Raw genomic sequence first — 72,089 nt, forward strand, 5'->3', positions numbered from 1 at the left:
TCTATATAAATACCTAACTGTAACAACCTCTCACACTTTAATTCAACATAGTTTAGTTTCCTCCTCATAAAAATGGTTTCATTTCACAAAAGGTACATTTTGACATAAAGATTACTATAGTTTGAATAATCTGAATGACATTCCTGATTAATTCTTTTTCCAACTACTTTTAGTGACAAAAAATGAACAGGAGGGAAGGTCACTGTGACCAACAGTGTTCTCCGAATCCAGCTGGAGACTGCTAGCAGTAGCTATTTACAGTTTTAGTAGACAAATCCACAAGCCCCAAATATTTTTCAAGTGCTAAATCAGTTAGTCAATGTTTAAAGGCCATATATGATAAAATTCTTCGTTCAGTTGCCCCTGCAAACGTTATTGCTATTACCTCACGTGTACAGCGCACAGCAGCAACTTGCAGGCTCCACCAGCTGGTGCCTCACTCTGAGAGTCAAAGACACCCAAAATAATGGTCCCTGACCCAAAAGCCTGCAGTTTCAAAGGCAAGTCTCCCCAAAAGCGTGACATAAATGAGGGGTGATATGAGAGGGGACAATAAAAATGTCTAAGTTGTGCGTTCTAGTGAATACGATTGGAGTGCATGTAATTCCTTTTCACAACAGTATCTCTGAGTCTCCACCCGACTAACGAGGCTTGCTGGTTTATTTTGCTTTTATTTCACATAGGCTGTGTACTAATTCATCTTATATAGCTTGAAGCCTTCATGCATGGTGGAGCAGCAAAGAAAAGCTGTTAGTTAAAAATACCCAAACAGATTCCTGAGTAGAAATAATTATTTGTCTTTGGTTACATCTTTTAATTTCCTCAGTGGCCAAGAACAACAAGATAACACCCCCCAGGTAGACCACAACATAGATTTATGTGACAAACCACGACCTGAAGATTAAATGTAAATGTTATGGGATGATGGGGAGAAGATAAGGTACCAAGTGTGTCCTGCGCCACAGGTAGAGGTTTCAGTTCAGCGTTTGCCTGGCCCTGATCACCTGAATCCCTGAAGGCATCACTCTTAGCCCACATAAGGCAACTGACTGATTTCACTTGTCTCTTTTCAGACGGTTGAACATGCAAAATGAATACAAATTATTACCTGGCTCTTTTCAAGGTTCAAAAGAGAATAGGAAGCTCAAACATAGGCTGCAAAGATAAATAACTATTTGCATATTTACAAGAGCAACTGATATACTTTTAATGTAAATGAAGATACTGTTTATTTACATTTATTTATAGTTCTATTACACAACATAAACTATCTATAAAAATGATTTTGCTCTAAATTCACATGGACCAAGGAAGAGGGTCATTTATTGGAACAGTCCTGAAAAGTCATTCAGATGTGTCACATACGGAAACATATTAATCGACATATGGATTAATACTGCTTTGAAGCTACCAGCTTGTGTGCCCCAACTTCAGGAAACCCTCAGGAACAACATTTAGGGCCTTCTGGGCATGAAACTCTGCTGGCAAGTGTAATTCCCACGGAAACTCTCTCTCCTCCAGCAGGTCTTCTCATAAGCAAGACGTCTCCTGGCAGCAAGTCCTGCCTGAAACCCTGTTCAAGAGCCCTGTAAGCAGTAGGACAACAAGACCTGGTACCTGAAATCTCTCTTTTCTGTGGATTCTCTGATGCTAGACAAAGGGTGAGCCTTTTTTTCCATGGATGTTTTCTCACCTACTTTGACATCTATTTTCATGAAATAGGTAGGAACATAATAGCTCTGTGGTCTCTATCCCATGACAGTCAAATTTAGTTGAAATTCGCCGATGTTCGATACTTACTCAGAGGCCATGAAGGAATGACTGACCTAAGGAGGCACACATACAGTGACTGCAACACTGTCATTGCAGCCAAGAAGGAAACAGACTGCCTTGCTGTTCTGACTTGTCTGCTGAACGGTGACAACAACATTGCTATTAATTGAAAATTATCACTTACTGCCAGCCTTATTACAGGTGAGTAAACTTTTGAAAGAGAGGTTCCTGAGGAGCAAGGAAGGTACCTCTGTAACAACAGAGAAGACCTACTCTTCTTGACTTCTGTACCCTACTCCATGTGAACGTGTAACCTCGCTTCTCACCTGATCATCAAAATATGATCCATGCAAAGCACTCCAATTCTCACGTTGAGCAACATGCCAAATAAGCAGTGAAACTACAGTTTTAATTATCATGAATAGAAGTCTTTAAAACATCCATGTACAGTCTCTGCTCAGAAAGTCTTCATGAAACCAGCACTTGAGATGGGTCATTCAGCCATCCTCAGCTGCCTGGCCTGGGCACCGGGACTATAATTACTCACTTCAGGATTCTACCAGTGTAATAGTACTAGTAACATTATGCAGAAAGCCTACAGTGGAGTCATGACTCATAATGGCATTTCAGAGCTGTTATGAGTATTCTGTCATTAAAGGTGATTTTCTTTATTTAGAGTCAAAGAAATTGCTCTAGAAAGCAGCAAGGCTGAAGGACAGTCCAGCAAATAATTCCTCCTTTAACAGCAAAACATCTAATTTCTTCAGTAATTACATATTTCTCTACACCTGACAGGTATAGGGACGTTCTGATCAGCTCTCTGCAGTCACGGAGTTGCTGTCTGGGGGACCTTGGCACCAGAAACAACACTTTTTGTAATTACTTATGTACTCAGTCTGACCCACCAGATTACAGCCAAGTAGAATAGTGGACACCCTTGCATTTAACACAGTGTGGAACCTGGGCAATCACAAACACATCAACAAAGCTCTTGCTGATTAGAAAAATATCTAGGTAAAGAGATGAAAAAGAAATTATCTGTCCCAAAATGCTGGTTAAGCAGCAGAGCATACAGGCAAAGAGTATTTAGATTTTAAATGAACCTATCTTCTATTCTGCAGAATATAAATAGCTGAGATACCACTTAGAGATTATGACCTAGCCACTCAGCTCATCAAAGTCTGAAGACATGCAAGTGATGTCGACATTAACTAGAGAATTTACGTTGGATACAACTCCCTGCTGAATGGGTGCCTTGATTTGACTCAGCATCAATGAATCAAATCCTCATCTCAAATCCTCGTAACAGCACCTAGTATGTCCTTGCGTTATCTGAAGATCATTTTTGTTGTTTTCAAATACCATCATTAACTACACACAAGGAACTAAGCATAAGTATGCAAGCAAAACTATGTAAATCTCTGGTCTCCTCTCCCCTGCCCTACATGGCGCTTTGTTGCATACACAAACCAATAATATCAACCTTCATGCAACTTTTGGAGTACTGCATCCAGCTTTGGAGTCCTCAGCACAAGAAAGACGTGGACCTGTTGGAGCAGGTCCAGAGGAGGGCCACAAAGATGATCAGAGGGCTGGAGCACCTCTCCTACGAAGACAGGCTGAGAGAGTTGGGGTTGTTCAGTCTCGAGAAGAAAAGGCTCTGTGGAGACCTTATAGCAGCCTCCCAGTATCTGAAGGGGACCTACAAGAAAGCTGGATAGGTCTACAAGGGCATGTGGTGATAGGACGAGGGGTAATGGCTTCAAACTGGAAGAGGGTAAATTTAGATTAGATATCAGGAAGAAATTTTTCACTATAAGGGTGGTGAGACACTGGAACAGGTTGCCCGAGAAGCTGCGGATGCCCCATCCCCGGAGGTGTTCAAGACCAGGCTGGATGGGGCTTAGCACAAGAAATTGAACCCAGGAGCCAGTCACTGTTCAACACCCAGCAGCAAGATTAATTGGGATTCAGATATGGATTCTAGTTTGCGATTGATCACCGTCATCATTCAAAGTTCATACTTTTCCTAGGAGCACTGCTGAAGATGATCCTCCACAGTTTCTTCAGTCAGCCTGAACCACAGACAAGTTGCCCGTTACCGTGTTTTGTCTTCGCCTCTCCTTTCTCTTTTTAAGGGCAATTTTCTGAAGCAAATAGACATATTTTTTTTGCCTGATTTCTGTCTAGCACTGTTTTCCCTATTTATGTACTGTTTTATTACATTCTGTCTATACCTTACCCCACCCCTACTGTTTCTAATCCTACGCCTTTTCTAGCTCTAATTTATTCAACTTCCATTTCTTCTGTTCCTTTCTTTTTTAATTTTGTCATTTAGAAATCACATTGCATAATCCTTTTTGGCAGTGAGACGGAGGTGTCATATACTTGCTGATATGCAGATGCTTTCCTCAAAAGTCCAACATCTTTTTCATCCAGCCGCTAAAAAAAGCTGATTCTAAAGGCAGAGTTAGTGATAGGTGGTTATGTACTCTCTAGTTAAAGCAAAGATAAGGTTTATTTAGAGAATTTTAAAATAAATTAGGACTGAATGTGTAGTCTCCTATTTGACAAGTTAATTCCTCTACTGCATCTGTATTTTTTGAATCTCAAATTTCAGCTTTTTTTTTTTTCAATTCAGTTTTTTTCTTAAATTCCTAGCAGTGGAAGTTTTTAAAAGAGCCATAAATGCAAGGGAATACAACTAAATACAAGCCTAACACAGGAGTTCCCTCGTGGAACCTTAAAACTGATTATTGTCACTTTGTGTAAGATTCAGATCAGATGTGATCATCTGGAAAGCTGGCCTTCCAGAATAAATGTCAAACAGCATGATTACCAAAATAAGGCAAATGGTACAGATGACTTTCAAGCTTTGCAAAGCTCAGTGTGAGAGGTCCTTATCCCTCCTATGACTATCCTTTGACAGAAACTGAAGAGCACAAAATGTGCCAGAGGGAAACACTGATTCCACACAATCAATAACTTTGATTTTCATGCTGTCACAATTCAGTAATAAATTAGGAATCAGAGGATCTACCAAAAAATGCCAGATGGTTCATTATGAAATACACCAGCTGTCCTTTTCCCTACAATGTCTCATTTTAAACTAGTGGAAAACAAAGTTACTTTAATCTACCCTGTAGAGCTCTCTAATAAAAACAGCCACCAAAATAAAGGCTGAAATATCCAGCTACTCACTGGATTCACCTGGCCCACCATCATGCTGTCATGATGTCCAATCACCCAGCTACTTGGCTAAACAGATCACCGAGGTGCCTCTGCTCTCGACACCATACTGGCTGTGCATCAATTAATAGTTGTTGTATTGTTGCTATATTTCTAATAACGTCAGCAGCATGCTCTTTGGTTTCCAGGCCTGTCTGTTGGTTTCTAAGCATGTCCCCTGCCTAATGGAGTTCTTAGTGTCAGGGTAGACAACTAGACAAATACCTGTTAGTATAAACTGGATCAACACCTATACAGTTGAGCCATTGTACCTTGCACCTAACAAGGGCTGTTAGCACAATTCTCATTAGCTGTCATGTCAAAAGTGGAAGGTGGCTCCTAATGGGCTGGGAACGGAAAGCAAAGGCAGTTTTAGAGGGATATACACAAATGACTTGAGACAAAACTCCTCAGTTCAACAGATTAGCAATACACCTATTTCCAGAACACCCATGTATTTGAACTGAAGGCAGGGGGTAAAAAAGTTATATTTAAATACCCTATCTATGTTTACTGTCTTTGGGTGCTACCTTTGCAACACCAACAGCTCAGAACAGTTAATAAATAAAACCTTGGGGTTATAAAAAGAATACTTTCTTAGACATACTGGACTAAAACTCTTCCCTGTTCCATTTTAGTTGTATTACTTAAGGCATTAATTCAGTGCATTTTAAGAATGTAACAGACTACATGTATTTCTCAGAGTTCAGCTTCAGTTATTACAGCACAGCCAAACTCTTCCCAGTAAGGCTTGCTAGAGATTACAAACCAATTCCTCACCTGAGCATAAAGATGTAAGCAGCGCAAAAAGAAGTGGTCGAGGGGGGACATTTTTCACATTGCCTCGCAAAAAACACAATTCATTTTCAAGTTAATTCTTTCCTGTTCCCTAGCAAAAAAAGACTTAATTACTGTTGCTAGGTGAGTGTATTAGCAAAGTCTAAAATACAGCCTACAGCCCAGTAAAAAATGTATATGATTTGCTCATCTATGTAGCTGATTTATGTGTTTATAAGTCTTTAAAAAAATTTTGGAAGATTATTTAAATTTATCATTGTTAGATCTGCAGTCACATTTTTTCCACACTAGTTAAGTAAATTACATTAGCTGGGGGGCTAGGTGCACACACTTACTCCTCTGAGAGAAGAAAGAAATAATAATTTCATGGACTTTACATAAATGTAGTCACACAAATTCCTTTTTCCCTCTTGGAAATTGCCAGGCATTTCTGAGTGTACTGGTTATTCTGGAAAAAAATGTTTTTAGGCACCAGGATTCCCTTTTTACTATCAGACACTTGGTACCTCATATTTCTATTTCTGTGTTTAAGTGTCTAGGGTGAACAAGAAACCAGTGAAACAAAGCAACAGACCATCAAAAGTTGAACTAGTTCTAGAATTTAGATATGTCATTAAGATATAGGACTTACAAAAGGCAAGAGAAACAAGCATTTATCTTTATTTCCATACAAGATACAATTTTAAAATAAAAGTTTAACCATTTCCTTGTAGTATTACTAATTCATATGTTTTTGGAATGTGAAAACAACTCCTTTTTCCTCTGTAAGCTGTTTATATGGCTTCTTAAAGTTACTTCCACATTAATAACCTACAGTTCTAATAAATACTTGACACAGAATTTTTTTAAATAATATGTCTGTGTATTAAAATGCTCTCTTCTTTCAAGTATTTAAAAAAGATGGTTAACTTGATCCACTTTGCAAGACAATGTTTATACTACCTCTTTTTAGCAGTATTGTAAACTGAATACAATCTGTTTTTTAACATAATCCACAGCTGCTTCGAAACGTCCTTTCTGAGGCTCTGGCCCTTTTTTTCACAAAGGACTTTCATGAAGAATGTCTTTAATTACTATTCATTTCAAGTACATTTTTTATTCATTTCATAAAAATCTGGTCTGAGTAGAGTTCTTATCATTGTAAATAACTGACTAAATAGTCAAAAATTATACCGGAGAGCAGTAAGATAATTCAAATGCCATTCTTCCAGATTTCCTTTACTACTGCTTCTTGGCATATCTTTTTCTTTCTGGTCTTGCTATCAAACTTAAAAGACTATGTTACACACAAGAGAAGGATATATTTGAACTGGAGAAGGTTAAATTTTGCCAGAGCTGAATATTTTATGTAATACTAGCTTTGCAGAACACTGACAACAATAAATGCTGTGCAGTTAACTTCCTTTTACTGGGTCCTTTCTGTTCCAAGGACCTGAAGCACAATACTGAGCCAGGGGAGAAACTGCCTTAGAAATCTGTATTTTCTGCTTTGATTTGCTTTAGTTAGCCTCTCACTGACTTTTTTTGTTGTACTTAAGCATATACGTGCAACCTGAGAAGATGACGAGCAAAAGAAAGCTAACAGCTTCCCAGCCGGTCTGTTCTTTCCTCATCTATGGAGAGCTTTTGCCGAAAATCCAGGGTTCTCCATCTTTATTTGGACAGCAATGTATTATCTCTACCTATAGATGGAGAAACAGAGATAAAGTGAGTAACATGAGCTGAAGTCACATAGTGAGCCAATGTCAGTTGGTAAGATGTGCCTTTACTCTTTAAATACTTTTTCACATCCACAGGACTGCACTTCTAGAAAGCAGTGACACAAAAAGCTTTATTTCTGTGCACGGGTCTCAAGCTAGGGTGCATGAAATGTGAACATGACCAAGTCAGGGTGAAATGGATTTCAATAGGGCACTTCATCCCTCAGAGACCACCTGTGAACAGAAAGGAACCACTTGTGGGACACAGTCATTTATCAGCCACGTGCGATTTTGCTGATCATGTTGTTGGCATTGAAGTATCACCTCATTAGGTGTAATTGCTTATTACACCTATTAATTTCCATAGCACTCACCATTTAGATTCAATCTTTGCACAACATTGTTTCTGTAAGCTAACTTCTACATGTCCACATTATCACGCAGGGAATGGTCCTGAAGCTTTGGTGCCCTCCACCCGATTTGAAAGTATCACATTTGAAGCCCCAACACCAACTCTGGCTGTTTTCTGACTATATAGCCTAACTATTTGAGCTCTTTTTTTGTTCGTTTCCCTAATTCCAGTCCTGAGAAACTGCGTTATTCGAAATACAAAATTTATATAAGCTATGGTTCTGGAAACAAGCATATAGCCCCTCAATTTTGGAGGGCCACAGGAAGTAATGCTGCTTCACTGAGGTGGGTGAAACACCTCAAGAAGCTGGTGAGCTGGGCAGTCTGGGCTTCTTCCTCCCCAACTCTCAGCTCTGGGCCAGCACAATTTTTGCCGCCATTCGGTGCTTCGGTGGGTTTGGTGGTTCCACACAGGACCCTGCTACCTCGGGTGGCCTCTCACCCCGCAGTCGCTGCGGCTCAGGGCTTCGGGCAACAAGGGAGCAGCATAAGGCCTCCTCAGCAGGAATCCGAGAAACCACCACCCAGGCCAGGCCCCGCTGCCCAAAGGCCCAGCGACTGACACCCCCGTGCTCAGGAGAGCAGTTTCTGCCATGAAGGCAGCACTGCTGAGCTGGCAAGAGGATGAGCACAGCGAGATGGCGGCTGCTGCTGCCGCCACCGCGGCAGCAGCACCTCCTCCTACGCGTGAGCGGCGGCGGCGGCACAGCGACCCCCGCTTCGTCCCGCCGCGGACCCTCCCTCACGCCACCGCCCTCGACCGCCTCCCGCCCTGCGCCTGCGCCGCCCACGCCGCCATTACCCCCCACCTGCTGCGGCGGGCGCCTTGCGGGCCGGCGGCGCTGGCGGGGCTCAGACGAAGCGTCGAGGGACGGACGGCTCGGTGGACGACGGACGGGGCGAGGGGAGAGGGAGCGAGGCGCGGGGGCGGTTTGAGCGGTTGCGGGGGCGGCGCGGGAAACGGCGGGCTGCCTGGCGGGGGCGGCCGTGGCGCGGTCCCTGAGGCGGGGAGGCACGGGGCTGCTTCCTCCTTCCGCCTCCTTCGTGAGGAGCTGCTCCGGGCTGGCTGGTGGCCGTGGACTTTTCCCAGGCGGCCTGGGCTTTCTGTCAGGCTGGATTTCCCCCGGGATGACCCCTGAAGTGGTAGCTTGAGGGAGGTTGTGCTCCCCTCCTGGTCGGGCCTGTGCCCGCCATGGGTGCTGGGCTAGCTGGAGCACTGTTAAAAGTGCACTGCTGAGTGGGTTTTGTGGATTTTGTTGCAGTCTGTAGGCTCCTGTGATGCCACATTTAAGGTCAGGGAAAGTGTTGACTGTCAGTGAGGTGAAGTCGGCTAACTGGATGGTCACAAGCCCAGGCCCTCTGGGTGTGGGCATAGGACGTGAGTCAGGGAAGAAGTTGGTAGTCAACCAGAGTCTTCACCTGGCACCAGAGAGAGAATCTGACCAGCCCTTGTCTTCCTGTCTGCAACCTGCCACGCTCTCCACTATTTCCCAAGAGCAACTTGATGCTCTTGTGCCCATGCAGAAGGAGCAAGGTGAGAGTGGCCAGAAACTCCCAGGTGAAAAAAACAAGGGGATACAGTGCAGGAGGTCTGCCAGAAGCAAGGAGCTTGTAGCTCTGCCAATTTCAGGTACTGCTGTATGTGAAGATTGGCAGGCAGCGACCATGGCTGAAGTAACATGCTGGGAAGAGACTGTAAGGAGAGGGACAGGACAAGGTCAACAGCTATTTTGCTCAGAAGCTACTTTGCAAAATAGATTATCAGCAGGGATTGAAAGGAAAGAACATATCTCAGAAGGACTGAATGTCTCAGGTTTCCAGGAGAGTGCAGGTATCTCAGGAAAAAAAGGCAAATATTCCTTTATGGAAATAAAATCACAAATCCCATCCTCAGAGGAGGAAATTGAGAGTACAGAGAGACATGACATTTCCTGTTTGCCAGAACCTGAAGTGCTGCAACCCAGAAAGGGCACGTGTAGTACTGAAATGAAAAGCACTGACTCCATAATGATACTGAAGATGCAAATCCCAGATCTTAAGATGAACCTGGGGACTCAGGAATCGTTGTCTGATCCAAAACCTCGGGAAGAGGTAGAAATGCCAGAGAAGTTGGATGGGTATTTTTTAATTGGATCAAAAAAGCGAAGGACACAGGAGAAAGGAAACAGATGCTTGAGCAAGAAAGGTGAGACATCTTTGATGAAACCAAAGCTACAACTTGCAAGTAATTTACAATACTGTGAAACCAGTCTTAGAAGAACACAGATTTTTAGGAAGAGGAAAGGATTTTCTGGAAGGAGAAACACAGCTCTTTTGCACAAAGGAGAGGAGATCAGATATCCTTTTGGGGGGCAGAGGGAGTAAGGGGTGTTGGCAGCAACAGGCCCTGAGTAAATTTTTTTCCCACCTTTTAAATACAGTCTGTTCATTTATGCATAGAAGGTCAGGCAGAAGCAGTAGTTTCAGCAAAGCCAAAATTAAAGATAGTTCTTCATTCATCTGTATATTATTTGATTATTTTTGAATATGTATCATGCTGTCTTATCTAGTGCTTGCCTTTATAGGATGCTGGCTTTTGTTTTCAGAACTTTTTGCTTTTTAGTTGTTAACTCTGTAAAATCCTAAAAGATGTAGAATCAAAGATCGTATTTTAGTGTTCTAAGACAGTGTTGTATCAAACTGGAACAGTTTTGAAAGAGGATTTTTAAAAGTCTCCTTTTTTCAGGACAATTGCCTAAAAGACATTCTTTGTACTTTCAAAGTAGGTACATTCAAATGACAAATATTTGCTGAAGGTTATTATTAATAAATATTTAGAAACCATATTCTGAAGAACTGAGGTATTAAAATTGTATCTTGCTTTGAAAACTAAGATCTAAAACCCGCAACATTCTAGTAGTACATTCTTGAGTCCATTATCCAGACAAAATTTTCAGATGTACAGTTTTTGTCATAATCTGTGTTTGCTCTTAAATAAAAAAGCAGTACTTTATAAAAATGCAAGTCCTGTGGTTTTCCTGGATCTTCTTGAACAGTCTGATGCATTTGGTTGGACTGTGTATCTGAAATAAATCACTATATGCTTATAAACAACCTTTCTTATTGCAGAGAATCTACTGTGTAAACAAAAAATTTTAAGGCTGAATGTGCAAACAGCATCTGCATTTTCTTGCCAGGCGTGCTCTAATTTGGTTTCCACCTATGTTTTAAATATACTACTTTCAATGCCTCTTTGGCACCTTAAGGTCTGTTCCTCTCTGCATTTTCTGAAGACAAAACATCATTTGTTACTCTAAGTCCGATAATAGTGCTCATTTTAAAAGAGGGGAAAAAAAAAAAAAGGTAAAACTTCACAGAAATGTTTTGGTCTTCCACAGTGTCATGTTCTTTAGTAGCCTTGAGTGTTTTTGGTTCTCTTTATAAAATATTGTGATAGGATAGTGTTTTTCCTTTAACATATTCTTTAATGACACTTCTTTGTTTTTAATCAGCAAAGGAAAAACGAAAAGCAGTTGAGCAGAACTCCACTACACAGGCTGTGAAGAAGCTTAAGACAAATGGAAACAGATCAGAAGATTCTAAGGAAAAGGAACCTCACTACTCTAAATCTCCTGCGGTGGCTGCATTAGATGGGACTGAAAGCAAGAGCTTTCTGTGCCATCCTGTAAGAAAAAAGTCTGGCATGCAGTATAAAAAAAGGAAACGCAGAGTTGATCAGATCAAGTGCTTGCAAAGTTCTAGTGTGACTCCAGGAGAAAAAGAGGGAAATGTATCCGCAAAATGCGATGCTGAACATTGCAGAAACGCCCTGAACCATTGTAACAGCTTGCTCTGTGCAACAGAAAAGAACCCGTTTGTGAGATTAGAAGCCTGTAATTACATCAATACATTTGTGAAGTCTTCAGCTAGTGGAACTACCAGCAGTTACAAATTAAGTGGATTCTTCCATGTGGCCCAGAACAAAAGAAAGTATGTTTTTCCTGATGGTACTGTAGAACAGTGTGATATGAATTGCAGCACTATTAGAGTGCAAAATGAGAAATCACCCATAAAAGGTGGTTTATTGTTCAATAAAGAAGAAAAAACTCAAAACGGAGGAGGGTGTTCTTCATGCTGTCAGAGTGAAAGCAATATGTGTTTAAGGGGAAAAAAGTGGAATATTGGTCGAAAGCCTAGAAAAAAGGTGAAAATCACTGAGAAATCAGCAGGGCAGAATGTTTTCACAGACGTGGCTAATGAACACAGTGAGTGTGAGTTACAAACAGAAGTGGCAGTTGCCACATCAAGCTCCTTTGCAGCCTTAGGACTAAACCATACTCTGTCAGCTTCATGTGATCATACATCAAATCTTCATATAGGAAAAAATACTCATGAAGCACAAAATCTATCAACCTGGAGAAAGAACAGTGCCAAATTACTTGCATTTGAAGATGGCTTTGAGAAGATACCCGAGTTCTCTGTAGTAGCAAAAGGAGAAAATTCAAACAGTGTGGCACATCGTTCTGCTGCCTCAGGTAGCCCAAGAGCACTAGCTCAGGTCCATGATTTTTCTAATAGTCGCAAAAGCAAGACAGATGAAAAATTGAACAAAGTTAATATGAAATTGCAGCAGTTTACCTGTCAGAGAGCTGTACCCATGACTGGTAAAAATGTTTGGCCTTTTGAATCTTGCGCCAGGACTTCTGAATGGTTTCATAAAAATGAAATGCCCATCACAGAAGGAAAAAGACTTTTGAGGGCTGCCTTTGAGGAATCCTCTGATAAAAGCAGTGTTAAAGCTGTAGGAAACAGTGCTGTGACTGGGAATCTGAGACAGATGGATCTGTGTATGTCATCGGCAGAAATTAATGAAGAATCCACACATAAAATAATGGCTCCAAATACTGAATGTCTGACTTCACTTGAAACACCAGAATCCTCTTCTGTGGATATTTATGAGACTTTGAGCAATGAAAACATGGAATCACCAGTTAATATGGATAGACATACCATGGCTTTTAGCCATGATGATGTGCAAGAAGTAAAAGCAACCTTGAATTTTACAACAAAACAAAAGGGTAAACATAAAGGAGCTGTAACAAAAAGAAGTCTGTCTTTGACAGTCCAGAATGGTACATCTACAGGTAAAAAAAACAGAATAAACTTCAGCCGTAAAGTATCAGTAGGGAACCAGACATTTTCTGATTTAAAGCTAATGAAAGTATTAAACTCTGGAAACCTGACAAAATTCAAAATTCCCTTATGCAGAAACAAACCTGAATCCAGGAAACTTGAATCTGACCATTCATTTGAAAGAAAAACCTGTAGTCCACTAGAGCTTCTTGACAGGACTAGTGTTCCGAGAAGGCAGAAGACAGGTGAAGAGACACCTTTGGTAAATTCCGAGCAGCAGCCTCTTTCTATTGTGAGTGATACTACATCTACAGCTTCCGTGAATAAAAAAGTCATTGAGATCAACAGTAAGGACCTTAAGCATGATAGTCCTGAAAACCTTTCGAATGAGATGTCTCCACTCCCTGAACATTTTTCTTTGTATCCACATCCTTTTCTTGATGGACAGCTAGAATCATCTGTACCTGATATCCATGGGACTGAATGTGTACTAAAATCTAATTTTTCTGATCATTCTTGGAATGCAGTTGACCACCCTGTTGCATTAGAAATAAATGATGATAGCAAATCAAGAGAGAATCTTTCACAACACCAGAGTCAAATTTTTCCAGATATTCTTGAAGCTTACAAAGAAGATGTTCTTGTCATTGATGTGATTCAGAATGATCCTGACCTTTTTGGAAGTAGTAATGAAGAGGAACTTGCACTTACAGACTGTGAAAATTGTCCTGTGAAGGCGTCCTGTACTAGCATCTGCCTTAAAGATGAAAAGCAGGATATGAAGCCTGAGTCTCCTGTTATCTCAGAAAACAGAGATTCAGTAGATGATAATTTTAGGTATGCATATAATTCTTTTTATTACATAATCCTAAGTACTTTGTTGTCATATCAGTATGCTTTGGTTGTAGCGGTTAGGCTTCCTTACAGAATTTCACTAATTCCTGGGTTGATTTTAAGTGTCAAAATTTGATTGAGGTATGACAGTTTTCTGAAGGCAAATACATTAATATGTTCTTCATAAGAAATAGGATAAACTCTGAATTGAAGGAGAACATAGTCCTGAGGTATTGGTTTAGACCGAGTAGAGTGAAATATGAAAGTATAAACAAAGCTAAGTTTATAGAAAACTCTATAAACAAAGAGTAATATTCTTAATAAGTAACAATGTTTTTAAATATCTGACTTGATTTGATATAGCAGATATCCTTTAGAGGGTAGTTTTTTAGTTGTAAAGTGGTATAGTGCTTAGAAATATTTTTTAGTTTCTAGGGGTAGCTAGATCTATATGAATAAATGGTTACCTCTACAGTAGTAGTCCATTCTGCCATTCTCTTTCCCTGCTTTTCTCTTATCCCCAGACATGTGAATAGTTTTCAAATCTGTAATTTGGCTAACATATTATAGATGTTTATGATTCTGCATCTTCATTCAGTAAGTTCCTGATGTAAGTTGTTAGGCTTTAATGTTTTTCTGGGTTTTGAGATGATAATAAAAGTCACTGAAGGGGGAAGAGAAGTTTAAAGTAGAAAAAAACTTTTGTAAAAAGAGGTGGTAGACCTTTGTGAGATAGATTAACTCATCAACTGTCTAGTCTGTTTTTTCTCTAAGCTTTGATACTTGTATTTGATAACTGAGGCTTAAGATTACATTTTTCATTTTATAAAGAACATAAAGCTTAGATAGAAAAAGTGCAAGATTTTCCTCTGAAGATTAGGTTTTTTTATTGGGAGGGGTGTTATAATTTTCTTCCTCTGCTCTTTCTGGGTGGCTTTATATTATCCTTATTTTAAATAATGTTTTTATTATTTTTGATATTGTACCATCTTATAACTGCGTTCATTTTTTCTTACTCTTTGCTCTCCTTATCCTTTCGCCTTGATTAAACCCATGTTCAAAAGAGGAAGGGAACCTTCTCTGAGGTGCTGAACAGGTTTTTAGACATGAGAATATAAAACTTTCAGATGTTAATAGAATAAAACCTCTGCAAAAGCAAGCCTCTGAAGAACAGGACAAGTCTTTAGTAGGAGCATCCAACTTCTCAAAAAACAGCTAGGCTGTACCACACTGAATTTATTAGAATGAGTATTCATTTTGTGTACAGTGTATATTGTATCTTATATGCACTGTATATTACAGTATTTGTAGGGAAGGCAAATATTTCCTTTAACTTGTAATGACATTGAATTAGAGTAACAACATCACAACCATTACATAGATGAAAACTGAACTTGTTTTGAAGTTTCTTCAAACTTCAGATTTCTTCCTGGTATCTGCTGAATTTGCTTGCCATCAACCAAGGAAAACAAAAATGCATGGTTCTTATTTCTTAGAATTTCCCCTTAATTTGCTAAAGAAGCAGGCAAAATTGTCTGGTTTTGCTTTTTGCCTTCCATAATTTGATGCAAAGGTCATTAGGTGGTGACTAATCTTAGTTGGTAACAGCTGGGAACATACTAATGAACTGAATATGAGAATATTAAAATAAGGCAATAGACCTTACTGCAGTTTTATCAAGTAGCTTATGGTATCACCAGATAATACTAAGAATGGCCAGTTCATATTGTTGTTTTTTTATTTTGTTAGTATTTGCCAGCTACAACTGGGACTTCAACTTTCTTTGGCCAACCAAAAAACATGATTATGCTGGTAGAGTTATGCCTACATCGCTACATATTTTAAAATAAAATATTATTTCTGCTAATTTCTCCCCTTTTTTTTTTTTTTCCCTCTTTGGAGATATTCCAGAGTATTGTATATGTTTTCTTGTTTGGCTGCTTATTTTATGCATACTGAAGTTTTGCTTGGTTGGACTGTTAGTTTGTAATGCCACTTCAGTCTGTCCACATAGAACAGCAAGTCAGAACTGCACTATTGTAAACCATCTCTTACTTGTATAAATATTAGTTTATATGTATGTTTTGTTTAACCTACATTAACTAATGTTAGGCATTACACCCTAGATGAATGTAATCTAGGTGATTTTAGGTAGAAGAGAAATGCAAGCACTTAATGGCTGCACATGGTGGTTGTTGCTGAATGTTTTCTTTAACTGTATCAGTACATAGCTTGTGTTATTATTTCCCTTCAGATTAATAAAAGCAGGCAGATGATGACAGAAAGAATCTGGATCTTTGCTAAAACTGTTTTGGTCCACGTATGCATGGGGATGGACTTCAGTACGCTTCTTCCTGGGTACTGATCTTTTAGCCTGGCATTGGGACAGAGCAGTAGGAACTGTATTTCTGCTAGCAGCAAGTTATGCTGAACGTATAGCTGGGTTGTTAAAAAGCTTTTTAAAATTTGTTGAGTGTTACTTTTGAGCTTAATAGCTTTTAAATTGTAATTGTAAAGGAAATGATTGGTGCCTTAATTTGTTGTGTTCTTCCAACCACAAAAATCTGAGATCTTGCAGCTTGTCGAAACGACAGTTGGTATAATGAAGTAATACTTCTTATTCAAGTTTTGTTTTGAAACCAAAGCAGTGAAACTGAAGGATGTACCAGTTTAACTCAGTAATTGACAAGTGTTCAGTGGCAACTATTTAGCCACTGTGGATGTGTAACTAGATCCATTTTGTTTAATCTGTGAATTTAAACACAAAAACGTGTTTAGCCAACGACACTTTTAATCTTTGACTGTTTGTGACCTTAAAATCTGGAGGGCTCTTTTTAGTTCTGAAAATTGAGGGATAATAATTTTTGGCTTCCAAATTTCAGATAATGAGAGCTCATGTCCTTCAAAAGTAGAACATACTGATTGCAACAGTGATTGAGGTCCAGAATTCAAATAAGGCTTGTTTCTTGGGGTTTTTTTGGTTTGTGGGTTTGGTTTGGGGTTTTTTTGTTGGTTTTTTTTAAGCAAACTAGCAAAGCACCCAATAACCAAGGAAGCACCTAACCTTGCTATACATCTCTCTGACTTAAGGTTTCCTAACTACTGTAATTGTGCTTGTGTGTGTGCCCAGAACTGATGTCTCTGAGTAAGCAGGACAAGCAGGTCCTGTCTCTTAACCCAGGAAGATTCAGAAAAGGCTCTGTGTTTCTATCTTGAATGGTTTGATTCAGATAGCATGCTCTGACCTTTAGGATAAGTAGGACTGGTTATTCCTCTGGTGGTTGCACTTCAAGAAGAGTAGAGTAAGTGCTGGTCGCTTCCAGGCATTAGTTGCCAGTCACAATGAAAGGATTGTGGACCTGCAACCTGAATGTGGCAGTGAAACTTAGTTTTCACGTATATTTGTTTGCCATTTTCTATTGTTTACCCCTCAGTGACACCCAAAAGTGCAGGTTTTTTGATCAGTCAGCTGAGGTATTTTTTTCCTCTCATGCAGCAAATCTGGACGCTTAATTCTATGGCATCCAGTATGTCTTTTCATTCCAACAGAGCTAGTAGGTTCAGTGGGTACCTTTGAAAGCACATCAGCAGCCATTCTTGCTTAGGAGACTTCTGCATTTTACTTTTTTCCTTTTGAATAAAAAGCCTAAACTTGAATTGATTTTTCATATGCAAAATAGCAAACTGAACAAGTGTGATCTGTGTAACTTGTGCTGTAAAGAGAGGTTGTTTAAACTTAAATCAGCAGCAGCATGCAAGAGCGTCCCACATTCTGACATGGTCTAGTATGTGTCCGTTTCTAGATCTCTAAAATCTGTTGACTAGTTCTGGTTCTGTCAGCACTCCTAGATTTGTCCGACTGGTGACTAAATTACAAGTACTGTAATAAATACAGTTTTCTGTATGTGTTTTGGGCACCTTTTTTACAAAAACTTACATAAAGTGTAACTCTGTAACAATTAGCAGAATCTAGTAAAGATCTGGAAGTGGCTTTTGATCTGAACATGAAGATTTCAGTATCTTGATGCCATTAAATATTTCTAGTTTTAAGCAATGTTTATGAAGATGACAGCTTTCTGGAACTGTTTGCACTGCAGTTTTACAAAAAAAGAAAGTAAATTGTTGTAGGCAAAAATCACTCAAACTTCAAATTTCATATAAAATGTGGGGAAAAGAGGAAATAAGACTACAGAGGGCCTGCATCTAATAAAAAATCCCTCTCATCTCTGCAGAGTTGCTGTAACTTATTAAACCCTGTTCCTTAATGTGTATCACGTATATACATAGATGTCGGTACCTGAACGTTTGTATAGTTCCAAGTTGTGTATACTGGGGCACTTTTTCATTTCCACTAGGTTGTTGCAAATTTTCATTGTTCCATTTTACTAGGTAGCTTGCTGTCATTATACTTCATGTCATTCACCAGGTACAAGCTTCCAAAAGCTGTGATGATGGTGTTGTTGGTTTACATATTGTATATATAATATTTTAATATGTATTTTTACCTTCTGAGCCTTTTTAAGGAGAAATACTTGGTTTTTTCCCTACTTATCTTTAAGATAGGTGAAGTAAGTATCTTTATATGAACAAACGTTTTTGATATTCATTGTTACGCAAATTGCCTTGAATATAAAATTACTATAAATCACTTTTTGTAGAAACTGATGAACTGGCTCATTAGCACAGTATTTCCATAACTTGCTATACAGAGAAGAATTTCCTTCTCAGTATTTTAGGCAAAGGTAAAATGACAAAATGAGCTTTTACTGACAAATTTTGAATCCCAAAATTTGAAATGACATTTGAAATGTCTTGGTTTTACTTAACATATTTAGGTGTATATCTACAGGGATGGACATAAGAAAGCCAAAAAGAGAGTTAAGAACAGTCTTACGACAGTGGGTTGTATATAAGGATTCTGCCCATAGGTAAAAGTATTACTGAGAACTTGTAATTTTACGTAACTGGTTAGATTAATTCTGCTTTTGTGCAACATGGAAGTCTTAAATACAATTTCTGTTCAAAATAGACACGTTACCATACAAGAATCTGCAGTGCCAAATGATACTGAAAATTCCTGTGATTGGGTGCTGAAAGGTAAGAGTCTTTGGACTTCTATTTTGGATTTCTACTTTCCACATACAATGAGTACTTGTCAGTTCAGTAATATCTTTTTATTGTAAAAGCAATTTGTTTCCTAATGCATACAAAATGGATGTCTTTTGAAAGGATACAAACCTGAGACTTACAGGGAACATCATCTTCTCTGTGGTACTTGTCTGTTCACATTACTAGGAGTTTTAGGGGGTGGTTGGTTGTGGGGTTTTTGACATCTCTAATACTTTAGACAAGGAATTCTATTAGTTGATGAGATGATAGTAAGACACTTAGTACTGTGATACTGCTATGGAGTCTGACTCATAATCTCACTTGGTTGTTCTCTTTTGTTCAACAGACAGAATTTTATAATAGGTTTTTTTCCCAGGTTGTACTTTCAGGTTTTGTGTGTGCTGTGCTCATTCCTCTGACAAACTATTTTCCTTTTTAAGAATGCTTGTGGTTTTTAGATAAGGATACTTCTGACTTAGTGATTTTTTCTTCTGATTTTAAGCAGAACAGTCCAACTAGACAGCATCTGAATGTAATTTGTTTTGTTTTCTACAGCTTGCATACAGACCTACTATGCAAGGTATGTCTGATGTGGAAGTTTCTCCTAGATAGGTTGGAGGAACAGGATTCTGACTTTGAACAGAAGCCCTGTACTGACACACTGGTGAAGGCACAGAGTGCTGTGTCTGGCTTTGAAGGGTCATGGTGTTTCCCTTTCTGGTGCCTGGCACTCTGCCATTATATATTGATTTTCCTGCAGGCTGGTGAAGTGTCTGACACTACCTCTTGTGCTGTTTTCTCATATTAATGTATTACGTTTGTGTAGAAAGAGTGAGTGGTTTGGGCAGATGTAGCTTCCTGGAGAAAAAGGAGTGACTAGTGACTATTTGGGGGAAAGAAAGTTTCAGGCTTCAGTGATTAGAAGGCAAAATAAAAGTTAATCAGGGTTTAAGACCTCAGACACCAAGAAATAGACACAAGTTCCCTGAGGAGGAGTAGGGAGGAAGTACACAGTTAGGCCTTTGGTGATACAAAGAACCAGAGGGGCCTGTGCCATGGCATCTGCAGTACTGAGGTGATTGAAACCAAACCTGGGAGCAAGTCGGTCCTGAACTATTTAGTGACTTCTGCGCTTTTTTAGACTGTTTGTTGGTTTACTTCATGTTCTAACGAAGTTTGAGGCTAAAAGTCTTTGGGTCTTTTTGTCATGCTTAAAGAAAAAGTTTAAGTAGGTCCTTCTTCCCAGATGTGAGAAATTTAGGATCACACCACACTTATATTAATATGCATACGGTAACTTGTGTTTGATCTATGACTTTTTAAAGACCTGTACAGAGCAAAAGAAAGGAGCTTGGTTTCGCTGAGTACTGACAATTTATGTATTTATTTAGAAATACATATTACTGCTTTGGTGTCTTGTGTTATGTAGTGAGTTTATGCCTGCTTGTCTCAGTGGTTTCACACTCTAGGAAGGGCAACAAATACTACAATTAATGTATTCTGGATGATGTCAATCCTCTTCATCTTCCAGGTGGAAATCTTATGTACGTTGTCTTCACACAGATGTGTCTTGTACTGATGATCATACAGAGACCAGTGACTAGAAGATAAAAAGCCTTTCCAATAATAATCTGATTATTTCTTCCTGTATCTGGACAGCACAGTGCAGTTGAAATTCGTTCATGTGATCTGATGAAATAATGAATTTCTCTTCTATGCTGAGCTCTTCTATTGTACATAAATAGCTGCTTCAGAAAGCTCTAGTCAGGTGTTCTGTTCATTTCCTGTGACATCTGCAAAAGGTGCTGAAACTTCCTGACACTGAATTCTCATTGAGTTTACTGTACTACAGGAATTTGGAGTTTCTCAGAGCTGTCTATATTTAGTTCGGGTTGCATCATGTTATGATTAGCATATCCCCTTCTCCAGCAAAGACTTAAGTCTTTATTTGCTTAGCAAATTACTGTACATATCTTTTGCTGTGTTTTAATAACAAAGCTTAACTGAATTTATTTCTAAAATACTGAATTCAGTACAATATAAATAAACCTGTTGTACCGTTCTACAGGAACTATTACAGAACATACAGCTTTGATAGAATTTTAATTGCAGATTCGGTTTAATATTTATTTGAAATAGTTTGTGCTTTAAAGGTGAAGTAATTTTACATATAAATTTCACATTTAGGAAGTTCTAGGAGTTCTTTAATGTCATCAGTATTAAGGCTTTGTAATATTTAGGAAATAAAAGCTTTGTTGTCTTGTAGCATGGAAAGCACGTAAAGTAGTGTTTATACATTTTCAGCAATAGATATTAAACCCCACAACTCCTCCAGAGAAAGCAGTCCTTTGGGAGGTGTTACTGAGGACTTTCTTGAAGATGGGCAACTGAGAGAACTAGATGAACTTCTAAAGAGTTATGACATGGATGAAAAGGTACTGAGAAATCATGCTTCCTGTCACTAAATAGTTTAAGAAATGATAGTCCATGTAATTGGATAATTTTGATTACTAATGCTGTTTTATCAACAATTTTTTTTATTTCCTATAGTAAAAAGAATATTAGTGTTTCATAGATTACTGTGCTATTGACAATGTAAGTTTTGCTTGACAGAACATATTTCTTTTAACTTGTCACCAATAATTCTTCTTCACATTTGAAATGAAACAAGATATTGTTATATCAGTTGTTGCAGTAATGCTGTATTACCAACTGCATGAAAATTACCATTCCAGTGAACACCTAAGAGTACTACTGTGCATATGTGACATTTTTACATAACATACTTAGTTTTAAAAGTTGATGTTAAATGCTTCTCACTACACAGTCTCATAAGGATAGGGTGGTATTGGAAAGCTGGGGAGCTGTGCAGTCGTCTGATGAGGATCATTCTGTGGCTCATTACTTGGGCAGAAGGGCCATTACATTAACATACTGTCTTCGTGACAGTTCAGAGGGAACATTAAGCCATTTCTTTGCTCACTGACTTTATCTGACCTTTCTGCTCTCTCTGTCCTCTTTCCTCTAGATAGTAAGTCTAGGTCTTTTAAGACTTGCTGAAGTATTATACTATTTACGTCTTTGATAATGGATTGGAATATACATCTCACTGCCACTCAGACATAGCTGCTGATAGCATTTAGTGTTTTCCACTACTTCAAGAGTGGATAATGGTTTTAACTGGATAAGTTAAACTGTAAAATTCACATGGCTAAAAGCTGGTAAGTAATTGATAAGGTAATCAAACGGTAGGGAATTAATTTCCCTCTCAAAATCATTACTGAAAAGCAGAATAGAAATATTCCCTTCAGCAAATGGAATTGGGGCTGCTAACATCTGATTCACAAAGTGAACAGTGCCGTTTTGTTCCCTGACCTCTTAGAGAGGGTAAAAGGGTCTGTCAAATATTATAGGTTACTAGCGGTGTAGTACTTGTTGCAATATTGCCAGATCAGTCCCAGCTGGGCTACTTCCTGGTGTCCTAATGTTTGCTTTTCTGTACTGTGCAACAGTAAATATGTACAACTAATCTCACCCAAACCTCAAGTGTAACCAAACTTAAGCCACAAAATACATGCTACAGCCCTAAACCCATTCCTGTATATGGGTGGAAAACTAGCTGTGCTGACCAGGAGAGGGGATGGAATGGCAGAACATTTGTTGCAAGTATTTTAGCTTTTGGGGTGATTTTTGGTGTTGGGGTTTTTTTGTTGGCTTTTCCAACTAATAGTGCTGTGAGAAGGACAAAAACTAACCATGAAGAAAACCCTAAAAATATTTGGGGAACTAGTAAAATGAAGTTTGGAAATCCGATGAGAGCATATCCATGTCTAACTCTTTGGCTGTCATGAACTACGCATGAAATAACGTGTAGTTTAAGTTGCTTCATGAATAATGGACAAAACAAAGCCAGGATTCCATGACTTTGTTCTATATCAGTCCTTTCAGATTCTCATCCCTAAAAATGTTAGGTGCTGTCCTTTTTCTCCCTATCTGTGGGTATTTTTTTACCTATTCACCATGGTCCACAGCTGAGCAAAAGCCTTAGATTTCTCCTCAGTACAGCTTTACATTTTCGTTAAACAATGGAATGGCTTTTGTGGGTTTCTACACATCTGTCAGATGCAGTTAAAATTGGGCAGTGGGCCTAAAAATTGCTGAGATTATCAGTGGGAGCAAAGAGAAGTGAAGACAATCATATCACCTTTCTTCGAATTAAAAATCTCAATTTTAAAGATAACAGAGTATAATGGCAGTGTGTCCATTTTAAAAGATGGTGTAAGAGTAACCCTACAGTCCAAATTACAGTTTTTACAGTCAAGACTATATTATCACACCTTCTAACCATCACTAACAGTTTAAAGTCTGTACTGTAAAGCATAAAAGGCTTAGTAGTGCTTTGCTGTATCTGAAAGTACATTTTAAATATCTTCACAGTTCAGGTTTGGAGATGGAGTGCCTGATGTTAAACAAGAAAAAACGTGCGAAGCTGAAAAAAGGTATGTATACTGTGTCGTTCATGTAACCTATGATATTGCCCAGTTACTGTACAAATGAAGTGTGATGTTTTTTCAGAAACACCATCGGCATTTTAACTGAATTTTTCTGTGTTATTGTGACTATGTGATGAAGAAAATAAATACGTGAAATAATATAATTTCATTGTGTAAAGTAAAAGACAAGTATAGTCATAGCCTGACAGGACAACAGAGGTTATGTTGTCCTCTGGCTGGTGACGAAATATATGCCAGTGTCTTACCTTGGCATCTCAATGTGGGTATAGCATAAGATATGTTTCCAGCCACAATAGCACTTACCAGAACTTAAAAAAAAAAAAAAATCTATTAAACTTTCAACTTTCTTTTCTGTCTCTTGGGACTTTTTAAAGTGATGAAAGAATTGAAAGATGTCATTCAAATTCAGGCTGACAAATACTTGAACAGCAGTAGAAGGCGGCAGTTAAAAACATGGCATGTGGAGTTAAGCATGTGCTTTACTGTTCTGCAAGCTTGAAGCTGTGCTTACGGAGTTTATTGTACATACGACTTAAAGTGTCAGACTAAGAAACTTCCATTCAACATCAGCCCAAAAATGAAGCAGAATAAGGCTTCATAGAAAAACTGATGCAATATTTAAGAATTAGAAGAGAAATAACAGGTATTTCAGAGTCATTTTCACAATAAACAAGAAATCTTAACTGGCATAGCAGAGTATTGCTTTTTCCAGCACCAGTCACAATTCTGTGACAGACTTGAAGTGTACCAGAACTCTGGTAAATGGGGAATATTGCGTCTTTCCATTAATCCGCTAGAGAGCTCCAAGCTCCTCCTTCTGGTAAAATACCCATTTAAATTTATTTTAGTAGCATAAATAGTTCTTTATGCTATAGACTGAGTAGATTATGCTGCATAAAACATGTCTGTGCAAGTGATACTGCATTACTTCCTTAGTTGAAATGCAGCACACTCTGCAGCTAGAGAAGAGGCATTTATTCGGAGTCAAACTATTTTCTCTAGTTTTACTCAAAAAAAGTTTGAATTAGAAAACAAGTTTACTCAATGCAAAGTTTCATCTAGAAGAAAACATAGTTACTGTTGTTATTTAGCAAACTCTGCTTCTAGTGATGCTGTTACTTAAAAAAAGAAATTGATTGTAGAGCTATATAGTTTACAGTTCCGGGCAAAATTGTGTGTAGTTTCATGTCTAGATTAAAAAGAGAACTGAGATTGTTATCCTGAACATAAGATGCTATGAAAATCCTGTCGTGTCAGATCTGAGGCTGGCATTACGAGGAAGCATAAAAAAAAATTTACATGGTAACTTGAAAATTTTGAGTAATTAGATCTGCAGATTTTTTTTCCTCTGGAGGTCAATACAATACATTGACTAGAATAAAAATAAAGATTCATATTAAAGAATTTGGGTTTATTAGATAGAAGTTGTTCTTCTCTGCCATAGCATTCTTATTTTAAACTGTATTAAAATCAGCCTGCAGTTTAGGAAATATTTGAATTATCATGGCTATGAGAAGTATTAAATAGCTAGAATGTGCCCCTCATAGGGGATAGCAAGTCTGTTTTTGTCTCCAAACAGCAAGCAGGCTCAAATGTCCTTTGTACTGAACCTAGATTCTTAATTGAAGCAGAGAAGGAAAGAAGAGCTCATGAAAGGGTTGGATTTTTTTCCTGGGGCTTTATTTGCAAATAAGAAAGAGATCACTAAGTGTTTTGCTACCAATATTTGTAACTTATTGTGGAAAACATCACAGTTTAATAGTTTAATTACCTGGAAAGTACATATTTGGAAATAGTTAAAGGCAGAAGTGTCTTTAATTGGAGTTCCCTTTAATATCACCTAAGTCTTCTGCCGAGTAGAGTCAGGTATTAGGAAAGAACACAGTTGGTTCTTCAAATGTGATTTCAAAAGCCTTGTGGATTACTTCCTTGGCAGATATTACATAAAAGATTACTGAAAAGTAGATGCTTCTTCAGAGGAGACAGAAATCATCTCAGTCTTCCTGTCAGCATACTGAAAAAATACAGAAGTGATTCACGGCTGCCTTTTCTACTTATTATTGAATTTCATATAGTTACACTTCAGAAGAGAATAATCTCAGCTAAGATCATAATCACATTGGACCAGGCAATGAGAGTAACGAAAGTAAAGTTGTTGGGACTACTGGCTATTTAAATTTACAGCAAGTTTTTAAGTGTTGTATAAATTGTTGAAGAAATTCTCATCTTCTATACACTTAATCCCCTTTTTTAGGCATTTAGTATATGGGAGAAGCACCTGTTTGATTTGGTTAAACAAATTTTTGTTTTTTTAATACTCAACAGTGACTGTAAATACAAAGATCTTGTGAACTATGAGTTGCTGTCAGGATTGCCATTGCATCCCCCGAAAGTAAATGTCCTCAGTGAAGCTACAGTGATGAAACCCCGGACAAATGGTATCATGTGCTCTATTGGTGAACCCTCCAGAACTTATTTTTACATGTGTTTTGTTTACCTACGAAATCTTAGGGAATTTATTAAAATACTGCTGCTATTTGTTTAGTTTGCATATAGAGAAGCAAAAATGCAAGCTCTCATATGATAGGTTAGTGAGGTTGATTGAGTTGGGTTGGGTTTTTTAGTAGAATCCTATTTGGTAGGGTCAAAGAGCAATTGTTCTGTCTTGGTATTTATGGTTTTCAGATACTTTAACAGTGCAGCAATGCCTGCACTCTTAGTATTTTGACACATTGTGTTTGAGCCATGTTATTGGCAAGTAACTTTTTTTTCTTTATTTGCGGTCAGAGAATGTGATTGTAGATTTTCTTGGTTGGTTGTTATCTGTCAGCAAAACTTGGCTAAGGGATTTTCCCATCTTGCCGGAGGTCAGAACTTGTTTATGCTAATTCAAATGTTTGTGAGGCATTCGCTAGACTGGATCAAGGAAATGATCTAGATTTAATAAGCAGCACTTCATTTTGACCCGGTATATTTCACATCCGGGACAGGTACCTCTTAAGTGTCTCTGCCGCCAGAGAAATCAGAACGCAATGGAACTGTAGTCAAAGTTTGCTTTTCTTTTTCTCTGCACACAGTAACTCTGACATTTAGCCATACGTAAATGCATGGTTTTACTTGGCATACAAGAAGACAGAAAACCAGGAGTTGATTACTTAATGGATAGATGTTGCATTCCATTTCTTTGCAACAGCTGTTTTGGGAATTAATGCTTTTAGAATTATTGTTTAATATGGATATTTATAAACATAACTCTCCTGAATTGAGAACAGTGGCAGAGATTCTTGCTTAGTTTCAGATTATACTGCCAGTCTTTATGAAGTTGAAAATTTGAACTTTTATCTTCCATTAACATTATTCATTTGTCAGAGAAAGAAATTTGTTATCAGCAATAATTAAAGTTCTAAAACCAAGTTCTGTGATTAAGAAACCAGGAACTGACACTGGTCTTAAGCTTGATATTGCACTGCTTAAAACATAGGGTATGAAAGGTTTTATTTCAATTCTGGAAAAATAGTTTAAATTTATGGCTAGCGATGTGGGAATGCAAAGATTACTGGTAAAGTGTGTGGAGGGGTTCCTTTTGAAATTAAAATTTTGGGATATTTTTATTCCATTTCTTTTTCTTATCTCTGTAAGTTAGATTAGAAACCTTGGATGAAGTAATGAAGTTTTTAATTTAAATGTGCTTACTCTTGAAGTTTGTGTAAAGTCTTAGTCTTAGGATAATTAAGAGAACTGTAACTTAAATTACTGGCTTTATATTGTATTAGTCAAATTTTCATTAATCATTACTGTGAGTTGAAGGAACTATAAATATAAAGGAAAATGAGATCAATGAGAGTGAATTCAGTATGATTTGTTTTATTATATGATCCATTTATTGCCCTCATCTAAATTTTTAGATTACAGATTTTCAGGAAAAAGTCCTTTAATGCCATTGCAAAATTATGGAGATTGTGAGCCATGGAAGATGGAAAAAAATGCAATTGTGAGTTGTTAAATCCTTAATGATGTATGTTTATGTTTCTCCTCCTCTGAAGATATTATCACTGAGTAAATAAAATTACTGAGAACAAAATCAATAATGAGGGGACAGCTATTCACAGTGGAGCTTTTTTGATTTCTATTTCCAGCTTAAGCAAAATCAAATAATGGTTTTTGCTTTATTGTTTTGTAGAACTGAAAATCAGACAAGGTTTCACAAGGTTTTTCTGTTTAAGACACTATCCATTATGCCAGGCACTAAAAAAGGGTAAATTGATGCCCCAGAATTCTCAAATTGTAATCCAGAGCCATGGAGGAGTCACTTTTCTTCCTCCTCTCTACTTATTGTCAGTCTCATTTAGCAGTTCTTGCATTCTCTCTGTCTGTGGTCTTCAAGACAGATTTTTCTTGTGTTAGACATTAACATGACATGACAAGTGATTGATCTGGTCTGCTTTGAAATGCTGCAATATAGTATAGAGAGGAGGGTTGTTTCAAAGGTTTAATTGTAGATCATGTATTTTTTGCTTTTGTTTATAATTTGTAGGTATTTTGAAATTCATCAAAAAATGAGCATGTTTGCTTTCAAAAATGCTGTTAGTTTTTTTCTGCTTGTTTTTATTTTATTTTGTTTTAGGCTTCTCATTCAGTCCAGCAGATCCTTGATACAATTGAATTGCCCCGTAAATATTGCAGATTTTATTTCATGACTTTGCGTGGGTGTGAAAGAGCAAAATGTTGGTTTTGGCATGTTCCTGAACAAGGAGATGAAAAGGTAAAGAGATTTATTGAAGAAAGGAACAGATTGCAAGCGTGAACACTTTTTAAATACAAAATGACCTTTCCTTTGTTCGTTTATATATGGACAGGGAGTAAATTTCAGAGACTGATGGATCAAAAAACTGTCCAGAAATTCTTCCTCTCAAGGCCTTCTAAAGTTCTTTTTTTTAAAAAAATGGTAGAACTTTGAACTAGTAGGCTTTTTAAGAGAACAGACATCAGCAAAAGAGCCAGAATCAGGCTGTATAGAGTAGTAGAATGGGGAGATTCTGAGACATTTCTATCCCAAGCCTCAGAGACCTGTAAGCAAACCCAGACTTTTTATGTGAAGTCAAAAGCCATCTATGGTGTGTTACTTTTTGCAAGTTTTATGCAACAGGGGCATGTTTGTTTAAAGATGCTGTAATCTCTTTAAATGGTGCAACAATTCTCATAATATTTGCAAGAAAAATACTTTTCCAGTGGTGGGCAAAGTAGATGTGTTTTCAGACCATTTAACACAGAAATTATGAGTCTGTAATACTTCCAAGAACTGTGCAAGGCAAGCTAATTGTGCTGTCACGTAATAAGATTCTGGAATTGGCTGTATGAAACCAAGACTTAGGTGATTCTGTAAGTTACTTGAAAGCAAAGAAACCCTAAACATTAAAACAAAGACAAATGCCTAAACTTGTCCTCATCAGGTCTTACAAGATTTATTTCTTATCTGCCATCTTACTGGTACAAGTACAATTTTATCATTGGCGTCAGTAACTAAGAAATTACAGAATCAAAATGTGAAAAATAACTTGTGGTGAACCTGTTAGACATAAATATTGAATAAAAATTTTTAAAAGGTGGCATCTAGGGAGCTCATCCATCTCCTCGATATCTTAAATATACTGTCTGAACTATTAAAATACAACAGTGTAATTTGGGTTTATTTTTCTTAATGTTTTCTCTTTTCCTTTTTATGTCTCAAAAAGCTGTGGTGTTTTTTTTTCTAATGCTTTGTTAACCCTTTGAAGATATGTATGACGGCTTAAAAGTACTAAGATTATTTGAGAGTAATTTTGCATGGGACATTTTCCCTTTTCCTCAATTCTGAAATATCTTTGGCAGGCTGCAGTGAGTATCAGTAATTTTCAGCTAGTTTGTATGAATTACCGTGATTTGTAGTGCTTCATTATATACAGACACATTAAAAAATTAAATTATTTGCCTAAAACTATTAAAAATCCATTCAATTTTACTTTAATTTTGGTGCAGCACTCCAGCACACTTACTGTTCTGCCCACCAAACCTAGCCTTACTTTCTTGGTAGTCTGGAAGTATACTCTGAGTTTTGTTTGTTTGTGTATGTATCTAGCTTTTTTAACTGTCCATTTAAAAATTATAATAGGCCAAGCACCTCATGGTGGCACCAAAGTACATAAATGGAAGACAGGTAAAGCAGCAACAAAGTCATCTAGTCAAATAAAGGGGAAATAAATCTCTTTGGAAACTGTTATGCAGACTGATGGTCCACTTGCTTACTGCTATATTTTCATTGATGATTGTTACCAGAATCTTTGAAGAGAAATACCTTTCCCCATAATGGATATTCCTTCCTTTTCATTATCTAACTGGTTGATGCTTTAAGGCATAACTTACTAGGATTTAACACTCTTCATGGTTGTCATTGAGCACCGAAGTGATTTAATTCATAAAAACATCATTTTTTATGAAAAATCAGCATACTCTTGAGCTCAGCAAGTTCTACAAGTTACCAGTTTTTATTTTTTTTTAAAAGATGCCTTTGATTTCAGACAGTGAAATCTCTTTTGTGTTAGGTAAAGTAAACAAAATATTAAGACTGTTTTAAATACTCCCCAAAGTTTTTAAAGGGGGGGAAGGATCTTAACAATGTGTATCAGTATCTGATGGGGAGGAAGGGGAGGGCGGTAAAGAAGATGAAGCTGAACTCTTCTCAGTGGTGCTCAGTGAAAGGACAAGAGAAAGTGGGTATGAATTTAAATTAAAGGAAATTCAGTTTGGCTTGAATGGCACTTCAGACTGTAGCACAGATAATAATTGCACAGTTAAATAAGTGGTTTGAAAACATATCTTTATGCAAACTGTATTTCTCTGATTTTATTTTAGCTTTGTGCACCTCATTCATTAACTTTTTTGGACTCATATCCACTAAATAAATGTTTGCTTTTTGTGACTTCTTACTCTTTTTTCCTTGATCCTATGAACCTCTAACTGGAAACAAACAAGATCTAAAATAGGAAGTTTTCTGTCTTCATTAATGTCATCTTGCAACTTCAGTGCCTTGTGTGAATGCTTCTGTTGTGGTTTTTTTGTGGGTGTTTTTTTTAAATCTGGCTTCCTAAAGAAATGAGACTTGAAGTTGCACTGTCCTTTTATTACTGTGCTTACCGCCTTTATATAATTTTTGAACTTGTTGGTCAGTTTCAACCACATTTACTGTGGGTGGCCATGGGATTCATAAACACTCAAGGACGCCCCACTGTTCATAAACAGACTCTTGTAAAAGGGATCCTAGTTTTGATCTCACTGAGCTAAGGGCTGCAGCATGGGGTTTTCCCCCTTAGTAAACATCAGAGTGCACACTAACTGGGAGATGAAGGATTTCATAAATTGTGGTGTTTGTTCTTCTAATTTAAGCACCTCTGTGTTACTGTAGTAGAACTGTGTTTTACTGGGCATTTGGTTGCTTGTATACAGATACACAGCCCTTTGTTATGCTTTTTTAAATTGTCATGTTAAATGAGTTGTGGAATCAACTGATAGGTGACAGAATAGTGTGATGTATACTACCTTTTGAAAATGGGAATTGTCTCTTTCGTGTACCTTCATTCAAAATCTATTATGGTTAACTCAAAATTTAGAGATTCTCACATTTTACATGGTCTGTAGGTTCAGTTAACACCTTTTAAAATTGAAACAACTAAATCAACTGAAGCCTCCTAGAAGCTGTAAATGAGTAACACATTTAGTTTCCTTTATGAATGTAACGTAATGTGTCCCATGATTAAATACTACTACAACTGGATTTTCCGAGCAATTTCACTAATACTTGGAACAGTCAGAGCTCCAGATGCAATCTTGGCTTTTTTTGGGAGTCAGTCCAAAGAAGGAGGAAAACAGATTCCGAAAGAAAGCAAACTAATTTACATGCCGTAAGCATGTGCTAAAGTTTGTTTTGGAAATGCCCTCAGCCACCTGGGATTGTAGATTTGGATTAAATGAGTTAACCCATTGCCAAGTGACACTGCATGTAAATGATCAAAGACTCTACATGATTTTCTGAAAGGTCTGTCTTAGACTGTAGTTCAACAACGTTATGACACTGTTTCAAAATAAAACCAATAAGCTTTATTTATATTCAGCAAGCTTACGTGTACAATTTCTCCGTTCTTTGACTTGATGATCTGAACAGGTTAATGGTTTTAAAAAAAGAAACATGTCTTGGCCACAAGCCAGTATCTTCTTTAATGATAATTCATTTGCTGTGTAACAAACTCCATGAGTGGATCCTGTTGAATTTTGAAGTTAATGTAAAAATAAACCCAACTCAATTCTGTAATTACGTGACTACTAATTTAGGGTGTTTTCTATCTCTTGATTTTTCATTTTTTCACAAAGTAGTATTAAATATGACCCATTTACATTGTGTGCAGAAAGACTGTAAATGTTCTAGAAGTGTCAAAGGGTGTCTGAAAGGGTGGGTGTTTTTTTCCCTAACTTGGAATTCTAAGAGTTAATATCAGTAGTCTTTATTTCTTCATCTACAGAGATGGAGCAAAATGTGTAAGTATTACAAAGCTGGCAGCTTAAGATGTTAAGATAAGAATGTTCCAATACCAAATAACATCTTAAAATAACTAAGTGTGGAATTTATTTTTTTTTAATCAAGTGGGTCTGGGGTGCAATGGTTCATTAAATCAAGTTAGTTCTCAGTTTTTTCTTCTGTGTCCTTATAAGTAATTCTTTGTGATGGTCAGTGTTACCAACTTCATTTCTAGATTATTTTTTTACTTCTTAGTTGGTACATTCATGTAATTTTTGTTTATCATATTTTCACTTTCACCTTTTTGCTTCCCTTTCTGTGTTTGTTGACAGCCATGTTTATACTAATTCCAAAGTAACTATATCTTCAGATTCTTTTTTCTGTTTGCTATGAGTATGTACCCACACATGCATGCAGTTGTCCCAGCAGCTCCTTTCCCAAATGTTTCATCTACGTTATTTTTCTGTTTGATTTGCTGTCCTTTTGACAGTGCCTTTGCCTAGAGAGCCAGTTACCTTCTTACATTGTTTGTCAGTATGTATGGGTTAAATAGAAGCAATGTAAATCTTATTTCCTTATAGAACTCATGTTTGTGGGTACTTCTTTTGTTTGGCATAAACTGAGGTAACATTTTACTATGGATTTTATTTTTTTCCTCTTTTTCTAGATTTGCATGGCAATACTTAGGACATACATTAGTATCAAAGAATCAGGCCTTCTAAAACGTGCAGGTATGATAGTAGTGGCTTTTGATGTACCTTTGATACTTAGCTTATTTAAAGCAAAATAAATAGGTTGTCAGGAGAGAAATGGGTGCCACTTTTAAGAAGTCCTGAGTTCGAAGGAATACATCCAATCCCATGTGTTTTCATGTTCCAGTTTCCCATTGAGGCTAGGTATTTAGATACACAGTTATCTCAGGAGGTTGTTACAAATCTTACTTCCACAGAAAATGAACTTGGCCTGAATGGAACTAGACTTGAGAGTAGAAATGAGTAAGTGAGACAGGGGGAAGGTTTAACATAACCAAAATTTTGTTAAGGCACTTTTGAACACCCTGGCCAAACATCACAAATCCAAAAACTTCAGAATTAAGCTCTTGAAATGAAGTGCTGTTAAAGCACCCAAACAGCTTTAGTCCTTTCACATTACCATGTTTGCAAACAATTATGGTTAACACACTTTAGGGACTGTAGTTGATCAGATCCATCTGAGCTTTTGAGTTCAGTCTGGAAGAGCTGTGGACAGTCATTCCTTTTGTACCTGTCCTGAGCAGTCTTAAGTTTTTGCAAGCTGACTAGAGTGTAGCACAATGTGAGCGTGGCATCCAGTTGCACCCTGTGTAGTAACATTCCCATGCTAAAATCCTGAGCATTATAATGCAGATAACGCTGGGTACCCACAGGCTACGGTACGTGTCTGTCAAGGTTGGCACTGGAACAGGTTGTAAGACCATCCACCATCATAACACTGCATTCCGCTTCCTAGAGCTTCGTGTCTGGAAAGGCCTTACTACCTTGATGTGCTTATGAAATCTAACCCGGTTTTGTGCATTTTTCTTGCGCTGCGCCAAATCAGCTAAACTTTCTTGAAACCTGTAAGGCTTATGGTGTTCAGCTCAATCACAAGTCAGTCAGGGTCTAGTAAGGTCAATACTGTATTCAAACTGGATCCTTTTACCCATTTTTCTCCATATCCCTGTCCCATAATATCCTGGATAATTAAGGGTTGCTACACTGCATTTAAAATTTAAGGAAATAACTTGTCTAAACAGTTAGCATCACTTACCCCAAAGTGAAATTAATATAATTGCTTTTTCAGTCCAAATATTTGTGAAATATTACAGAGAAGTTACTCCTGGTGTGGATTTTGCTTCTCAAGTGCTGAATGATCTTCTCATTTCTTTGCTCGAGAACTCTTTGTTGCGGGAAGTATTTCAGATATTGAATGTAACTGTACAAATCAATACACTGGTAGGTGACCTTGTTATATTTTTGTAAATCTTTGATCCATGTTTTCTTAGTTTTTTAAGTACTATGCCATTTGTAGTAATATTAATCTGGTACTCAAACTTGGGGGGGAAAAAAGCAATTCAAAAGTTACTATTATAAAACTTCTAAGCTTTCTAATTGAACAGAGTTGCAAAACTGATTGTGCTTTTCTGTCTAAATTAGCCATCTGTAGATGTTCTTCTGAAAGTTTTTGAGCATGTGGCCTCTTTGAATATTACAGATGCTGTGCCTCCATTAATCAGTACCTTTCATAAGGTATGAGTTTGATTTTACTGCTGCTTACTCATCGGAATTTCTGAAATACCTTGCCTGTTTTAAAACTCAAACATATCACTTTAATATTCAGTAGTATTTTTTAAAAGTTGTATTGTGACTAGCTGAATTTGTGGTACGGGTTTCCACTTATCCCTTATTTTTTGACTGAGATTCATTGTGATACGCTTTTCCCACTGTTGTTTGCCACTTGCCTCTGGAAATACGTAAGTGATCACAACTTTTTGTATGCTTACTTGTCTTCCCCCTGTTTGTTATTACAGCTCATTGATGCTGGTATGTTCCTTGAGTTTGAACATTTTGACCATATTATTAAGTTCCTTCACCAATTGCAAGTTTCCAGTCAGGAAATAAATATTGTTTTGAACATAAAATCCAGGTATGTCTTTAAGGAGCTATTTTGTAATTATATCTGTCTAGTTCCTGCTTCAGGTTCTATTTTTATACATTTATGTAAAAACTTTAAAAGGCAATTAGAAAATGCAAATTTAGTGTTTTGGATGAAAATACTATCATATCATGCCTAATTGTATTTTAAAGTACTGCCAATCTGCTGTGCTTCAAAGATCAAGGATTGTTAAGTCGAAACTTAGATTCTGACCGCAGCTATGATTAGTTTTTTCCATATCGATCATTGTTGTACAGTCTGTTCCCAGCTGTGCTACAGCTTTATATAACTGTAGTCAAATTAGAAACACCGTGGTTTAATGTATCATTCAGGCCTGCATAAGCAAACAGTACTTCTGCAACAACCCTTCTAGGCAATAAGAGGATTAGTTATAATCTGAAGTAGTTTTCTAGTTTCGTTTACTGTGCAACTGCATAAACACTTGTGCCAACAACAACTAGAGAGGAGGGTAATTTTTTAAGTACTGCTGGATTATGCTGGGCAAAATGCGAAATCACATCCCAAATCTGTTCCAAAACTGTTGATGTCTCCTGCTCACTTGCACAAGATTGTGATCGTTTTGTTTTTTTTTGTATCACATGCATCATACATGCACACACAAGTTGAGAAACTATATTTGCGATTCGTAAAGCAACCTTTGATTCTTAGAGGAAACCAAACATGCAGCATCTGCTGTGTGAAAACAACCCATCACTGTTTCAAGTGAAAGCACTGTAGAAATTTTTTTGCTGCTTTTCATACTTTTCCCATAGCATACCTTTCAGCCACAGATCTCAGTGTCTTACCAGTGCAACTTGCCACACATGTTGGAGGTAATTTTTATCACTTTTCAGATCAGGAATCTGGTTCACAAAGGAATGACCCCTCCCAGGTTGCCTCAGTGTGTATGTGTTTTCAGCACAAACTGAGAAACAGTCTGTATCTATGAAGACTGAGCAGCTGTGCTACTTCAGCTACATGCGTTAGTTCATTCATGTGCAGGTTATGTATCTTTACATGATAGCATCACACTGGGTAGATACACCTGTTGTTTCAGTGGTGGCATCAGAATAAAGTATTATGCACCCAGATGTTTGAAGCTGAACAGCACTTTCTTTCATGTAGTTAACTTTTTTTTTTTAACCTTTTTGTCAGAAATACACACCATACAGTTCTGCATTTACTTAACGGATTGCAAGTCTTATTCATACCTTTTCAGTTACACTTCTACTGAGACAAGGGAATATTTTCTGTGAAAATAACTGCTCAATTATTTGCTTAATAAATGTACTGACTTACCTTGGCATGTTTGTTTTCGTTATCCAGTTTGCATAGTGTGTAGTAAATAGGATCAAAAATCACATCAGTTTTTAGTTCATATATGATAATTTATTGATCACCTTCTGCTAGTGCATAGTTTAGTTCAATAGGATGTGTTAAAATGAAGTGTTAATACTTTTTTCTTATGGAAGATTTCAGGAAAGACATTTTGAAAAGAACTGGCTTTTTGACTTCAACTTGGCAGTGGCTGAAATTCAGGTACAGTATATGCATTCTTCCAGCCTGTTGGAATACTTAAACCACAACTTCTTTTAAACCTACAAGAAATAGCAATTTCTACATAATTTAAAATTAGTGGCCTTTATTGTTAAGTATATTGAGGTTATGATAAAATATTTTTATGGAAAGCCATGTTTGGGAAAGATTAACTTGCAGGGGAAAACTGTCTTTGGCTTTTCTGTGATGTCAGTATTTTAATTTACATACTTGTAGCTTTTATCTTGGTTTTGCATCTAATTCAAAATTTTTATATTTTTAGCAATTATTTCCTATGCTTACATTTGTTGTGCTTGTAATTGGTAGTGATACATCATTCCTCACCAGAAAGTTATTAAATATATTATTTTGCAGATAGACTTCATATCTAGTATAAAAAACAGCACAATTGTAAAAGGCTGTAATTGGCAACACTAAGCAGGTGTTTTAAAGAATAAGAAAATATTATAAAAAAATCTTTAATTGGACACATGCAACTTTCATATTCAAGGGCAGATTACTTATTATATTATAACAATTATAATATAGTTTACATATTATCACATTTAACTGCATAAATCCTGAGACCAAAATTTAAGAAGGGAAGAACCAGGACTGTTTTTTACTCCTTTAACACCAAAGTCATCAATTGATCTGGCGAGCAAAAGACTAATTCATATGGAAAATAACCATCAATTTGGCATGCATCATGGAGAAAAAAGTATTGTAAAATAGTGGATGAATGCCAGTTCTTAAATACAATGAATAAGTTATGAGCTTCCCCAATTGGGGTCATGACATAAATGAAAAAAGGATTTTAATTTCTTGAGGGACAAAAGTGATTAGCAGTCCATGCAAGTTAGGCAACACATAACTGTGCCACATTGAGCATGGAGTTCTTGGCAGTAGCATTTCATTTATGTCTTTTTTCTGGTTTGGGTCTATCCCAGATGTATCTCTTGAATTTCACTGTGTTTTCTCTTTGATGTTCTGGAAGCAGGTTTGCTTATATTTATCCCTTGCCTTCTTTGCAGCATTGCAAGGAAAAAAGTGATTGGACGAAGCTGGGAGCTTTGTATGTTAATGCGAGAACTGGATGTGAACATTTTAATGATCTTCAGAAGTTGTCTTTATGTATTGCTGAAATACTAACCAGAGATTCTGAGACAGACAGACCAGGAGTTCCTTTTTGTGATTTTGCTGATGCAGGTAAAATTAAGATGCAATAAATGCTTTTTGTTCATCCCTATTTGTTGTAGAGTTTTTAAAAGAGATAAAAAAGAAAATTCATATACTGTTTTCTGAATATTACTTAATTTTATATGTTACAATGTTCAGAATTTCTTGAGGTGCAAATACAATCAGTCAAAATGCTCAATAGAACCCTTTTTCTAGTGGAAGTAAAATCAACAGTGCTTACACTTAAAGAAAGTTCTGAAAGAAGGACATTTGAGCATTGTGAAATCAAGCAGAGAAACCAAAATTCGTGGTCTTTTAATAAGAATGTCCTGTTCTCAGGACAAAGGCAAATGTATTAAGTGTTCCCATGTGAAGTGTTACAACTCTTAATAGAATAAATAAACTTTAGATCTGTAAGTACAGCTATACATATATTTTTATATTTCAAAACACATTGAACATGGTTACATCATGTATAACGTTTGAATTTCTGCAAGGGCTTGGCATCAAAACACCTTCTACTTTTTTTTTAATAGTTCTGGCAGGTTTTCTTACCTCTTTCCTCCCTATACCCCTTCATTTACATATCTGTATCATTCTTCCTAATAAGCTTGCAGAAAACTGACGCTCAGTGAGATATTAAAGCATTTTAATGACTGGATGGCTCAGATCTTTTTCAACCTGTATTAACTACTAAACCATGATGACTGTTTATTCAAGATATGAGACATGACCCTTATGACCACAGACTTTAATATTATAAAACAGCTGTTACAGCTTCTACTTGTACAGACAGAAGATTTCGTTGGGGCTAGGAACTTAGTTGGTCTTCCCTAGAGCGGTGGGCTCCAAACTTAAAAGCACCTCTATCAGTAAAAAATATTTGAGCATTCATCCCAAATTTATTTATTTACTTTTATTTATAAATTATGTACATGTACTACTGCAATAACACATTAAGCACATAGAACATACACAAAAATAGCAATTAAAAAGATAAGATGAAGATTAAATAGACAGTAATTTTAAATAGACAATAAAATTTTATTTTAATTTAATTTTTTAATGGTACAAAAAATATTTTCTTCCCACACCTGAATGAATTGTTGTGCTTGCATCCCACCTTGGAGACCACTGGTCTTGAATACCAACATGCTTCCAAAGTGGTTGTGTAATATGATTGGAAAACTTGTAATTACTCAGTTTGGTAATTGCCAACATTTCTTCCTGGTGCCAGAAAAGGCAAAGCTTTTACTTCACAAAAAATGATGTTACTAAATTATGCCATTACGTGTCCAAGCATCCTATGGATGAATTAGACCACAACACTATGAAATAGTGTCTGAATAAAGTATAGTTATTTACCCTACTTCTGGCATTAAGACTTAGGAAATTACTGCTTTTACTGGCAAATATTTCAGAAAGTGTATTTAATATTTTCACAGTGGCTGTGTTTTTCATGTGTGTCATTTCTTTAAACCTGTATTTACGTGTAAAATAAATTTTCAAAAAATTTTTCTTTTTCTTTCCAGTAATAAAAAATTCACAACATAATGAAGAAGACAGAATTTTCATTGGAAGGATTGGGATAAGTGTAATGTATTCTTACCACAAAGTACTGCAGTGGATAAAGGTATACTGGACTATAGGAACCCGACTAGAAGAAAAACAATGAGTCATTTATTTTCTAAATGTTAAACTGTTTTTCTCTAGTTGAACGGCTGGATGTGCCACCCGCCACCCAACCAGCTTAGTACTTCTTAATTGTCCATAGCAGTCTTCCATGGAGCCCATCATAACTTTGTCTTGCAACCTAGAAACTTGATTGTTCAGGTTCAACTTTTGACTTTTCTGAGCTAAGGATGAATTAGGAGACAGGTCTTCCTGAGATTCTGGGGCAAGTTGCTGATGGGATTGTTTCTCAGAAGTGTCACTTTCTTCTGTCTGGCAATACTGCTGTATTCTGAGACCTCCCAACTCAAGCGATATTTACAGAAGTTTGAGTGGGCCGTTTCCCGCACTGATGCTTCTGAACCTGACCTCAAATGGAATGGATAAGGCCAGGAAGACAGAAGAAAAGCATAGCAAGGATGCTACTGCACTTGGTGAACTGCTTATTCCCCAGAACATCTCTAGAAGTGCTTTTCTTCCATTGAATCTAGGGTTCTAAAGACTTGCAAAGACTCAGACCTCACGAATAAATGCCCTTTATAATCCTTTCGTTGCTGTCAATATTACAAAGGGCCAGGATTAAGAGACTAGACTTTTCACTGGATGTTTTACAGTGTTTAGGGCTCATGCAGTATTGATCATAAGTTCAGTGCAGCAAGATCCATTTCGATGTTAAATTCATCTTTTTCTTCCTGGAAGGAAGGAGTGTGTACCAAGCTGCATCTCCTATACAATGCAACGTGACCAGTGACAACATAAGAAATAAACCACCGATGATTTTGGAGTGTATTTTAGTCAGTGATCACATTCTGAACTTAATCTTGTGTCAATGGGCCACCTTCTCATTGATACACCCACTAGCAAGAGCTGAAACACGTCTAGTTCAGAGTTTTGTTTGTGTTGCTTGACCAGCAAGGTGCAGCCAGACAGGACAAGTGCTGAATCCGGCCTGTTCTTGCCATGCTGGGGACATTAATTTGATATCCCACCTTGACTCCCTCATCATCTTTTTTAGATTGGTCAGATCTTAATTATCTTTGAGACTGCTACCTTTCTTCCATCTTTGACTGAAAAGGCCAACCAAGAAGTTGTTAAGAGGAAGCTTCTGTAGGAAACCAGTCTAAATATCAGCCTGGAATATGATGATAAAGTTGTTGGTTGTTACACTGTTGGCCAGAGAGGCCCAACTTTTTCCAGCTTATTGTGCTCCTGGGTACAAGTATCAGTGTTTTCGTTGGCTTATGCTGGAGTAATTATTTCAGTTCAACAATTATGCCTCTGCTGCAAAAGGAAAATAATCTTTTTCGAATTTTACAGGTTGTATAGTGCTGAATAGAATCAAAAGAGTAAAAACATTAATATACTAAAGTAATCAAATACAAATTCATTACAAAGTATATTAAAAATATTGTATAGGAACTGTAGAAATAATGTTATGGGGAATAGTGTGCTGGGAACAGTTCAACAATGGGTTGGTGGCATTTTTTGCCTGCACAGTCAAATTTCATTACAAATTTTACTATAGGGTTTTTTTTCTCCAGCTCCTTTTGAATAACTAAAGTGATTCAGCTGTATCACCGAATTAAATCTGCTGTATTTTGTGTAAATATACTTTGTGTTCACTGATATCACTGCTTTCTCTGACCTTTTCCCTTCTCCCTCTTATGCTAGGGAAGGAAGGTTTTGGATAAATTGCATGAGATGCAGATACATTTTACAGTCTTGAAAGGTCTTATAGGTGCAGAGAGGTTAGCATCAAGATGTCAAATTGTTAATAAAGCTGCAGAAATTTTTCTTAAAACTGGACGTTTGGATGGAGCAATATGGGTATTGAGAGGTAAGCTTGTCATATAAAAAAATGGGGTTTTATTTAAATTTGAATAGTCTCCTATCTTTATTTCAGATAAAAGTTACAAGTTAATAATACTGGGACATGGTTAGTACTCTTCTTGATACGTATAAGAGATATTATGGCTAATACCAGGTTTTTTTCAGAAAAGTTTTCAGTAGTCTGCTATCAACACCATTCTACTCAAAAGCCTACTCTAATAAGGGAGGGGTGCATCTTAGAAAGTGACTCTGCCTCATGCAGATTTCCTTTGAGCCAGGTGACATTCAGTGTCAAAAAATTTTCAGGCTTGGTTTGTTGCATAGTTTCTTTACCCCTCACAGTATCAACATTTAGTAAAATAGCTTTAGAATAGTACCATATTTTGCAAGTAAATAACGCATAATTACTGGCTTTTTGGAATTCTCATCTGCTGAAAAGAGAAGCAACTGAGAAGTATAAACAAGAATAGAAGGTGTTCTATAAAGTGATATTGAGGATCTAAAATTTGCTATTCAATTTTGTACATGTACATAGATATATACATATTTATATGCATGCTTATATATGCCACTGACAGTCCATTTACTACCACGATGTTTAGTAAAAGGGGTTATTTACAGTACAAAGGTTCAGAGAGGTATTGGTGATAAGGAATGAATTATTAATAACTAGAACTGCATTTTCTGTGAAATTCTGAAATTTATTTTCTGCTACAGTTTACAGTATATTCTTAATGGCCAAAAGTCTCAGCGTCCAGCAGTTTCAGTTCATAGAAATAACACTGCATTGTTGTTTGCCACAGAGTCAGAGTGGACTACAAATGCACCATTGTGGCCCTGCGATAAAACAGACATCCTCAATCGACATAATCTGCTGTGTACACTAGTGGACAAATACCTAGGGAAGAGTTTATACAGGCAGGCATTTGAAGTTCTGCAGAACTTACCAGGTTTTCAAAATCATGCTGGTAAGTAAAGAAAAAGGTACTGTGTTAAGAGCTAAAAATTTAACAGATGACTCTGTACTGTTCTTTTTGTTTGTTTTCCAGCTAAAATTTGTTGAAGTAAGATGGTTTTAGACAAGCTCGTTTTTTTTATTTTTTCCAAAGAGTGTAGGGTCATTTAGAATATATATTATACTCTGCTGCTGTTGCCACTCCACGCACAGAGTTTATATACCTGTCCTCTTTTTCAAATTGGCTCCGGAAACAGGAAAGATCCACTAAATTTTTAAGGATCATACACAGTCTGTACAATAAGATAAAATAGTTGAGGTGGTTCATTTTGTCTTCAGATTAATGCATTGGTTTTTTCTGTTACTGAGCTAGCTAACTTGGGCTTCTTTTACATACCATGTTAAGAACCAAATGCTCTTTTGGGCTCAATTTGTCTGAAAAATTTTGTGTGTGTACTTCAAGAGGAGATGTGTAGTTACTTAGGATCCACTGAGGAAACCTCAGCTGATTCCTGTGTAGGTCGCACTCTTATTGCCAGTGTGTGCTTTTAGGTGCATTAGGAGAGCTTAGTTGGAAGACCACCTACTTGGAGAATCTTAAAAGGATCTAGTCCTTTGAGGCATGAGGTGGAACTTGAAGCACAAAGGTGATTTTTTTATTGGTGGAAATTTTAAGTCCGAGACATCAGGTGAGGATTGTATTTATAGGCTTGGGCAATTGAATATATTTTTATCTGACCCTGTTGGTTTTGGCAGCAAATTATCACTTGGAGCTTAACACTTCTCTTTCACAATGTGAATGAACTATCTGTATGAAAAGACTTACGATGAATAAAGCATTGCTGTAAGTGATCTCAACCTTGTTCCATTTTGCTGTTAGAAGCAAGAATCCTGATTTAGGTACTGATTGAGAAGCGATGCTTCGATTAGATTTGCATTTCACTTAATTTAGTAGTTAATATTCTTCATTTCAGATACTGTAGATGTTTCTCAGTACAGCTGCCTTTTTAACAAGCTGATAAACGCCTGTTTTGAGAGCAAGAACCTTGGGGTCTCATCTTCTGCAGTAGACTTCATGCTTTCAAAAAATATAGCGATTGATATTTTTCTACTTAGAGGATTAATCACAGCTTTGGGAAGAAGTTCTTTGTGGTCTAAAGCTAGGACCTATTACAAAAGTAAGTTGCTTCTTAAACAATATCATTCCCTTATGTTCTTTAGATAATATATGCTCATAACAGCTCAGTGTGTTGGGAAAATATACTTCGTAAGAAGAAAACAGTACTTCCTGTGTCACTATCAGGAATTTATTTGTAACCAAAATGTTTATTGGGAAGTAGTGACAGTTGAAAATACAAATCAGTGCATGCTACCTGGCATGAAGTAGATATAATAATAACATTAATTTTTTACGTTCTATTTCAGCATTTCAGAAATGTGAACCCTGAAATGGTTAAAAAGTGCATCATCTTCACTTTTTTATCTAGACAAATTAGATGTCTTTACATTTCTGTTAAGAACTGTGGTGGTAAAAGTATTAATATTTAAGATTTGAGAGGTCTGGCTAAGAAGTTTCTCCTAAAGGGAATTCCTTTCAACTAAAAGCTAACAGTCTGTGATTGTTTTCAACTCCCCACTTCTCAGCTAAGATAATGCTGGGTGTGCCACTCTGATAGGGTCCACCTATCTCTCCAGATTGTCACATAATTTACTGTTTGATTCCGTCAAATCAAACGGATTTTTTTTTTCTCTGAAACGCTGTACGGGTTGGGTTCCTGGGATCACTTGGCAGAGGAAAGGGGAGCAAAGGGGGAGATGCTGTTAAAATGTCCTCTCGCTGTAATCATAGTTAATAAAGCTTCTATCTGATCTGTCCTAAATTGTACTGCATTATTACACACTTGGAGTCCCCAGGTTTCTGACAGAGCTTTTTAATCATCGCTGATGATATTCATTGATAAAAATAACATTTTACCACAGTGAATATTATGAGTGAATACTATTTGCTGTGTTCTCAAATCAGGCTATTTCACAGGTGAAATAATGAAATCCATTAAGAGGTTGGGGGAAAGGGGGGTGTCCACATTCTTAGCCACATAACAAAGAAAACAGGACTATGTTCGGTATTGGGAATCCTAATTCCTTACATTTCTGCATTTACTTTCAGGTGCTTTGTCATTGGGTTGCTACCCACCACTGCAGGGAAATTTATATCACAGAATTTTGATGATTCCATCTTCCCTGTCTGAGGTTGAGATGCTGTTGGCCATTGAAATATTTCTTGTTTCAAATGCCAGTGTTATTCAAAGTCCAATGGCTATTAGTCAGACTCTTCAAATAATACTGAAAAGGTTTGTTTTCACTTGTGTACCATTTTGATTGTATTTATCCATGTGATCATGTAATTAATGAGAGATCTTACTTTCCATTGGCTGGGAAAGAGAATGCATGGTTTTAAACTTGGTTTTAATCCTTGTTTCTAAACTAGTTATAGAACAGTAAATGTTTAGAGGGGTTTTATTATTATTATTATTATTTTTACATGTGTGTAGCAGAAAAGTAATTGTTCTGGAGTGATATTGGCCTGTGTTCTCTAACTGGACGTGTTTACCACACTTAAATGTACTGTATTTCCACAAACAGGATAGCTTGATATCTTGGTGTATGGATTCTTGTGTTGTGGTTAAGCAGTGGAGTAGAAGGGCACAGTCAAAACATTACTCCTTTCAAAAAGCAACTCTAACAATTCTTGGCTGTTTTTTGGAAAGTGCACAAAGCCGTTTTACTTGATTCACTTTATAGGGGATATCTCAAATTTGCTAGATATTTTCCCCCTTTCTGTGAGACTTAATACCTTCAGATAAAAATGTAGTTTTTTGCTTTTTCCTTTTGTCCATAAGCCACCAACCACTGTCACTAGATTACACCTATAATTTATTTTTCAAGACCCCATTTTCTCTGAGATTGACTGGCTCAGCGTCAAAATGTGAAACTGCATAGAAAAGCTACATTTGTTAAGAAGGATGAACAAGGGCATCTCAAACTTGAGTACTCTGTCTTCCTTCCTCTCTGCCCTTCCCAAGGAATACTTGTCTTAATTTTGTTCTTTTGATAAATGAGAAGTTTTTTATCTCTTGTTTTCATGTATATGCCATTGTACCTCTGCTTGTTTGCTTAGAAAGTAGATTCTGCTCTTGCAGAAACATCATTAAGACCCATCCTTATTCCAAAAGTGATTACATGTCAAAAATGACTAATCCTTTTGGATTCAAGCATGTACATGAATTCTTGCTATATCCAGTTCATAAAATGGTTTACATTCCTTTACTGAATTTTCCAGCCTGGAGTTGAACATTTCTTCATGAAACATGCTTTAAATATTGCAGACCTACTTTGCACTGGCATTAAATCCTATCACTTTTCATTACTGTAAAATATGTTAAAAATATGTATTTTCAAACTTTTTTAATTCTTCAGAATAATCAGCTAAAATTTGTCTAGAAATTAACATAATCTATTATAAGTGAAGTGAACACAAGACATTATTTTAATTTTTTTTGTAATCTCTTTGCCTATATAAAGAGTCAGGCAAGTGACGCAGGGCCTGTGTGGTACCTAATTTCGCATTTGTGAAAATTCACTTACAGATGTGAAGATCAGACAGTTCAGGGTAACAGTGACTATCAAGCAGCAGTGGAGAGGCTGATCCTGGCGGCTCGTTTATCGGATCCAAAGCTCTTTCTTAAGCATATGACAATGAATGTTAATATGGAAGAAGTTTACAGCTTGGAGCTTACATCTGCTCTAAAGTGGCTTCAGGAGAATATGAAATGGGCTGGGAAGGTCTGGCTGTTTCGGTAGTCATTAAATAGTAAAGACTTTTGGTTTGTAATGGTTAAAGCAATCATTGTTGAAAATAATGCAAATTAATAAAGGCAGTTCCCACTGGGTTCAGACTGTGCCTTACTGATTTACAGCAAGGCTTCAAACTTGTGTTTTTAAATACTTATATTGATGATAATGCAGAAAGTAGCACAGAACGAGTAATTTTTTTTTCCCTAACTATATAGCTTGTCACACTGACTTACAGAGATGTTTTGTAATGGCACGATTGGATAATGAGGAAGCTGCAGCTTCAGAACCTACATTCTCCTTTTTTACAGAGAATCTAGCACTACCTGTACTCTTCTCCTAGCGGGTGATAGTACATAAGTGCATTGACTTGAGTGTATCTACTGTTCTTGAGTGAAACGTTTTCCACGTAGCTTCATAGTCTGTAGATTTGTCTTCCTCACAGTATCTAGTGAGGATATTATCCCATCTGTGTGCCCCTTTAGATCTTAATTTCCTGACTCCAAAAACTCAGTAAAAAGCATTGAGAATAAAACAGCTTCAGAATGACTTGAGGCATGCCTAACTTGGGATACCTTCCTTCACAGAGCCGAGAGAGTTTACACAAATTGCTCACAGCTGAAGGTTTAGTTGTGTCTTGATAATAACTTGTATATGGCCTCACATTTGTGTATAAACATACTTCCACTGAAAAGGAAAACTTGCTTTCTCCATTGATTGTGCTCTTAAAGGGAAGAGGTTTTCTCCATTTTTTAGTTTCTGCCAACTGCAAGATGAGATGTAGGCTTCTACCAAACTGTTTCTAGCATTCCTGCTTCTTCAGGAATTCTTTTTTTCCATCTGCAAATCCTGAATCAGATTCGGAGCATTAGTTGCTTAAGACACACTTCATCTACTGATCTGCAGCCTGAGTAAGAAGGACCAAACATTTCATATTGAAAAACTCTCGTGGCAAATCAGTAGGACCTCTGTCAATGTTGATACTGAGCCTGAGCTCCCCACCTTCACAAACATGCCAATAATACAGCTCTTTTGGTCCTGCTCTCCACCCCCTTTAGAGCTTTTTGTGCAGGCAGTTTCTGCTCTCTTGGGTATAGAAGTTCATGGGGTTTTTTTAAGGCTATTCTATCATAAGCGAGATCAAGGTGGAGATGTAAGCCTTCAATGTTTGAAAAATCTTTCCCTCTTTTGGGACAGCATGAGTCTCTTCCCCATTCCAGCTGCATTCTTGCAGGTGTCCTTCATGCCTCTTAATCATGAAAGCCATCATGATCTTCGCGATGGATGGTTGTGGAGGGGTGTCAGTGTTTTTTGGTTTGGGGGAGTTGCCACGCTAGACTTGAGGTCCATGCCACTAATCAGATCGATTAATCTGTTGATTCTTGACCCTCTACAAGGTCATATCCTGGTGCTTTTCAGTACCACTGCTCATCCACTCTGGAGAGTTACTGCTGGAAGAGAGAGGATTTAATCTAATGACCACCACGATCGCTGCCTTCCTGCTGTGCCACCTGTGCAGAAAAATGCAAGGATAGAGGTTCTTGCGTTTGTGCAGGGTATCATTCTTCTGTAGGGATCTCATCTGCTTTCCTTCTAAAAAATGGTACGTTCAGTACTAACAATCAGATGGCATTTCTTTAAAAGCCTCTTGCCTCGAAATTTCTCTTGAAGAAGAGTTGGCAATAACTCAAACAGTCTTTGATTTCCACCACTTGGTATTCACTAAGATGGCTCTGCTGTTTGTAAGGCCATCCACCTGGTCAAATCCAGTAGGATTCTGCTGCTTCCGTTTCCCAGTAGCTGAAAGACTGGATAAGAAGTGGTCAGGTTTCAGATGAGGGATCTGAACTGATACTCTTCCAGCCACTCCAGCATTAGTGGCAAGAGCAATTTTGGAAGGTTTCAACAAACTAAAACTGGCAGTGAGAAACTTAGTCATTTTTGCTAATTACTTTTTGTAAGATCCTTTGTAGCTTAATCTTCCTTGGAATTAGACAGAGGCTATCTGAACCTCGGCTAAATCCCACATTTCTGTAAGCGGTACCAGATGTGGCTAATACTGTGTTTGAGAGACGCAGAAGGACAAAATTCTCTTGGTAATCTGTATGCCTTCAAAGCGTGGGATGTTCTAGTGACAGCATTATTTTTTCCATTATAAGCAACCTTGAATTTTCACTTAGATCATCCCCAGAAAAAAAAATCCAAATGTTGCTTTATTTTTCAGGCAGAGGTTAATCATTGACCTTCTAGCTTAACTTGGAACTGTGTAAAATTTGTGCAATGTTTTGGCTCCATCCCCTGAGTGTCATCTTCAGCTGATAGGATGCGATCTCAGTCATGTTTTATATTAACAAAGCAAGCTCCCCACATCATTGCTCACAAGTTTTGTTACAACTAGTGCATCTGGTGTTTCTGTCGATAGCGTTTCTCCCTATCACCATGATAAACCAGTAGGCAATTTAAACAACTTTATTGTTAGAGTCCTGTATTTCACGTTTTTGTACTGTCTGGGTCCGCTTGAAATACCATACAAATCTGGTCATTTTGATGAGTATCAAAATGCCAGAAGGGTTTCTTGAGCAACATTCTCAGTACCGTTTTGGTGACAAAAGTTCCATGGGCTAAACAGGACAAAAATCCCAATGTGGAATGGAAACAAGCCTGGAAAGATGAGAAAATGTACTAAAGAAGAAAGTTAAGCACAACAGAGACAATGCAGTTTGCAGAGCCAGCCACTTAGTAGATAATATCCATTTATTTTTTTTTCCCCAGGTATGTTACTGTTTCTTAGTAGCTGAATGGACTTCGGTGTTTGAGATTAAGCAACTCGTTCAATATATTTCATTTTTCATATGGGAAATAAAATACACGTTTACCTGTTTGCAGAGAGACACAGAGAAATGTGCAAAAACCCTTTCCTGCACTGTGCTCAGTAGCTAGGTCTAGACAGGGCTGTGCTCCTTCAGTGTGTTGTTAGAAACATGAGAAATTCCCGTTGTGAGAATCTTTCTCCAGTTTTCACTGATTACAAGGTATGCTCTTGGAAAGGTTACTTTTGTTAGGTACGGACAGTTTCTTGTAACTAAAACAGAACGATGCTGTTCGGAAGACTTAACCACCACTTTATTTCAAAGCATTGATAGTTTTGATAGTTTCTTAACACACATCGGAGATGGAGGTGAGAAGCTGGAAATAGAAGCGTGGTAGTTTTACGATGTATTGTAAAGGGCAATTAAGGGGATCACTTTGGAGGAGTTGTTAAGATGTTAATAAATGTTTTTTATTCTTTATATCAAGTATGCAAAATATGTGTGTGTGAGTATTGTCATTAAATCATTTAATTCCGTTCAGATCCCTGCAATTAATATTCTTAGGTATGCGTGAGGATAGGGAAATGGCAGAGTAGATGTTGAGAGTTTAGTATCTCGTAACCACTACAAGAATCTAGAGTATGATACGCTGCAGGAGGAGGTTAAGAATGTGTGAAATCGGTCAGACTATGCAGTTTTTCACCAGCCGTAGCACGTAATGTAGCAAACACTCATGAATAAATTGGGCTGAAACTCCCAGCTGTGGACATGGCCGGCTTCCAGTTCTAACTACAGACTCCAGGGGAGGCTGCAGCCAGGCCGATGGGCTGCGCTCAGTTCGATGAAGAATTCTAATGGATGTTAGAGAGAGCTTCACATGAGGAGAAGTAGTAAAATTAAATGTCCCTGGTGTAGTAATCAAACTTTTAATTACCAAAATCTTAGTGCCTCACTCCTCAGCTTAGTAAAATACGCCCACATTAAGAGCAATTTACTAGTTTGCATTTTTGTGTTTTCACATTTTCCAGCTGCATCTTGCATCTTTGCCGGGGCAGGGGGAGGCGGGGGTGGGAAATCCCAGGTATACATTTTCCAGTCTTAACCCCTTCTTCATAACTCTCTTCTGAAACGACTACTATGATGAGTAGTCTCAAAAATTAATGCTGACGTTACTGGCCTCAGAACTTCTGTGCCATTGCGTGTGATTGGACTGGAGAAACTGATGCCGCTTTCTGACCACCTGCAGCCCAAGGACCAGAACAGAAACAAAGGCGCAAGGAGAAGATGGCTCAGTTGCTGCTTGTAGCAACTTTATTGCAATGATTAAAACTCTCCTTCTGGTAGGGGACGAGAGGTAGTCAAAACACAAACTTCGTCAAATGTTAATGTTATCTGGTACAAAACAAGCTTTCCATTCCAAAATGCCTGTGCTGCTCTTTCTGAGCCAGTGGGATGTATCCTGGGAACTGATAGGGAATAACGAGACCAGATAAAGCCACAGCGCTACTCCCATAAAATATTGTGGCGATATTCAGAAGCAGTAAGTGTTGAGACCTTTAGCTAAAAAGTAGGAATTAATTCCTGTGCTTGGAGGGGGACAGGTTCCTCTGGCTCTGTTTGAAAATGGGTGCCCTACACAGTGGAGCCAGTATCTGGCAGTGCCTCCCGCTGATTACCTCTCCCAATTTATTTTATTCCTCCCTGAGTTAAAGGAAATCCCGGGTGAAATGAACAGCACGCTTTTCTGTTGAATCAATTAAATTTATTCTCCCATCTGCATAATTATGCAACCAATTTGCTTACATAACTGATGGCTTCTATCGGGAGGCAAAAAACATGCTGCACATTATGGAAATTATGCAAATCCCCCACGGGTTGTGAGAGTGTTAACTTGATTTAAGGCTTCACTGAACTACAGATAGTTCCTAAACCTTGTCAGTCCTCTTTTTAACCTTTTCTGCCTGGAAATGCAGTAGGTTGTATGCAAATAACTCCAATCCCTAACAGTTAATCTCCCTTTGTTCTGAAACTCGTCAGCAAGAGACATCTTTGCTCTGAGGTTGCATGTCTCCGCATCAGCTGCGTCTTGACACCAACTACCTTGGACGAAAAACAGATGTATAAATGTACGTATACATCAAACATTAGTAATTGCAGGAAAATAGCTTTTGCTTTTCCCCTTGGGACTGGAGAGCTCTTGGCGGGTTCTTTGCCTATTTGGCATTCTCGTTCTGCAGAACAAAGGACACGTGAAGCACACGCGAGTACCTGGACAGCCCCTTCCCTCCTCTTTGCAAAGGAGCTGCAATTTCTTGTGTCAGGGATTTCCCTTCTATGTCTCCCAGTAATGGCTGTGGACACACTGTGCTACTCTGAGAAGCAGAGGCCACTGGAATGGAGAGGGACTGCTTCCTTGCATCTAGTTTTACAGGCCTTGGAGAAATGGCCACCATAGCGTAGAATCATAGAATTGTCTAGGTTGGAAGGGACCTTTAAGATCATCGAGTCCAACCATCAACCTAACACTGCCCAAACCACCGCTAAACTGTGTCCCTCAGCACCACGTCTGCTTTTTAAATACATCCATGGGTGGCGATTGCACCACTTCCCTGGGCAGCCTGTTCCAATATCTGATAACCCTTTTGGTGAAGAAATTTTTCCTAATATCCATCCGAAACCTCCCCTGGCGGAACTTGAGGCCATTTCCTCTTGTCCTATCACTTGTTACTTGGGAGAAGAGACTGACCCCCACCTTGCTACTATCCTTTCAGATAGTTGTAGAGAATGATAAGCCTCCTTTTCTCCAGACTAAACCACCCCAGTTCCCTCAGCCGCTCTCCATAGGACTTGTTCTCCAGACCCCTCACCAGCTTCGTTGCCCTTCTCTGAATATGCTCCAGCACCTCAATGTCTTTCCTGTAGTGGGGGAAACTGGACACAGTTCTTGAGGTGGGGCCTCGCCAGTGCCAAGTACAGGGGGACAACCACTTCCCTAGTCCTGCTGGCCACGCTACTGCTGGCACAAGCCAGTATGCTGTTAGCCTTCTTGGCCACCTGGCCACACTGCTGGCTCATCTTCACCTGGCTGTCAACCAACACCCCCAGGCCCTTTACTGCTGGTCAGCTCTCCAGCCACTCTGCCCCAAGCCTGTATTGCTGCATGGGGTTGTTGTGACCCAAGTGCAGGATCCGGCACTTGGCCTTGTTGAACCTCACACCATTGGCCTCGGCCCATCGATCCAGCCTGTCCAGATCCCTTTGCAGAGCCACCCTACCCTCCAGCAGGTCCGCAATCAAGAGCGGCAACAACACCTAGCACATGAAATCAATGGCTATTACGTGTTTGTTTCACCTAATCCTCCTTTGCCTGACCCGTAGCGCTTTGCTAAAGCGCTGCCACGACCCCCGCACTGCCCCCAACCGCCATTTTCGCTCCCGCCTCAGGGGCGCGCGGCCGCGGCTGCGCGGGGCGGGGCGCGCGACTGCTACGTGAGCGCCGGGTGGGCGGGGCGCGAGGAGGCGGTGGAGCGGCCGGCGGGGCGGGGAGCGCAGGCGCGCGCTGGGCACGCCCCCCTCCGGGCGGGAATCCCCCTCGCGCGCCGTGGCGTTGCCCCGCCCCCCCTCTCCTCCTTCCCCCCTCCCGCCGCCTCCGGGGCTGTCGGCGGGGGCGGCTGCGCCGGGCGATGGGGGGCCAAGACCCGGCGGGCGCTGTCCGGCCGCGGCGGTAAGCGGGGCCGGGCCGGGCCGGGGGCTTCGGGTTCCTCCGCGAGGCGGGGGGAGGGGGGGTGCCGGTTCGACCGTCGCCAGCTGGAGGACCGTGCGACGGTAGCGGGGGGGGCGGGGAGGGAGGCTGCGCTGAAACCGGGCCGAGCTCTGTCGTTGGCCGCCTCGCTCGGCCCCTCCGGTAGCAGAGCGGCCGTGGGCTGTCTGGGGAAGGCGGGGCAGCAGCTCTGTCGGTGCCGCCGCTCCCGGTGGCCCGGCCCTGAGGCACCTGCCCGGGCGCCGCGGAGGGCCCGGGGCTGCGCCGTTATTCCCGGTCTTCTTAACGGGGGGTGGGGGGTGTGAGCGACCGTGACACACGCCCCTGACGGCTGTGCCGACGGAAAGGCCCACGCCGTTACCGCTAGTGAATTTTAAACCGAATTCCCCCGGGGTTCCCCGCTGTAAACGGTTCCAGCTGCCAGGGGTTGAGCCGCTGGCGCTCGGCGTCTCCCGGGCGGTGCGTCCGTCGCTCCCACCGGCGCCTCGTTTCCCTGTCACCCGCTTGTGTTGATGGCGTTTTTCTTCTCGCTGCCCCCAGGGCCGGGGGCAGGCGAACGGCTGGGACGGGTGGTCTCGGCCGGGGCGGCTCTTGCGCGAAGCGACCGCGATGTAATTAACGTTTTTGTTCAACGCTGGCAAGCCGCTCTGCGAGCCGGGGGGAAACTTACCCCAAACCAGGAGATTTTATAACTAAGCGATGTAGCAGTTTCGCAGCAGTCAGTAGAGCGTTTAAAACAAGAAACAATGGTGCTTTTTGCCTGGTTATATAAAGTGTCACCACAGATTAGTGAGATTCTTGGGTTTTTTCCATCCTCTGTCCAAAGCCCCGAAGCTAAAATTACAGAGAGAGAGAAAACTGTTTTATTACCAGAGAGCTTGTTGACATATTTAAGTTCGTTTATGATTAGGACCGTTGGTAGGGACACTCCAGATGAAATAATTATTGTCATGCCCACCTAGCTGAACATCAGAACACAAAAATCATAATGTATTTTTGGGATACTTTAGCTCAGCTTTTTTTTTTTTTTCTCACCCTGTTTGCCTCTGGTGAAATAATTGGTAAACTATTTATATACTTAAGTATTAGTAAGATGCACTTCTAAAACTTCAGGTGTTTTGCAAAATAGTCATAGGAACAATCGTGCTGTGTTGGAACAGGGATGATATTTCTTTGGTAACTGTTCATCCCAAGTGCTTTAAAATGGTATACTTAGTGGGAATATGTTATTTTGAAAAGTGTAAAGGAAAGTATGTTTTTTGTTGTTTTTTTTTTTTAAAAGAGTATGAAAACATATTAGAAACCATTGCCAATGGGGAGCTTCTCTTGTAATCCCTAATAATTAAGTATAATTCGCACTCTGATACACGAAGTGGTTTATCTCCAGTTGGGAAACTCTCAATTAGAGTTGCATAGTTTCTGGTAAAAATTGCTGATTCACTTTTATGAATGCCAGCAAACTTTTGATAAAGATTCGCAGGCATTGTTGTGTGACAGTATCTTTCCCTTTGCTTTTATATTGTCTCCCTATAAAATAGCTGGCATATAAATTTTGAAGTATTATCATTTGTTTAAAAGTTTTGGACTTAGCAGAGTAAAAATTTACATGGAATTCCATGAGCTGGTATGTGTTAGTGCTTAAAGAAAGGTTCTTTTTTGTTGTTTCTGTACTTCAAGACAAAAACCGAACATCAGGAAGGGCAGCAAACATTTTCAATAAATATATTTTTAGGGTTTTTTTCTTAACTGGAACATCTTTTAAATATTTATCTTCAAATAGAAAACTGGTAACAACTCTTAATATTTGTAAGACACATTGTTAGTAGAGGAAACTGAAAACATTCTTATGCAAAGCTTTTATGTGTGATTTCTCAATTTTGTATTACTATTGTGACTTTAGAAGTTATTGCCTAGGACTTAGAGAATGCACTGGTAAGTAAGAGGGGGAAATACACATGTCCATTACTAAACAGCATTTTTTTTTTTTCCTTTTTTCAAGTGAGTTAGTGGATGGCTGAAAGTTGGCTTGACCACTGAGTTGCTGAAATGTTTTGCTGCTTGAGAGCCGTGAGAAGGTATGGCATGTTGCAGATCTAATTTACCTTTGGCGTATGTTTAAGTGTTTGCTTATGATTTGCATATATGTAGAACTGGTTTTGTATTTTGTTTAATGGTTATTTCTTTGGCTTTCTCATCTTTACAGCTCAAAGCTTTCAACAGAGCATCCACAGTTGAAAATCCCCTAAAGCCATATGCCTGTCCTCAAGTGAGACATTAAAAAAGCTCTCAATAAAACAAGGGTTTTAAAATAGCTTAATTATGAGAAAGTGGTAGTCTGAATCTGAATATGATATCCAATATATTACTGCATTATTGAGTTATTAAAGCTCAGTGTTTCAAAGTGACAGAACATATCTGTAATAATGAGCTTAATTTAACAAAGCTTTTCAGTGCCAGTGCTATAAGCCAAAAAGTTAAACTTCAGTTAAACTTGTGAAGAAAAAGTAAAAAGAAAGCTGAAGAGAATTATTTAATCAATAAATTAAACCAGTCCTAGAGTACGATTGCAGAATGTGTTCTTGTAGAGATTGTGTTTCATATCTTTCATGAAGTGGAGACGGCTGTCCTCAAAGTTATGACCTTGATTTTAACACGAAGCCTTTCTTTGCTCTTCAGATCTGAATGAAGCTCTTGGAACAATCCTTGCTCCTTGTGAGCAAAGCCACATTTTGAGTGGCTTGCACTTTCTCTCTCTAAATTCATCTTAATTCATTTATTTTGTCACTTCTCTTGAAGGATGCCTCAGAGTTCTGTCTTTCACCTTCAGTGAATGAATTCTTCCTTCTGTCACGCAGACTAATTTTGGCCCTTGAGCGTTTCTCTTTTAAGCAAGTTCAAAATAGACTTTTGGCTGGAATCCTGAGCCTTCCTACTAGCACGACAGTGTTGTTTAGATACAAAACAAGGGAACAAAAGTTAACCATACTTGGCCATTTTTCTGGTAGAATACCAGATGGAAGTTTTTGATTAATAAACTTGGATGTATGATTACTAGTTTCCAGGTATGTTGGAACTTTTTTTCTTAACTATTGGAAGCAGCTTGCCATGTAGCTCGAGTGTGGATGAGGGAAATGGTGTACAAATAAGGTGAAGAGAGAACTGAGCTCCTTACTTCCTCCTAGCAGCTGGGTCTAGGAGGATGTGGGTTACTTGCATGGCTCCTAGTCAAAACTGCCATCAGATAGGTAGCTAGTTAATTTACTTTTTTTTTTCCTTTGTTGGAAAGAATTTTTTCCTTTTTACCATTTTGTGTCTGCTTGCTAAAAAAAAAAAAAAAAAAAAAAGAAAATTTCTGCTACTTTTTTTCTCAGCAATTTTGGTGTTTCCTGGATCCAAAATGGTAAAACATATGACCAAGTGGACTTTTATCTAGTATGCTTGGTTTCCTTTCTTGCCAGGTCAGGTAAAGGGTTTTTTCCTGCATCAGTGAGCAGCTCTGGCATGTTCTTGTTATTGAGAGCTTTTGCTCTCCATAAAAGCGTGATATTGCTGTGGTACTTCACCATCTCCTGCTATTTTGAGTAAGATCATGGGCTATAGTGATGACTGGTCTTAGACTCTTTCTGAGATGCAGCCAACAAGAAGGTAGGAGTGTTTCCCAGTAATTCATTTTATCTTTTTTTTAATCTTCCATTTAATCCACGCGCATGAAAGTTGCTTTTAGTCATAATGGTTTGAAATTTCATCAGTCATCTTACATTACAGGTTTTCAATTCCACTTTTCTACAAAAATTTCTCTTGTTTTTAGCGTGCTGACTTTTAAGACCTACTAATTAAATATTTGCTTACCTCTTAGGTAGAAAACATTAGCTTTAACTGCTTTTATGTTTCTAATTGAAGAGCTGGAAAGGTTGACAGAAAAAAGGTAAAGTAAGGGTCATTGCATCTGCTTGACAACTCAACTGTTGTCATTTACTCTACCATTTGCCAAAATGAAAAATACTGCTTATTGTCTAAGCACAAACGTGGGGGTTTTATTTTTTTTTTGTAATTAATGAAAGCAGTCAGGAAATAGTCTCACATGTTTCTGTGCCCAGGATGATTATTTGGTCTGATGCTGAACAAATAGCTCTTTGTAAAACAGTCTTGCTTACTGTTATTAATAATGTTAATAGTTTTATGTGAATTGGAAGCAGCTTTGCCTCCAGTATGCCATATATTGTCCTATTTAGGGCTTGCAGTTTGAATGATACTGGGAGGAGTGAAACAGCATTGCATTGCTTAACAGAGCAGAATCCCTACCCTTCTGAGTTGCAAATGAAAATGAACATTAACCACAGAAAAAATGTTTGGCCCATTGAATTTGTTAGCCTGTGAAATCAGCTGAAGGAGAAATCTATCACTAAATACTTAACAACTCACATTTTCTTGCTGCTTTTATATATACTCTCTCTTGGTAATTAGCTTGCGAACTTGAATATCAACTTTTAGCTATGGCAGGAACTTTTGGTGGTCTTTAATTCAGGACTTGTTTTTCCTTCCATTTCAGTCTTCTGTTACACAAGTGTGCTCGTTGCAGAACTGTTATCTGATTTATGCGTAATTGGAGGTATTCAATCTTTTGTACTTTTCTGAACTTCCTAGAACTTCTTCAACTTAACTTTTCCTTCTGTTCTTAGGTGAAACAATCTTCCTTTCTTACCACTGAAATTTTTTAGTCCTTATTTTCTTCTATTTCAGTGAAGATCAAAGGTCAACAAAGTACTGGCTTTTTATTTCATGTCTTCTATAGAAGAGTATGTTTGGGAAAGTAGATTAATTTTTTTTTTTTGTACATGGACCCAAGTATGTGGACCTCAAACTAATGCAGAACATCCTCTGATTGAATTGTGATTATTATTCCTGGGTAAAATTTAATATTCTTTTGGCACTGATTGAAAAATATTGCGTTTTGCTTTTTGACTTGGAGGTTCAAAAGTATGTAAGAGTTGGCTTTTAAGAGCAGCTTCAGCAGTAGCTACAAAAATACTGCTAAAGCCAGTCTTCATCATTCAAACTGCTTGACTGGGGAATTTTCATTTGAGCCTGCTTTGAGAAAGTAGAGGGAAAAGTTATTGTACTTATTTACATGTCTTTAATCAGCCGTTGGCATCCACCATCACTTGAACCTGTTGATTTGTTCTGTATAAATACAGCTTTGTGAGTCCCAAGGAGAAGAATTCAGACTTCTAATATCAGTTTAAAATTATTATACTGGCAACTGTGAATGTTTAGTCCATTCTATCACTTTGTAATGTAATTTATATCAGTTTATCACTTGATTGGTTGCATCATACATAACCATTTTATTACTTTACTAGGTTATGTCTGGAGAAGATATTGCTACAATGCATTCTTCAGTCAAGAACTTTGTCAGGAGCTGATGCTATCAATGCACTCAGACCTTTCTATTTTGCTGTGCATCCAGACTTCTTTGGCCAGCATCCCAAAGAGAGGGTAAAAATCTTTTAGTATGCTTTCTTTGTAAATGTGTCATGTATCAAGGATGGAAATTTTCTAGTTTTCCCGCTGTCAATGAAACAAAAGTACTATTAGAATTTAATATGGTTGTTACCAGAGAACAGAAAGATGCCCTTTCTTTTTTTTTTTTTTAACAAGGATGGATCCTTTAAACACCCGTTATTTATTAGTCATATTTTCTGTTTAATTGTTATAAAGACAATACTGAATTCTTCAAGTCTTAATTTATAATACATATTACTTGCGCAGCATTTCAAAGTGATAAAGCATTGTACTTGAATCAATGGTTTTCTTTAAGCTTGAAAGCCTTAAAAGTGCGATTTTGGAATGTACAAGAATGTACAAGTATGTACATCGTACAGTTTATTCATGCAAGATAATTACTCATTTATGCTGAGAACATGAACTATATCACTACTTGTTAAGAGCACCTGGCAGTTTGTAAAAATTAATTCTGCATGTAAGATTAAAAAGGTTTAGACAAAAAATGGCCAAATTCTTCATATGTAATGATGGTTTTGTTTATTTTTTTTTTAAACAGGAAGTAAATGAAAACTCTCTGAAGAGGTTAAATGGCTACTTGGAGAATCTACAGAAACCAGGGTTTCGCTCCTTTAAGCCAACTCAGCTTACTTTTTATGTTAGAGAAAGAGAGCCAAACTCTTCTAATGTTCAAGAATCCTTCAGTGCTTCAGGTGCTTTTAGATCGTGCAGAATGTATCTTCCTGTATTTAAATTCTTTCAGACCGTTACTTAACCTTGTGCAGTCATAATTTTTCAACTGAATAAAATCCTGTCAAACCATGAAAGTATGTATTAGACAAGACAGCTAGGACCATCCCAAGTAATTAAACATCTTAAGCTTTAAAAATCATTGAAAGAATGAGAAATAACGAAGTTGAGGTCAAGTTACAGTGTGAGGAAGTAAAAAAACATAGGTTGATGTAAATGATATTTTTTTCTGCTTCTGATACCGTTGTCATGTTCAACTGGAATACTTGGGTCCGTGTTTTCACTGCAGATACTGTGTAGTACACAGTGTCAGGCTGCTTGTAGGATCAGTAGGAACAGCTTTGAGACTACAGAAAATATGACCAAGTTTGGAATAATTATTTTAATTTTATTCTACGTATTTGTCTCTGATGTATCAATATGCCTTATCTAACACATGAGTCTTGTGTTCTGTATCCTGCTAGTCAGAACTTTTGGGCACATTTTGAGGGACCCTAGCGCTAGAAAACAAAATCATACTGTTTTTCAGGAAAATAGTAGTGTTATGTCCAGTCTACTTAAAGTTCAACATAGCAGTTGAACTAACAACTGTGTTCTGCTCTTGAGTCTAATACTTGCTTGCTTTCTAATGGGGCAGTTAGGCCCAATAGCTAAGTGATGGGACTTTATTTTAGCCAGTGTGCAAGTGTGATGTTTTGTTCTGAAGCTTCCGTTTGTAGCCTGGGGAGCGCTGCTGTAGTACTGCGCTTCTACAGTAAACCATATCCAGAGCGGTGATCAGTAATGATGTGAATTGTGTAGAGCTGTTGGACAAAACTGCCACTGCTAAAGCATCCTTTTTTGGGTTATGCTACATGTGTAGCTAGGTTTCCAATTTATCAGACAGTTAATTCAAACAGTTAAAACAGCTCTATTTATATTTTTGGAGGCATAACAGTTTTAAGGTTAAACTGCACATGAATTTTGTAGTGTATTTTCTAACTATGTATGCCTTGTTCGGGTTCTTGTAAGAAATAAATATGAATGCATTTAAAATAATGTAGTTAAATAATACTAATTTTGTGGGATTGTATTTTATAGGGTTTCGAGCAGTCAGTTTTACGCTACATACTAGGGATCTCCTGAGCACAGTATTAGATATTCTCAACTCCTGCAGTTTATCTACGGAGCATATTCAAAGTTTGAATGTGAACGCTCAGCCCCACAAGGAAGCAAAAAGCACACTGAACAGACCTATCAAATGGGATAAGACTTATTATTCATTCACTGGATTCAAGGATCCTGAGGAGGAACTAGAACAAGCCCAGAGAGTGGAAACAACTTTAATGTGCGTAAGACTTTTATTTAACTGATACTTTGTAACCTAAATTGGTCTTATTCTAATGTTGATGTGTCTTAAAGGCAATCAATAGACATTCTGAACAATACAAAACTTCATTGTCCATCAGGTAATTCTGTCATGCCTCTTAGAACTCAAGAGAGTTCAAATGAGCTCCAGGGATAACTGCAGTGCCAGCGAAGCCAAGACATTCTTGTCTCTTTGCCCAGCATTCATGTTTGGTCAATCTAGTTTTGGTTAATCTAGTTTTTCAATTTTGTCGAATATTGGTGGCGATTCAGAAGGAGGCAGAGGTTCCACTTGCTCTAAATAGCTCCTTACCCCTTATGGGATTTCTGTAACACAAAACCATAAGGCTATTAACTTTATTGTTAGTATTTCATTATCATATTCTGTTGGGGGGTGGGGAGATAATACATAAAACCGAAGGTTGCAGTGGTTTAATTTGCCAGATACCTTAGTGTTGTGCTTCTGATCTGTTGTTCGGCATACCCATCTTAATACTTAAATTGAACTAGTAGTCAACTTGCTATAAATGCAGTATGTTGTGTATTGGAAGTTGGTTGTTTATAAGTTTTGTACATGCTCATTTTGGGGAAGGATGAAAAGTACTGCCTTGAAAAACTTTTTGTAACAAGGAGTCTTGGGTGCTGTTTGAAATAAATGCAGAACTGTGGTGGTAGTATCTTCAGAGCAAAAAATACCCCTCATCCTGCCTAGCAGCTCACAAATAAAACTGCTATAATATATGCTACTGTAGAATACTTAACTGAGATTTAACATACTAGAGAATTTTTTTACTGATTTATAGACATTTACGAGAAATACCACAAACAGTTACATATTAACAGTCTGGTTTTAATAGCTGGCCATTTGGCATTGGGCCTCTCTTTTTGCTTCCGAGTTTGAATTTTTTCACTTACAATACAGTATGAGAATGGAAGTATTTGTTTGTAAAACTAAGAGTATCAAAATAAGTTTATGCTATGAACAAAGGCTAAATCTTAGAGTAGCTTTTTCTAGAAATAGAATGATGAAATAGAATGATTTATTTATTGGAAGTTTTAGATGTACTCCATGAATCATGTTTGCCTGGTTGTGATTATTGGCAAAAGAACTGTAAAACCGTGACCTGTTTAATCTGTGTTCATCCCAGCTCTGTAAATTACCTAACTTGGCCCATTATTAACACCTCTCTTATTTGATAGTCTATTATGATACTTTTTTCCTCCTCCTCTTTCAGATCCTGGCTAGATGATAATGAAGCAAGTGCAGTAAAAAAGCTGAAAAAGAGTTTGCCACTTAGAAAAGAACTAGAACGTTTAAAATTTGAACTCTCTCACCAGCTCCAGCTCTCAGATATCAGGTAATAAATGTCAGTTGGACTTGCATTAAGACAGTCAAAGCAGAGAAGTGTTGTGCAATACTATGCCATGAGCTTTAAAGGCTTATTACAAAACATCTATATTTCATGTATGTGAAAGTGTTATTGCACTGAGTAAGATTTTTCCAGAAGAATTCTACTGGGACAGAAGTTCCCTGTTACAATCTGCTCAAAAAGACATAGTATTTGTAACTAAAAGCATAGGCTCCAGTTAAGGCAAGCACATAAGCACTTGAAATAGGGCCTGTGCATATGCATTAGTTTGAGTGTTCTGCTGGATAAAATCACTCTTCCTGAATTCAAGTGAGTATCTACAAATGTGACTGGATTGGCAGTGAAATGCAACTTTGCACGTGGTGCATATTGACATCCTGGGAAGGCTTAATAAAAATGTTGTTCTTTCTAGTGTCTTGATTCCCACACTCCAGAGGAGAAGGATATTTGTTTGCTTGAAAGGGCTGAGTACAGTTGGTGACCTTGATTCTTCAGGAAGTTTTTCAGAAAATAATGTGTGTTCCTTTTTTAAGTTTTGTCCCTTCAAATGAGGATGTTCTGAAGTAGGATATTCAGAATGGGAAAGTGGCAGTGAGGGTGTTCAACAAGGGGAAAATAAACTTTGGAGAATTATTTCAAGGGCTAGTCTGTTAAATTCTCCTTTAAACCGTGAAAGAAAGAGCTGGAGCTTCTGATATCGTGCTTTTGTTCCTTTCCCCCTGTAAAAGAGCCTGGCTTCCTTTAAGCTGAAGCCAGTTTTTGTGAACACAATTTCTAATCCTCTGAAACTGTGCTGTGGTGGGTTTTTTTATTTAAGTTTCTGAAACAGTCTTCAGTATTAAATGCGTAGGTTTGGTTTTATTAAGGTTTATATTTAATTTTCTTATAGTTTGTGCTTTTAAAATGCACCAAAACTATTGTGTTCCTTGAAAAGTTATTAACCTTCCAAGAATTGTATTACCATAATTCGGAAAAGAATGTGTCAGGAATCTGACAGTCTCAATAGGAAACTACTACTTGTGATCCTGCAGCCTAATGCTAGTCCTCAGAGGCTTGCAAAATAACGGGGTCATTTGCTTTATTCTGTATACAAGTTCAGGACAACTGAAGAGAAGGCAGGATCTATAAGCCACCTTTTTACATTCCTGCCTGGTGCTACTGAAAGCAAAGTCATATCGCTAGATAACAGTAAATAGCTATTAGAATTACTTGCATTATAATAGATTGAATTGCCTCATACGTGCTGTGGCATAGTTCCGTTATCTGCATCCCGGAGTGGCTTTTTGCTAGTTAGATTTCCCTAAATGAGATGATGCGGGTTGACCCCAGCCAGCAGCTAAGCACCCACACAGTTGCTCGCTCATACACCCCCAGCAGGATGGGAGGAAGAGAATATGGAAAGGAAAAGCAAGAAAACTCGTGTATTGAGGTAGAAGTTTAATAGGTGAAGTGAAGCCAAGCTGTGCGTTCAAGCAAAGCGAAGGAGGAATGCATTCATTGCTCCCTGTCGGCAGGAAGATGTTTAGCTGCTTCTGGAGAGCAGGACCTCGGCATGTGTAATAGTTGCTTGGGAAGACAAATGCCATAATCATGAAGTTCCCCCCCTTCCTCATCCTCTCCCTGAGCATTTATTGCTGAGCACAATGTCATATGGTCTGGAATATTCCTGTGGTCAGTTGTCATCACCCGTCCTGGCTGTGTCCCGTCCCAGCTTCTTGCCCACCCCAGCCTACTCGCTGATGAGGGCAGAGTGGGGGGAAAAAGAGAAAACCTGAACACTGTGCCAGCACTGCACAGCCAATAGATTGATGTGTTATCAACACTGTTTTGCTAAAAAATCCAAAATACAGAGATGCTATGAAGAAAATTAAACCCAATCCCAGCCAGACTGGTACAGTAAGGGAATAGTAATTTGCCATTATGAGACAATTTTATATCAGCCAGAAGTTTGTAAAAGAATGTAATTTTTCAATATGCTGGGACGACTTTACAATTTAAATGCTTTTTGAAATGTAATTAATAGCTGATCTGTCTGTGACGAAAGAGATGTCAAAACTACATCTATTAAAGTCACCACTGTAATACCTGGTTCCTGTATGGTTTAACATATATTAATATAGATACAGAAATTATTCCACCGTGAAATATGGTTATATATATACAGCAGCTTACCATGGGAATCACAGCAATGTTTTGGGCTAGGAACTGAAAGGGAAAAAAAAAAGACGACAACCTCCTTATATATGGCATTTGCTCCTCTAGACAAACGTGACACAGTGTACAAACAGAAACTGCGTGCCACATGACTGAATCAAATGCTGGGTTGTCTGTTGCTATTTACTTGTGAACCCCCTTCTTGCTGGGGGTGAGATTTGCAAGTTCTGCTCTGTCTACCAGGTTTTGTATTTATTTTCCTATATCTGGTTTTATTCAATTTCATTTATTATTTATTATTTTTTTTAATTTATTTTATGTCTTCAAATCTTGTTTTATTCCTTTTTTTTTTGCTGTCACTTTAACAGAGATTGTGAAATTTTATTTAGGCCTTTGTGTTAAAATAGCATATGACACAGCTTTTCAGTAGGTCTTTGCTTTTATTACTGTTGATGAAGTGTTATTTTGTTTGAGTTGTTGAGTTCTGTTTTGTTTTGTTAATAATGCTGAGAAAGAAATGCTTTCAATTGTATTTTTATTTAGGTGGCAGAGAAGCTGGGGTATTGCTCACCGCTGCAGCCAACTACACAGTCTAGGTCGCTTAGTCCAACAGAGACCTGAAGTATTAAAGAATGTTAAAGGTATTTCTGTTTCTTGTTTCATATATCCTAATGTAGTATTGATTCAAAGACGGGTGTGATCTTCTGTGACATGGGACCTCTAGTGCTTCTCAAGAATGCTTCTGATAACTGCAAAAAAAAAAAAAAAAACCAAAACCTGCCAGGCTTACTGAAAAGCTGGTGAGAACTTACATTTTAAGCTACTGAGTACTTTTTAAAGTGACCTTTCCTTACAGTGTATTCACTACATTCAGCTTCTATTTTACTACCTAAAAAATGCAAACTGAGTGAGTTGAAGGCACTAGACTTAGTACTAACAATGAAAGTAAAAAATCCAGGCTGAATCTCTCAAAGGGTGGAGGTAGCAATAGGTTACCCATGGTAGATCCAAGACAGAAATGCTAGTAGCTCTCTAAAGAGCCAATATAAGGAGGATTTAGAAGAATACCTTTAAAATCATATTGTCTTATCATACATGTGCCATAAAATACCTATATTGAAGTCTGTTATCTTCTCGGGAAAAACTATTCTGTAAACCTGATCTGCCATTCTTCGTGCGCAGCTGTTTGACCTGTGGCAGTAGCTGTTTGCTCTAATTGTAACTCCACATTTTATGCCCATCTGCAGATACTCAGTTTGGAGTGGCTTTGGTTTGAGGGTTCACCTAATCTGTTGTCAAAAGACAGTGTGGGTAGGACAATAAGTAGTAGTTTTAAATTGTATCAAGTTTCAAATTAGTTTCTTTACCTAAGCATGGTAAGGATTTAAAGTACTAGAGAAGTTTGTCTTGTGAATGTGTTGTAGCCTCCATCTTTGAAAATCTTTAATAATATACTGGACAAATACCTGTCAGTAATTATACAGGTAAAGTTGATCTTGCCTTGGGGTACAAGGGTGGACTAGATGCCTTAAAGTCAGTGTTGCCCTTTTCTAAGGATTTTGGAAAACTGATTTCTGAGAGCAGGAGCATCTATTTAAGCCTTGTCTTGTAGATTAATAGATGCCACTGAAGACTTTCGTGGAAGCTTATTTTGATAAATAACTATGCTTTTACCCTAAAGAATTCTTGAGAATCTTTGTACTTCACTTTAAATAAAAAAAACCTGCACTCAGACTAATAACTGATTTGTCCTCCCAGAAAATAAGCCTACTATTATCCCTTTATGTTGTCTGTATTCTTTCTTAAAAATGTGAAAGCGCTTCTCACAGCTTGTGTATTGGAGAGAGTTCTGTGGGAGTAGGGTTGAACGGCTGTGCTAATAGTTCTTTGACCAACCCTTACCTTCTTGACCTATACTTTAGGCATATAGCATATATTTCCTACTGTATATATATGATTTGTACAGATTCTTTGAACATGCTGTCTGCTGAGATTTTTCTCTTATTTTAAAAGTAACCTTTGTAAGAAAAAAGTCCAGTTAACTAAAAATACATCAAGTTTAAACAGGGAGAAGGCAAATGCTAAGTAAGGCTTGTGTGAAAAAAATCATTGAACTGGAGTTTTCAAGTTTTGAGAATAACAAAAGCACCTGCTCGTGTGTGTTTGTGCTGCAGGAAATGTGTTGCTTGTGACATGTTGGTAGTACATTTAAGCCTTAAATAATTGTGGGAATAATTGCAATACCCCAAATCAGTAAATAGCTTTGTTCAATCTTCAGGACGCACGGTGGTATTTACAGACCGTTCAGGTATGAGTGCAGCAGGCCACATAATGCTGGGGACCATGGATGTTCATCATCACTGGACCAAAGTAAGATGATTTCAAAGTAAATGATAATGCCTCTTGTTAGGATATCTGATTTTCAGCTATAAACAAAGTATTAATTGGTGCAGATAACTGAGTAGTGTAAAGGAAACACATAGCTACTATATGTAGCATAACTGTGTATATTGCATTCTAAATTTAATCCTGTGATATACTAACAACAATCTTTGTCAGACCATTACTGCTGCTTTCACTAACAAATCAGTCCTGCCCCTGATTAGATGTAAAGAAAACCAATTTATTATGCAGTGTTCTAGTCTGTGCAATGAGCACTGGAACAATATGTCGTTATCCATAAAGAGCTCGTTCCCATGAAGAATTTAGGAATTTTATTTAGATTTTTGTAAAGATGAGAGTAACCAACCGATAATTGGTGGAATTTCACAGTTGGAAATTTCACCCAGCTAGAATACCAGAATATTCTATTTCTGTATTCCAATCAATGAATAATATGAAAATTTAGCACTCGGTCTAAAGCTTTCTTTGGTGGTAGTTTAAATTTTTACCTATATATGTTTCACTGGGAGGAAAAGGGGAAAAAAAAAAACCAAAACATGGTTTGTTAGTATGAATGATTTACAAAGAACTTAAACTGAGAAACTAAAATTTAATGCAAAACTTTCTACTCTGGGATTTGCAAGTGTTGGTAGTCATTGGAATAAAAGTATTCTGATTAATACTAAAAAACCCACTCTCTTCCTTGAAAAGAGAAATGCTTCATCATTCTGACTTTTGCTGGGGAGCTTTCTGAAGGGGTTATATATCTGCACAAAGTACTGTGCAGATGGGACAGAGTGTAGAGTTGGTTGTGTGTGTTTGCTTTGGAAGAAGTATTTGAACCTGAAATCAAGGGGGTTTTATTTTAAAATGCACTGAAGATCATGTTAAGTGATATACAGAAAAGTCAGTGAAAATCTTCGTGAGGTTGGTTTTTAGAGAGCAGAACTTTTTTTGTCCAATTCTAACCCATTTTAGAAAGCAGTCCTAAGTGCCAGTACGTTTGTTAATAATTATTAGAAAAAGGAAGCCAAGTCAGTCTGTAGAATGCTTGGTCAGAGGCACAGTATTTAGAGGATTTTTGCAGTTTTCATCTATAAAAAATGGAAACCCCGAGGCAATGGATTTTATTATGGCAAAAGCTGCTCTGATTCTACTACTGTCTTGGATTTCTAAAGAGATTATTCTGAAATTACTTGTTCCAGCAGCAGTATATGTCTTTTGTATGGAGAACTGTGTTCTAGTAATAACTGGGTAGATGGTAAATAGTGACTATTACTACAGATTTTCCTTTTTCACTTGTTGCCCTGTTCCAGCCTTTTCCCTATCACACCTTCTATGTCTCAGCTTACAACACTGACCGCTTCTTAACTTTTTGTGGTATAGGTTTTGTAAGTTAGAGGTCTGGTACCATCCTCCTTTCTCCTCTTGCTTCAGATTCAAGACGAGCTTGGTTATCACCTAAATCATTGGAAAGAAAAAGTTCCAGCAACAAAGACTCTTTCCTTTTTTGAGAATTTTTATAAATTAGGCTGGCAAAATCACTTTTGATTGGATGTGGAATAGCTCTACCGCTATAACTAGTGATAAACATTTTATGTAGGCCTCAGATTATTTTTTTTATTCTGTATATATATATAAATAAAGCACATCCATTAATCTTAAGTGCCTTTATAGTATAAATAGTGACAATACTTATGATCTTATTTCATTATATCTTGCCCCAAAAATATATATATACTTGATACTTCTGATTTTTTGTATTCTATGATTATTTTTTCCCCTTGAGTTTCATGTTTGCATTGTTAAGTGTCTCTTACAGTTTCTTATTTTTTCCTTTTCTTAAAATAAATGTATATGCTTTGTAACATAGGAAATGTTTGTGTGTGTGCACAGATTTTTGAGAGATTGCCAAATTATTATAAACTTCAAAAAAGGCTGCTGCTGTTGGAAGATCGCGTAAGCCAGCTTCTGGGAGGCATACAAGTAATATATATTGAAGAACTGCAACCCCTGTTGACTCTAGAAGAGTACTACGAGACTCTGGACTCTTTCTATAATAAATTACGTGACAGTAGACTACCTTTTCATCCTCGCAGTCTGCGAGGCTTGCAAATGATTCTGGAAAGGTAGGTATTTGCAGGAAAGGTTTCTTCCTTTTAGGGCTTTTACTCTTTTTTTTTTGTAACCGATTATTTTTATCACTAAGAAGAAATCTAATATAATCTCCAATTTTCATTATGTCAAAGTCTTTTTGTTTCTGAAGGTTTTAAATGCCTTTATGGGTTAAGGAGGAGTCAGATTAAAGAAAAATCTGCATGTTTCATTCAAGTTAGAATCAAAGTTCTGGCTGTCATAGCGTTGTGCGGAGTTAAATTGAAGGTTTTATGCTGTTAAGTCAACATTCAGCTGTGTATGACGGTGCTGCTGTTCCTATTTTTTGAGGGTTGTTGACAGAGTTGCTTTTGAATGTAATTTTAAAAAAATTGTTTGATACTTCTGTATTCTCATGAACCACACTTGATTAATTTTTTACTAATTAGTCTGATTGTGTTTACTTTATAGTCTTTTATCTTCATTCTGAAAGTAATTAATGTAAATACTTGTAAAAAAAAAAATGATACCTTGTTTTTTAATTCCATCATGTTTCATTAGTGACAGATACGCACCAAGCTTACATGAATTTGGGCACTTTATGATCCCAACAGTCTGTGATCCAGCAACCCTTCAATGGTTTATTTTTGCCAAAGCACAGGAAGCAAGAGAAAATCTGAAAAGAAAGGAGGAGTAAGTGTTTATGTGACTAAATACATTTACCTCATGAAAGTCTTTGCATGTCATATGTTTTATTTGGAGGAGGAGAACTTTGGAGAATGTATTGATGCTCTTTTGGTGGAAAAAACAACTGTTTATAAAATAGAACTTTACCTGTCAGCTTTACTAAGTTAAAAATTTCATCCTCCAGCAAACACAAGCAGTTGTACTTTATTCAGAAATGAAAGATCTTTGCTTACAAGACAAAATTATGTTTGTTTTTTTTTTTACAATTACTTCCCCAAAGGAGAGGTGGGGTTTTTTTAAGGAAGAGACCTTTTTATTGAATAAGAAAAGCAACAAACTTAATGTTACTAACATTATGACGAGAAAACAGTAAAATCTAAACTAAAAATAACTGACACTGACTAGAGAATTATTATTTCTAGTTGTTTGTTAGTTAGGTGAGAAAAAGATTAGTTAGCACCTAGCAAGGGGAAGAAAAAAAAATTGGCATAGAATGAGAGAAATAGCTCCTTGGTACGCTTTCACAGATGTGAGTGAGATGAGAGAGATGACAATAGTGAGTCATAGTACCATACTTAATATTAATCCCATAACTTGTAGTATCAATCAGAACTGTCAATTTTGTTCTTGACACCTTGTATGTTTCTTTGAGGATTAAGAGCATGAAGTAGAGATACTGGTTTTATTTTGAATAAAATACTGTGATAGGTAACTGGGTATTACTTTTAGATGTTGTTACTGCAAGTCTGTTTTTCTGCTTTGGAAAGCTTTTAATGAATTGTTGAAACATCACACTGTCATGAGTGTATGCATGGTGCATAGATCCAGATATTTTTCTGTGAAGATTATTTTAGGCATGAGACTTACTGAAGGCTTTATGGTTTTAGTTCTCTTAAGATCTGATTACTTGGGAGGATGTATTTTGGAGATGGATTTCTGGAAAACATGGAGGTTTGTTGGAATTTTTCCATAACCCTAGTCTAGCTTTGAAGTTAAGTTCCTTTTGTCATATAGTAACTGCTGAATAGCCCTCTATGTAGCTGGCCATATGTGACAGCTGGGAAAGTGTTGTCTGTAGAGGCTGGGAGGGATGTTGTAGCAAATGTGTGCGTTTGCATCTGGGTAACTCGCTCTCCAAAAAACCTCACACCACCCCACAAGATGAAGACACTAATCCAGAAAAAATGTCATCTTTAGGCTGGCAGTGAAAGAATTGTGGGACACCCTTCAGTGTATAAGGAGCTGTGTTGTAAGAGTATAAGACCCAACCTAAATATCTCTGGTTTTTTTCTATTGGGTGTTGGATGATTGCTGCTTTGTATGAAATAAAGAACAGCTATACTGGGTCATATTGAAGCTCTGTCCCTAGCATCCGTTAGCTTGCGGAAAGACTCTATGAATGGGGCAAAAAATGCAGTAGGTTTTATTTTTTTACTCCGTACTCCTTCCCAGTTTCTGACTGCACTTTAGAAAATGCTTGAAGCTGGAAACATTCTCTCATGTTAAGAGGGTTCAATAGATCTTCTTTTCTCCGCTCTTAATTGTCTAATTTCGAGCGAATTTGCCCTTTATGGCTCCAGAATATCCCATGGCATTGAATTGCACAGTTAAATTACGTATAGCATGTGTATGTAAAGGAGTGGAGAGGTGTTCATTGTTTTATAGACTCACAACCTGATGGTTTCATTTGGCATTCTCTTGTTCTTGTGCTGTAGGAAATACAAAACAGTCATTCTATATTTATCACCTCTACTTTTTTTTTTGTGGGCATGTCATATTTCCCCGTAGTTGTCTTTTTCTTGAAGCTGAAAACCCCTTTTTTTACTTAATGCTTCCTTGAACAGAACCCATTCTGTACTTATGATTTTCCTTAGCTTCCTGTGGTTGTTAAAGGGGCCCCTGAGATAAAGGAAAATATTTTGAAAAATACTGAGTTTACTTTGCACAAGCAGATGAATGTTTTACATCCAGTAAATAGCATAGCATAACTGGAATTCTGTATGACCTGATGCACTGGAGAGTTCAAACACTGCTGCTCTAGAAAATTGTTTTATCTGTGTGGATAACGTCACTATTCTAGTAATGCAGGATTTAGTATGAATCTAGTTCTCCCTCCTTTGCTTCTTGTAAAGTATCAGGTTTGTATTGTGGTAGAGGTATAAACCTCGTTGTGGAAGTGACTAAAAATAAACCTGGAGTTCTGACTACGTGCAGCTATCTTTATATCCCTCAGGGGAGCCTGAGACTTCACAGAACAGGAAAGCTTGGTCCTCAGGTATTAGAGATGTAGCGCAGGAGGGTGGCATGGATACAGTCAATAGAGAGGGCAGGCCTGCTCCAGGGTAACTCACTGGTTCAGTTTAAGCTAGGCTCTTGTAGAGTGATCAGAGTGCCCCAGCAGAGCGTAGTGCCATGTAAGTACATGGACATCCCAAACTGAGCTCTGGAGAGTGGTGTTGAGCATCTTCAGTAGCAATTTCACGTGAGTCAAATAGCATCAGTAGCTGTGTGCATGCCTAGCCTGGGCAGACTCACATCCCAGTGGCTCTGCAAATGTGCTGCTGCTTTGTAGCTCATCTCATGGAGTTGGGTTGGTGTTGTGGAGCCTCTTAGCCCAGGGTCTGTGTCGTAGGGCAGTGATGGTCCTGTTCTGTAACATAGCTGTATACTTCTTCCAGAGCCGGCTTGGTTAATGTGGCACAGTGCCTGAGCTGGTAAATCTTGCTGAACGTGAACTGTCTCTGCATCAGATTATCCACAGTTCCAGTGACTCTTGATTCTGCACATTAACTTTGTTTCTGAGTAGCTTGAGTTTTCTGTATCGTGTCTTACCATTCTTTGCATGAGGTGAATGGAAAAAAATCATCTGCAAGTCATGAATTCAATATTCCATATACTTACTGCAGTTAGTAAGTTATTAACACATTCAATATGCATCAGGTGGTTCCATCCCTTACATTAAAAATGGAGCCTCATAGGATTTTTATTTTGATATTTTCCCCTGTTACCTGGTAAGCAAAAACTTCATGGTGCAGATGTTCAGATGTGACTCTGTAGGTATGCTGTGGCCCGTAGTCATGGAAGCATATTCAGTCTTGCCTCTGAGTTAGACATGGGTATCAACCTGCACGAAAATCTCAGCTTTTTTAAGAGATTAAGTTCTAATTTTTACACTGTCTGTTGTCTTCATTTGCTAGGATGATGATTACAGAAAAAGAGCTAATCGATACTTCCACTGAAAGATTTTCTTTGGACCGGCTGTATAAGGAACCCAGCGTTTCCAGTGCACAGATGATAGATTGTTGTAAGCGACTGCTAGAAGAATCGTTGCCATACCTACAAGGCATGCACCTTTGCATTTCTCACTTCTACTCTGTGCTGCAGGATGGAGACCTGTGTATACCTTGGAACTGGAAAAACTGAGGACGTAACTGATAATTAGATGAATTGTTTATTTTCTGTAAGAGGCTATAAATATGAATGTTTTTAAGAGTAAATTATTTAAATCTGTAT

At 37.9% G+C, this 72,089-nt stretch overlaps 2 protein-coding genes across 3 annotated transcripts; both read left to right on the plus strand.

Annotated features, from left to right (window-relative positions):
* The first annotated feature begins 9,185 nt into the window (after window positions 1-9,185).
* On the plus strand, window positions 9,186-45,798 carry TOPAZ1 (testis and ovary specific TOPAZ 1). The gene is given in 20 exon segments (XM_074150878.1): window positions 9,186-10,293; window positions 11,402-13,859; window positions 18,886-18,953; window positions 21,270-21,400; window positions 23,403-23,464; window positions 25,805-25,917; window positions 27,385-27,470; window positions 28,104-28,241; window positions 32,692-32,755; window positions 33,846-33,997; window positions 34,199-34,291; window positions 34,573-34,688; window positions 36,170-36,236; window positions 37,268-37,442; window positions 38,945-39,045; window positions 40,755-40,920; window positions 41,717-41,881; window positions 42,843-43,046; window positions 44,036-44,219; window positions 45,516-45,798. Coding segments are annotated over 20 exon segments (5,931 nt in total). The 5' UTR covers window positions 9,186-9,188.
* A 6,377-nt stretch (window positions 45,799-52,175) lies between these two features.
* On the plus strand, window positions 52,176-71,999 carry TCAIM (T cell activation inhibitor, mitochondrial). Of its 2 annotated transcripts, none has more exons than XM_074150290.1 (11): window positions 52,176-52,254; window positions 54,290-54,365; window positions 57,651-57,786; window positions 58,352-58,505; window positions 59,623-59,869; window positions 61,125-61,247; window positions 63,957-64,054; window positions 65,692-65,783; window positions 67,692-67,924; window positions 68,451-68,582; window positions 71,774-71,999. In XM_074150290.1, exons 2-11 carry the CDS (start codon window positions 54,337-54,339, stop codon window positions 71,997-71,999), a joined length of 1,470 nt encoding a protein of 489 aa, XP_074006391.1. In that variant the 5' UTR covers window positions 52,176-52,254; window positions 54,290-54,336. The 2 variants fall into 2 exon arrangements, with proteins under 2 accessions (XP_074006391.1, XP_074006390.1); XM_074150289.1 differs by lacking the exon at window positions 52,176-52,254 and adding an exon at window positions 55,194-55,265 and having other exon boundaries at window positions 54,337-54,365.
* The last annotated feature ends 90 nt before the right edge of the window (window positions 72,000-72,089 follow it).

This window comes from Numenius arquata, chromosome 7, assembly GCF_964106895.1.
Source record: "Numenius arquata chromosome 7, bNumArq3.hap1.1, whole genome shotgun sequence".
Lineage (NCBI taxonomy): Eukaryota > Metazoa > Chordata > Aves > Charadriiformes > Scolopacidae > Numenius > Numenius arquata.

Bases quoted from the DNA above. Each gene is read 5' to 3' on its own strand.
- TCAIM (XM_074150289.1), top strand. From the start codon at position 54,337: ATGTTTTGCTGCTTGAGAGCCGTGAGAAG. The intron at 54,366-55,193 runs GTATGGCATGTT...AGTTCAAAATAG, and splicing joins TGCTTGAGAGCCGTGAGAAG to ACTTTTGGCTGGAATCCTGA. The intron at 57,787-58,351 runs GTAAAAATCTTT...TTTTTTAAACAG, and splicing joins GCCAGCATCCCAAAGAGAGG to GAAGTAAATGAAAACTCTCT.